Here is a 60,948-nt window from a genome sequence, read left to right on the forward strand (position 1 = left end):
CTCCTTCTTGATCCATCCATTGAGGAATGTTGTTTTCACATCCATTTGAAATAGAGTGAATCCTAAAGAGCATGCAACAGACACCAACAATCTTACAGCCTCTATACAAGCAACTAGGGCGAATGTCTCATCGTAGTCAACACCTTCTATTTGTGTGTATCCCTGTGCTACCAACCTCGCCTTATTTATGATGATATTTCCCTTTATATCTGACTTGTTCTTGGTTCCAATCATGTTCGTATCTGCAGGTCTCTTCACCATATACCAAACCTGGTTTCTTTCGAATTGGTTTAATTCATCATGCATGGCATTGATCCAATATTCATCCGAAAGGGCTTCATCAACTATTTTTGGATCCACTGTAGAAACAAAGTAGTTCAAACCAGATAAATCTTTGAAGATAATCGATTTACCTCTGGTGACACGTCCACCTTTTGGGTCACCGATGATAGTGTTTGCAGGATGGTTCTGTGGTATTTTGGAACCATATTTTCTCACTTCTGCATCAGATTCAATCTCTGCAGGTTGTCGGTTGGTTGTAGTAACATCCGTTGAACACTCTGGTTCTGACCAGTCGAATTTGACTGAACTTTCAGCAGCATCACTGTCACCAGTCTGATATGGTTCATTCTGAAACTGAGGAATATTCTGAACATTTGAAGAATTCTGAATCACTTTGGTAGGAATACCATCATCATCATCATCATCACTTGGATGTATAGATTTCTTTTATGAAATAGCATCATCGAATATCACATTCACGGATTCCATCACCTTCTTGGTTCGATTGTTGTAAACTCTGTAAGCTCTTGAGTTCAACGAGTATCCAAGAAAAATTCCATCGTCTGAACGAGTATCAAACTTATAAAGATGATCTCGATCCTTTATAATGTAGCACTTGAACCCAAAAGTATGAAAGTATGGAACATTTGGCTTTTTACTATTCCATATTTCATATGGTGTCTTCTCTGTGTGTGATCTGAGATACACTCGATTGACGACATAGCAAGCTTTATTCACAGCTTCTGCCCATAGAGACTTGGCAACCCATTTGGCATGCATGATCGACCTTGCCATCTCCTATAGAGTACGATTCTTTCTCTCAACTACTCCGTTCTGTTGAGGTGTCTTTGTAGAAGAATATTCATGTTTGATTCCAAGCCCATCATAGAAATAACAAATCTCTGATTTTCAAATTTCTTCCCATTATCAGTCCTTAGCCTATTGATCTTTGATTTCTTTTCATTCATGAGCCTTGTACTCAATTTCTCAAATGCATCGAAGGCTCCACTCTTTTCACGGAAGAAATCCACCCATGTATATCTGGAAAAATCATCAACACAGACAAGAATGTATTTCTTACCCCCAAGGCTACATATGTCGATTGGACCTATGAGATCCATGTGTAGTAACTCCAAATATTGGTTGCTTGAACGTTGTTCTAATGACGGATGAGCAACTCTCTTCTGCTTACCTCGAGCACAATCACCACAGGTGGTGCTGGGCATTTTCAAAAATTTGGGTAATCCTCTGATAGCTCCCAAGTTTACTGATCCTCAAAAAATTTTGTGGATTAACATGACCCAACCTGGTGTGCCATAACATAGTTTCATCATCCTTTAAGATCAGTGCTTCCATCTTTGGGTATTCCAACATATAGTAGTTATTCTTTGATCGTACACCAGTCATGACTCGTTTCTGCTCATCATTATACACTTCACAGGAGTCCTTTGAAAACTTTACATGCAAGTTATCATCACAGAGCTGGCTTATACTTATCAGATTCGTACTCAATCCTTCAACAAAGTATACTTTTGAAAGTCTTTGAATTCCTTCTTTCTCAAGAATGCCATATTCACTGATTTTCCCTCTTGCACCATCACCAAAGATAACATCACCGCTTCTGTCTTCAATAAAGTTTTTCAGAAACCCCTTTTGGTTCGTCTTGTGTCGAGAGCATTCACTATCAAAGTACCATCGATCAGCTCGTGTAGATTCCTGGCTCGACAGAATCACATTATATTCTATCATCTTTTGATCCTTCTTAGGAATCCATACCAGTCTGACTTTGATGTTCTGCTTCAATTCTTCTGTGGGCCATCGAATGTTCCTCCCACTCATTACATACTTGATTAACTTGTAACATCTCTCAACAACATGTCCAGGAAGTCTGCTGTAGTTGCAATCAGTAAGTCGAGATGACCGCTTTCCAGTAACCTGATTTCTTATGAACTTTCCAGTCCCATTCTTTTTCTTGTTCCTTTCTTGTTTCTGAGTCTGAGCTGGTGCTGGTTTTTTCCCTGGAAGTGGAAGTTTGACATTTGTTAACAAACCACCCCGCACAAATGCAGTGGGTTTGCTGTGTGAAGATTCACAAAATCCAACTCCTTTGTGATCACCAAAAGGTTTCCCAATTGAAAGTATTTCATCCAACTTTTATTTTCCTTTTCGAAGACGATCATTCTCATCTTTTAGCCTCAAATTTTCATTCCTCAAAGCATCTGATTCAATTGATTTAGCAGTAGCATCCTTCTTCAGAACTTCGATATCATCTTCTAATTTATCATTCTGAGCTTCCAATCGATAGATGGACAGATTTCTTTTGCTCTAACACCATCTCCTCATAGGCTTCAATCAACTCATCTGCATCCAATTCTCTTGACTCTTCAGTAGTTTCTCAACAGAGACATCTTTATCTTTACTGTTTTCTTCAATACCAGCCATGAAAGCTACAACTTCATCGTCTTCATCTTGTTCCTCGACACAGACAGTTTCCTCTTCATCATTGTCACTTTATGTTGCTTGATATGCTATTTTCTCCCTTTTCTTCATTGTCGGACATTTAGACTTGATGTGACCGATTCCTTCACATCCATAGCATGTTGGCTCTTTGACAGATTCAGCTCTAGGGGACACAGTGAACTTCTTCTTGAATCCATCATCAAACTTCTCTTTAGGCTTGCTGTAATTTGGTGCTTTCTGTTCAGAGTATTTTCGTTGTGAGCTGGAAGTACTCACACCCTGATAACTACCTCTGTTCTGGAACTTCCCATACTTCAGTTTGGCTGCTTGTTTCTCACTTATCATTCTTGAAAATTTTCGACTCAATATAGCCATTTCCTCATCAGGTTCGATCAGCTCCATGTCTTCCATAGTTGAGGCCATACTTTTTGGAGTTTCATCTTCAAGATAATTCATTTCATAGCTCACAAATATACCATATAATTCATCAAACGTCATATTTTTCAGCTTTGGTGGTTCATCGAGCATAATCACCTTTGGCCTGAAATTTTTTGTGAGACTTTTAAGCAACTTCCTCACCAGCCTCTTTTCTTCAAAGTGCATTTAAAGAGCTTCTGCTTGATTGACAACATCCATAAAACGATTATAGTAAACAACGATTGTTTCGTCTTCATTCATTTTTATTCCTTCGAACAATGTCTCCACATGATCTTGTTTAAATTCTCGGACTTGCGTTGAACCTTCGAATGCATTTTCCAGAATGTCCCAAGCTTCCTTGGAAATTTTATAGTTTGATATAAGCTTCGCATGAATTTCATCCACAACATTAAAAAATCAAAAATAGGGCCTTCGAGTTTGCTATTCCAGTAGCTTTTTCATTCAACATCTATTCTCTCTTCGGTTTCTTCACAAGAGTAGTAACATCATCTTCATCTTGGATGGTTTTCATAGGATTAGACCATGCACACTCAAAGCATCAGAAACGTCTTCACCTTGAAGCATCAGAAAGACTTCTATTTTGTTCTTCCAACTTTGGTAATTTGTCCCATCGAACAATGGAGGTCTTGATGTTGAACGTCCTTCCTTACTCATGTCTGCAACTGTGACCAAATCCACTCAACGAATTAGAGAACACTGCTCTGATACCAGATGTTAGGGAAGTGATTTATTGAATAAAACACATTCGAACACTTTAAAGGGCCAACTCCCGAAATGTGGGCGGTTCACAGTTATAGCTACGTTTCAACAACGAAAAACAATGCAGAACATAAAACAACAATAAGACAAGGTGTTTGTTGACCCGGTTCGATTATCAACCAATCTACATCCGGGGGATTCCAATCCAGGAGACATTCTAGTAATAAGTGTTTATTACAGAGTATAAACAATCACAACTCCTTCAACTCAAACTCCTATCATGGTCTACATAGGAAAAACCTCCACAGGTTCACGTTGTCACAAACGCGTACTGACAACGACCATATAGCAGAGCCGCTCAGAGTTTGATCATCCTCTCCGGTTGGAACCTCCTTTAACTCTGATCACGTCGACCTCTCCGGCAAATTTTTCTATCAAAAACTCATTCAAACTAAGGGGAATCGATATGGATAAAGCGTTAGAACTTCACTCCATATTCTTCTTTCTAAAGTATGATCTCCAAATCACTCACATTCCTAGAATAAAAGATTCCACATTAATTTCCCTTTGCACCGAAATGGAAGGAGTGAGTTTCCATGTTTGATCTTTCCTCAAATATGTCTTTTGTCTTTTGGAAAGTCTTTACTGCATAAATTAAGACACCATTAGTTCATATGCCAAAATAACTTAGGGAAATTTCCATTCACATAGGCGATCGTTGCAGTGGGGCTGATAAGTGGCTTTCTGGCGGTGCTGAAGGTGGTGGTGGAAGTATTGGCAATGGTTCTTCTTCTACATTTGAAGGATATTATAGTGCCACTGTTGGTGACAGCTCTTCTTCTAGTTTTCTAAGATTTTCTGGTAATGTTGCTACTAGAGGGGACTTCTCCAATGACACTGCCGACATCTATTATTCTGGATATGAAGAGTCTTTTGGTGGCACCACTGCTGTAGTACTGTTGGTGGTTTTTCTACTAGTTTGGAGGGACGATTTTCTAGTGCTAGTGATGATGCTGTTGGCAGTTCCTCCAATGGCTCTAGAGGAATGTTTGGTGGGGGTAACTAATGGCTGTAAGCTACAAGTAATTGATGGTTGTTATTTTACTATATGTTTTTCTTCATTAGTGTTGGTGATAAGTTGTTTTTGTTTTATGAAATAATAATACTTAATAATTAGTACAGTTGCAAAATTGGTTTTCTAGATAATTTTTAGCCTATGTTTTAAGTTAATTTTTTGTTACTATTTATTATATATTTAGTTTGTTCTTTTGTGTTCTCAAACTTATAGTCTATTATGCAAATTTTTATTTGATCCTGAGGCAAGGAATAACCGCTTCGTCGGAACCCATATTGGAACTAGCATTTGTTGTTGACCTGTACCCGAAACCGGCACAGGTAGGTAGGTAGAGAATACCTAAGGGCGCGCAAGGAATAACCAGTTACGCCAAAAGATGCGCTCAATACTGCCAGAACCAATTCAAAAAATATTGTTTTCAATACGGGTGATTTCTATAAAATTTCATATTAAATTATTATTTTTAATCCAAAAATAACAAAATAAAAATATAAAATAGCATACTTAATCTATATATATTTTTTAAAATAACACCATTTTTTTCTTTTTGTATTCAAAATATAAATTATGGTGCATTTACCCTACGATATATTGGTGCATAATTTCAACAAAGTTTACGCTTCTGTCCTTTCTCACACACGCACCTGAGAGACCTCCCGGGGGGTCACCAATGTTTAAATTACTCTAGAACTAGCATGTTTAACTTTACAGTTCTTTAAGTAGGCCTTCCGAAAAAGAATGTGCATATTGTTGACATAAGTAGTCTATTCATTCCATTTAGTCTATATTTAACCTCAGATAGCCTGACAATTGCTCATCCATGGGAGTTGGGCTAGCACCGGCCCAACTCCGAGGGTATTACAAAGATTCTCTCCGAAAATTAGATATGGTCCAGTAGTGCCTCCAGTGACCAGCGTTCTAATTCAAAAACAGTTTCCGTCTCCGATAAGAGTAGCACTTCAAGTTGTCAGAGCTTCGATAAACAAAAGTGAGGGTGAAACTGAATTGAAGAGGTCGTTGGAAAGCTAGACGAGAGGAAAAGAGGAGGAAAGGATGTTGGTGGTGTGGTGGAATGAATGAAAGGGGTTCTTTTATAGGCACACCACCCGGGGGAAAATAAAGAAATTCACTGTCATGAAAGGCAATGATATTCTTTCTGTAATTGCACCGCCATAAAAGGCAACAATATTCTTTCGGTAGTTAGAATCGCAATTTTTGTGAATGCAATCAGATACAGCCAAATTTTCAAATTGGGCATTATCCGAATCTTGGGCCGTCTTCACTCAAGCTTAGGTTTTGGGCTCATCTTGGACTCCAAAACCTGGGCTTGTCTCGTGAATTCTGAGTTCGATCATTGGGCTACGGTGAAAATTTTGGCCTCGCCAAATATTTACCAAGACTCAAGACCCGCTACCCTAGCCCGAGCTCGTGCACATGTCGTGTTGTGTCGTGTCCGGGTGGACAGGTGGTGCGCGCACGTTTGTCTCACCAGCACTGTCATGGCTTGACCTTTCTTCTTGCCATCTTCATTACATAACTCAATATTTATGTACATCATTAGAGATGTAAATTAAGCAATGTTGGAAAACCTCCCACTAATTAGTTAATTATTTAACTATGTTATCCAATGCCCGTAATTAGTTTAGCATAGGACTTTAATTATATTTCAGTCTGTACAAAGGAGAAATTCTCAATTAATTCATATTTTTGGCCCAATGCATTTCTACTCATTGAAAAATCAGTTTTGACATTAAATTTCTGTAGATCAAAAACAATAATGACTCTAAAGAAGAAGAGAAATGAAGTGTTCATAGAAGGATCAACCACAGATCAACAACTGTTTCCGTTCTGTTGTTACTATACAACTAATGAAAATTCAAGATTCATTTACAAAAATCAAGAAACAAGAAGTGTTCACAAGATAGATGCAGACTTACCACATCCACGCATCCACGCCTGATAGTCATTTAGTCCAAAAAGCCGATCTAGATATGTATCAACATCCATAGAACTCTCTTGCGAAGGATCAGCAAAGCTGGATGAATCCGAAGCATCTTTCTTCATGACTGTCCAGAATACATTCTCTTTGTAATCTCTTGTGACACAGTTTTTGTACTTGTCATCAAGGCTATATTCTCTTAACATATATGTCTTTCGAACATCACTTTCAGCATTCTCCATTTTCGGCTCGGAGTAGATGAAATCGTTTCTTGTCCCTATTGGTTTTCCACTGTTGTCATGGACATAAAGAAATCTCTGGTGAATCCACCCCCCTTTGCCGCATTTGCGAGAAGAAGAATTACAATTGTGTACCTTGAGCGTTGTCAGAAAATAATTTTCTTGGTGATCCTCATAATCTTTGAACAACTCTTGGGGCCCTTGGTCCCCATCGATGTCCAACTTTGGAAGCTTACGGTAGAAGTTGGTAGGCAGTGGGACTTTCAATTCACATAGCTCAAAAAGAAGACGGACAATGATTTCTTTATCAGATAGCCGAGAATCTCCCATTGCAGAAATGAATTATGTTCTGCGTTGCCGAAAATTGATCGAGGAAGAATGAAGAGGATTTGTTCTAGCTGTTGATCGAAGAGAAAAGTAGAATGGTATATTCTGAAGTTTCTGTATCTGTTGCTTCTATATATGTATATATATATGCGTATTTTTGTATATGAAAATGAGAGACGAGGGAAGAAGGAAGAAGTGGACTATCTAGTTAAACCAAACGTCTCCTATGACTTCCATTTCTAAAGGGAAAATTGCAACAAATATCCCACAGGTATACTCATTATTACTTTTATACTATATTTATCTAGCTAATAAAATATTTCCCATAGGTATGTCGAGCTTGGCCATGCGTGATCGCGCGTAACGGCGCGTGGTGTGAATGTCACGCTAAATAACGACTTTTGTAAACATGCGGAATATATTTAGCGAGCGAGCTAAATACTGGACAAAAGTGATAATAAGGTATAAGTGTGAGATATTTTTTTTGCAATTTTCTCCATTTCTAACTGTGTTGTAATCCTTCTTCATCATGATTTGTTTAGTTCTGTCGGAGGAAGGGGTGGAAGAATAGACAAGAACAAACTAAGAACAAAATCCTTGGTGGAGAGAAAATAACAAAAACCTTTCCTGTCGCAAATTCCATCCTATAATGCGACGAAATTATAATCCTTCGTCAATTATGCCATGTAAAGTCATGGTCAATCCGTAATTCGTTGCAGTATTCCATAGTAATTTACGACGGAATTCCATTGCACATTTCTATTACAGAGTTCGATATCACAACCCGTCTTTTTAGTCCATCACAATTAGGTACAAACTTTAAATTTGTCGCAAATTTCTGTGACTAAATCGACATTTTTTTGTAGTACACGTTACTTATATATATATTGTTTGCTTGTACATATATTTTAGTATATCACCTCACATAGCCATCACTTATTTTCATATGCTCCATTTAACACATTGGCTTAGCCATGCATATATTTTGTTCATAAAGATATATCACCCCATCTTGCTATCATTTCACTCATTGTGCCATTTAACTACATTTTCTCTTAGACATATATTTTAATGTTTGATATAAACAATGTTTTAGTACAGATAAATTCCTGTTATCTTTAGTCCTTCGATTACATTGACTAATAGCACATTTTGTACTTGAAATATAGCATATTCATGTTGTTCATAGCTTCATTTAGACAGCCACCACTAGAAAATTGAGCCAAAGTTGTTGTAAAAAAAAATTAAATCAGAATTTTCTCATAGGTTAGTGAGTTTACTTAAAAATCATGAAAAAATATATGGACTTACCTCCTTAGAATTTTGTTCATCTATTTTTTTCTAAATTTGTGACATTTCCGTAACAATAGATTACAAAATAATAATATGACACTTTGGTAAATTTATATAGCAATAGAAGTTGTAATAAAATTCCATTACTTTTATAAATGGTGATATTTGGTAACAATTAGTTACAAAATTATATTATTGCATTTCCATGACTTTATATCAACTGAAGTTGCAACAATTTCGTAACTCTATATTTATAAAGATATATATGATTATATTATAATTATTGTTTAGTTTAAACACAAACCATTATATTTTAATTTGACAAGGTGTTAAAGATACTACAGGCACACTTAAAATGCTTATTTTTATTTTATGCATATATCATATTTTATATATTTTATTTTAAATATATTTTTTAAATCTTTGAAACAGTTATGTCATTATTATAAGAAAAAATATATTCTCTCTCTCAGCTAATTTTTTCATCTTAGTTGGGTACAAATTTTAGGTATTGTATAACTAGTAAGTAATTAAGAAGTGTATTAAAAAAAATAATTACGATTTAATAAAAATAATTATAGATTAAGATTAAAATGACTAAATTATTTAATTAAAATTAGAAAATTACAAATTATGAATTTTAAAATTTGATTAAAGTGTATAATTATATTTAAAAAGAAAATAAAATGACAAATTAGGTGGGATAAATAAAAATAAAAAAGTGGACAAATTATATGAGATAAAGTATAATTTTTCTATATAAAATATTATATGAAATTACTATATTTAAGGTGTTAAACATTTTTAGACAACTGCTAATATTTTTAAATTTTAATTTTTGTATTTGAATTTTTTAACATGAGTAATATACATATATTCAATTAGTAGTATTTTAACAATATATTATATATTTTGTCCATCCACAAAAAAGTATGATCACTTCCTTAGTAATGACAAAGAATGTAAGCACACTTTTGGTGGACAAAAAAAAAATACTAATTAAATTCGGACAATGAGCTCGAACTTAATTGATAAATTTATTTTCGATGTAGAACGTTACTTTAACGTTGTAGGAGTCGTGGGAGATACGGCCAAGGTACATATGCAGCGGTCGTTATTTTTGAAAGACTTGGCACTCATTTGGTGGAGACGTAGGAATGAAAACTCGCGCAAGATGGCGAGGCCATCACGACATGGCCCATATTTTCCAACACCTCTATGATTTTGATCAAGAAATTTAGAGTTTATTTCTCAAGTTTGAAACAATGAATCAGTCCTAAAGTGTTCCACAAATTCTTTTTTTCTGCAAGATTTGTCAGGTGGTGATGGATGATATGTAGTGTAGTGTTTAAGTTAGAATTGCTATATATTATTGCACCTGTAACTTAATGTTCACAAAGATATTTTATTGACATTCTTTTGTGATATCTTGTCTTAAAGATGACAATATTATGTTTTTTTATTTTTAATTTTTTTATTGACTCCGGAATCGTTGACAATGAATTCTATACCTCAAGAACAAGTATGACTCTGAAGAAGATAGAGAAAAGAATATATCATACAATGATCAACAACTGATCGTATCTGTTGCTATACAAAAAAGAAAAGTCTAAGATCATTTACAGAAAATCAAGAAACAAGAAGTTTTCAATATAGATGCAGAGATTCCAAATTCATGCATCATCTCAACTAGATATCGTTTATCACGATTAACAGAAGAACTTTGTTGCTGCCTAAGATTTTTTTGAACTAGCTGACCCAAAAGTCCTTCAACATGTACATCGATCAAACTCACATCCGGACGAGGATAATTTCTTTTATCCGAGAGATGTTTTTTCATGACTACACAGTGCATTCAGTTTGTGATTTCCGGCGACACAATTTCTGTACTTGTCGGAGAGTGTATATTCTCTTAACATATATTTCCTTCGACCATCACGGTCACCAATCTTCCGATTCACATTGTGGTAAGAGAAAGTCCTCCTTGTTCCTATTAGTTCTTGGTTGTTGTCATAGATTTCGAAATGGCTGCCGGCCTTCTTCCACTTCCCTCCGCCGCAACTGCGGTTATAACTATCACCACCAGGAAGTTCCTTAAGCGTTGTCATGAAATAAATTTCTTTGTAATCATCGTAGTCGTTGAACAACTCTCGGGGTTCTTGGTTGATCCCGTAAATGTCGTGATTTGGAAGGACACGGCCGATTTGGGGAGGCAATTGGATTTTGTCTTCACATAGCTCATTAAGAAGAATGAGAATGACTTCTTCATCAGATAATGGAGTGTCTGCCATTGCAGAAAAACGAAAAACCTTCGGTTGATTGCGGAAAATGATCTGAAAAACTAAATAATTGAAGAAGGAAGAGATGTGTTCTATTGAGCGCAGGAAAAGGGGAATATGAAATAATAATCTCTCTCTTATATATACGCATTACGCATCTATATTATATATATATATATATATATCATGTTTGAATTAAATCTTTTGTACCAAATACCGTATAATGTTCTTTCGGACAATTGGCACAAAATTTTATTATAAATGCATAATGTGTATTATGTACTTATAAGAGATAGAGAATTCATTCCATCATATTCCTTTATTCTCTGGGCTCAACAAAACACATCCTCTTGGTTCTTCAATCATTCAGTTTTTCAGATCATTCTCCGCAAACAACCGAAGGTCGTCGTTTGCTATTCTGCAATGACACACACTCTATTATCTGATAAAGAAGTCATTCTCCTTCTTCTTAATGAGCTATGTGAAGCCAAAATCCAATTGCCTCCTCAAATCCGCTGTGTCCTTCCAAATCACGACATTTACAGCATCAACGAAGAACCCCAGGAGGAGTTGTTCAACGACTACCAAGATACCAAAGAAATTTCCTTTATGACAGCGGTTAAGGAACTTCCTGGTGGTGCAGTGATCGTTCCATGCATGTCGAAATCTATGACAGGAACCAAGAACTAATAGGAAAAAGGAAGAGTTTCTTTTACTACAAGGTGAATGAGGAGAATGGTGATCGTGGTCGTCAAAGGAAATATATGTTAAGAGAATATACACTGGCCGACAAGTACAAAAGTGTGTCTCGGATAGAACCCATTGTACTCCTGCGGATGCGAGTTCCATCGATGTTGAAAGATTATTGGATCTTCTAGTTTCAAAAAATCTTAGGCACAAAGAAAGAAAGATCTTCTGTTAATCGTGATAATTGATATCTAGTTGAAATGATGCATGAATTTGGAATGTCTGCATCTATATTGAACACTTCTTGTTTCTTGATTTTCTGTAAATGACTATCTTTAGTTTTCCTTTTTGTATAGCAACAGATACAGCTGTTGATCAGTAGTTGACCATTGTATGATAGTGTTGTTACTTAAAATATTTTTCGCCAGCTTTTCGGATCCAAGCTGTAAAAAATGGGGTAAGTTTTCCAACTTCCTTAAAACAGGATTTGGAACCTTGTTCCCAAATAATAAATGAAAAAAGAGAACAAAGATAAATAAATAGAAAGTAAAAAATTAAAAAAAAAAAAAATTGGTAAAAGATAAAAGGAATCAATGGGATAAGTTTTCCAACTTCCTTAAAACAGGATTTGGAAATTTGTTCTCAATAATAAATGAAAAAAAAGAACAAAAATAAATCAGTAGAAAGTAATAAAATTAAAAAAAAAATGGATAGAAGATGAAAGGAATCAATGTGATAAGTTTTCCAACTTCCTTAAAACGGGATTCGGAACCTTGTTCCCAAATAATAAATGAAAAAAAAGAGAACAAAGATAAATGAATAGAAAATAAGAAAAAATAAAAAAATAAAAAAATAAAAAAAAAGGTATGCGATGAAAGGAATCAATCGGGTAAGTTTTCCAACTTCCTTAAAAGAGGATTTTGAACTTTGTTCCCAAATAATAAATAGAAAAAGAGAACAAAGATAAATGAGTAGAAAGTAAAAAAATAAAAAGATAATGGATAAAAAATTAAAAGAATCAAAAAAGAAAATACAGAGAAACAGGAAGCAGAGCAAGAAGATTAGAATACGAAAGAAAGTAAATTTAAGGAAATGAAAGAAAAATCAATTGCATGAAATTTAGAAGCCAAAAATTATATTGTCGGATGTTCCTCTAATGTAAACTATTAAGCATATATAATATCACTAATCAAATCTAATCCAATTAAGATTTCACCCTATCATCCAATTATTTTTATACAAAATTAGAATAATTTCAATCGGATATTGCTTCGTGTGGCCTTGTGAACTCGGGCCTGGGCCTCCAACCGGGCTGCTCTATTATGGTCCTTTATTTATTTATAAATTTGGACCAAATAATTAGGTTGTTTCTTCTTCTTTTATCGAGCCCAAATAACTCTTTCAGAAATATATATTTTTTGGTATAACAGATAGTCTCTTTTCTCGTCTTCTTCTGAGTCATTCTTATTACTAATGTATAGCAATTCAGTGTCATCATTCAGGACTCAATAAAAAATAAAAATAATATCATGTTATATTTAAGACAAGATATCACAAGAAATGTCAAGAAAATATATTTGTCAATATTAAGTTAAAGGTGCAAAAATACAAAGTAATTCCACACTTGATCACTTCACTACGTATCATCCATCACTATCCGGTAAGTCTTGCTGAAAAAAAAAAAATTTGTGCAACACTTTCGGACCGATTTATTGTTTCAAACTTTTCAAATAAACTCTAAATTTCTTGATCACAACCATAGAGGTGTTGGAAAATATAAGGCCCTAATGAGAAATTAGGAAGGAAAGCAAGTTGAGAAAGATCTGTTCCTGCAGAACGAAATATCCGTCAGTAGTGTTTCAGTATATTTGTATAATTCACAAAAGTAAAACGACTTATATTCTTTCGAAGTAGAGTAGAATAATCGGCAAAGGGAGGAGAGTGTCTCGTGATAAAGGTCATGCCTATTCATAAACTATTTTAAAGCATGGATTATATAATCAAGGGATTAAGTAATATGACGTTTACTTTGCCTAATTAAATATTATATAAAATTATATTTTGTTTGATTATATGGTATGATTATTTTTTTTTACCCAAAGTACCCTTAATAATGTTATTATAAATTATTGTAATATAATTTATTTTATATTTTTTTTTCTTTCTAATTATAACAATATACTAATATATAACAATATTAAAATTTAATTGAGTTATTGTCATGACATAATATGTATATATATAATTTGATATATTTTTATTATTTATTAAATATATTTAATTTTGTCCTCAAAATTATAAATTAAGTTTTAGTAACATATTTTCTAGCATTCTTATAACTTAATATTATTTATTAAAAGTTTAAAAAATATATATAACTTGCATTTAAACAAAAAGATTAATTGTTATTATATTTATATAAAATGTTTGTAAGTATTTAAAGAGATGAGTAATTTAGATAATTTAGTAATATAATTAATAATATTAGTGGCTTAGATTGTATTAACAATCCTATAAATTATAATAATTGTAAGAGATCTTTAATTATATATGGCTCTGTAGATATGAAATTAGGTCGGATAAAATAGTATTATCCACCATAATCTCATATAGTAAACGCACCCATAAAATATGACCTCAAATTTTTTTCGTATGGAAATCAATTTTAAGATATGACTTGTCCATTTGGCATGAATAAAATTTTTTCGGATTTCTCTATCCGATTGAGCTCACCGACTCGATCCGACACCCGATCCGAGTTCATTACTCGGTTCGGCATATAGTTATGTGATATGGATAATCATATTATTTCATCTATTCTTACCATAGTTCAATTTTCAGAATAGGTTTAATATTTAATAATTATTTGATTTTCTAAATTCTCAAAACGAGAATTCCTACATCGTCGAGGGTTGTTAGTTGGCGTGTGTGTATATATATATATAGAGAGAGAGATATGTATATATAGAGAGAGAGTAGGAACCTTACTTTTATCTCACCATGAAATGAACTCTCTTCTAATATATCATTAACAAGATACATTGTAATTTCTTGAATATATTTAAATAAAATGTAAATTATAAATTCTATTTGACAAGTGCTGTCATTTTTTAACATCAATTTTCAATTTTTTATTTTAGGACAGTATCTACAAAAATTTCATTTGTAGCATCCGGTGGAAAAATAACACGTGGCTCGCATGTGAGTTGAGGTTAACATGCCCGTTTGATGCGTCACCTGCCGGAGATATGTCGCCATATCAGATATTTTCAGCAGGGACTTGGGACTGAATATGTAAGAATTCTTGTTTTCAGAATTTCAGATATCAAGTACAAAAAATATTTAATATATTCTCATAACCGAATTCCTCGGATAAAATGATTGGTAAATATTATTATCCTTATCAAATTCTTTAATTGTACCAAATCGAGTTGCGAATTTTGGATCGGGTGGTGGACCTAGTCGGTTAGCTCATGGGTCTGATAGAAAAATTCCGAAAAATTCTATTCATATTGAAAGGATAAAATTTGCCATACGAGGGACTTTAATATCTAAAGATGTTACTATAATCTCGAATATCCTTATCCCGATTATTAATTATGTTATAATTTTTGTTACGATTATCTCCTAATTTGTTGAGATAGTATCAAGAAAGAATCTCCAATCTTGTTCCGTAGAAACACCTTTAAATAGGCCTAACCATTTAGACCTCAAGAATAAGTTTTCTTTCAATAGTTTATAACTCTCTTTATGAACGGGGAGTCTGCTTTAAAATGATCTGCCGTACAATCACCCTAAAGTATATGTTTCAATAGAAATTGCAGAAGAGTATTAAAAACCTCTAGTAAAAGAGTATTAGAAACCTCTAGTAAAATGCACATTTGTCACCCAAGGGGTAAAGGACATTACGTAGTCCATGGATCGACGATTTACCCATTCAGTGACTTTGGCTCTGACACTTAACGTTCCCAAAATATGTATTATCAAGTCGGGTCAATTCAATAATAAACTTCTATTGACATTCCATCATTCTTTCTCCTTTTAGAGCCTATCCGAAAGAGACTCTGATACTTCTTAGTCGTAAATATCCAAACTACAATCCTACTCTTACTCTATTTGTTAGGCCTCTCGATGGTCTTACTTTGAGAGGATAGGGAATTTGGTAAAATTAATTTAGAAGAAATATTTTTGGAAGGAATTTTTGAGGAAATCGTATTTAACGTGTGAATTGACAAAATAAATTGAAGTTGTTGGGGTTTGTCAAGGAATTTTATTCACATAGTTATTTTAATAGAGTAAGTATTAATAAATAAATAAATATTCCAATTTTTTTTACTTTTTATCTAAGGATGTCAACGGGGCGGGTTTGGGACGAGTTCTGCAGGCCCGAGACCCGCCCGCTAGAAAATATTAGGCTCCGAGACCCGTCCCGCCCTACTTCCACTCGGCCCCAGGACCCGCCCCGCCCCGAACTCGGAAGGTTCGGGGCCAACCCAGCAAACCGTTTTTTTTTAAAAAATATATAATAATAAATATTTTTTTTAACAATCGAATACTAAAACAAATAGCATTAAAAACACAAAAAAAAATCTAAAAATAATCAAATATTAATCCATAAAAATAAGATAAATAAATAAATAATATATTTTTATTATATAAATATACATATATTAGGTATAATAATTTTAAAAAATTATTCGGAGGAGGCGACTAATTGAATTTTATATTTAAAATTATTTAAGTAAATAAATAATATATTTTTATTATATAAATGTACATATATATTAGTTATAACAATTTTAAAAAATATCCGGGTTCGGGTCCGGGTCCGGATTGGGACGGGTTTTTAGTAAAACCCTAACCCGCCCCGAACCCGGCCGGGTTTAAAATTTTAAATTTACAACCCGCCCCGAAACATATTATTTAAACCCGAACCCGTCCCAATAAGAGCGGGTCCAGAGCTAACCCGCCCTATTTGACATACCTATTTTTATCCAATAAAAAAAGATAATCAAAATAATATTTTTTTACACATTATATCAACTAATTCAAATCAATTAACTATTTAATTCAATATTTTTTAGTATATGCATGCAAAAAAAAAACGGCACTAACCCCACAAGGCGAAGATAATATTATATTATACTCTCTTCCTTTCTTGTGTTTGTCTGTTTTTACATCATTTTAGGAATATTAATATTATATTGAAATATGATATAAATAAAGTAAAAATTACTAAAATAATCTTATTAATAAAAAAATAAATAAATATTTTGTTTTTGTTACGAGACAGATCAAAATAGAAAAATTGATAGATTGTTAAAGGATGAAAGGAGTATATTGGATTGATTAGCCTCGGAAACAGTCTCGGAAACGGTCCCAACAGATTCTTCGTGACTGTTTGTGTAGCCTCGAAATTTCAGAATCTAATTGGAATAGTTTCGGAATTTTCGAGACTAAATGCTTTGGAAATTCTGACACTAATGAAAATAGTTTCGGAAATTCCGAAGCAAATTTAAAAATTTTCTATTTAAAAAAATATATATTTTATATCAATAACCTAGGAAATTTTGAGACAAATTAAAAAAAAAATTTTTAAAAATATATTATATTCCAATGCCCCCACCGGAGTGCCACCGCCGCCTGCCACCGGACCACCGCCGCCTTCCACCAGACTGCCGCCGCCTGCCGCCAGAGAAGATTCCAAAACAGTGCCATTCGCTGCAGCTTCCGCCGCCGCCACCATCACCGGAGAAGATTCCAAAACCGCCCCGCCACAGCAGCTTCTGCCGCCGGCCGCCGCCGCTGCCACTGCGCCGGAGAAGAAAGGAAAATAAGAGAAAAGGCCACCGCTGCTGCCGCGTGCTGGAGAAGAAGCCGCCGGTGCTGCCCCAGCCTCCACTGCAGCCGCCTGCCGGAGAAGAAGTAGAAGAAAGAGGAGGGCTTCGCTGCTGCCGCCGTCGCCGGAGCGGAAGCAGTCTGCGCCGCCACCAGCCCCCCGTCGCCGCCGCCTGACGGAGAAGAAGGAAAAAGAAAGAGTAGTCCGCCTCAGCGCTGCTGCCGCCGTCGCCGGAGTGGAAGCTGCCTGCGCCGTCACCAGCCCCGTCGCCGCCACCTGCCAGAGAAGAAGAAGAAAGAGGAGTCTGCCTCCGCCACTGCTGCCACTACACAATCTATGTTATTATCTTTTATATATATATATATATATTTAATATTTTTCTAACTTGAAATAATTAACTAATACGATATTTTGTAAAAAAAATTAAAATTTGAATAAGCTTTTTCTAAAATAATTAATTAAACAATAAAGAATAACCTAAAAACATGAGAAAGTATCACTCCATTAATTTGTAACTATACTATGATGTTCATTTAACTTTTTTCAATAATAGATCAATTTTGAATAGAAATAAATTTGGCATATAATATTTTAAATTGAAACGATATTTGGTATTATATTCTGAATAGAAATATAAAAAAATTATGTAAATGTTTTTTTGTTTCGTTTTAAATAAATAAATTATGTGTGTTCTTTTTTTTTTTTTTTTAATGATGTTATTTTTGGGTTAAATAACATTATTTAATAGTCTCTTCATTCCACATTGCATATTCGGGTTAGCGTAGATACGGTAATTTATAATAAGTATAATGAATAAATAATTAGGTAATTTAGAATAAGTATAATGAGTAGATAATTAAAAATATATTAGTAAAAATAATTATCCTATAATATAAATATCTAATTAATGTAATTAAAATAAAAAAATAAATTAAAAAATTTTAAATAAAATTAAAATGTGTAATAATTTTCTAAAAAATAAAAATCATCTTAAATGTAGGACGGTAAGTGGAATGGGGGACCCAAGTCCTCTCTTCTCAAATATCTCTATTCCTCGTATTCCAGCATATAAAGTTATGACGTATGAAAAAAAAAAAAAAAAAAAAGATATGAGTATTATTTAAAATTATATCTTTATTATTTATTAATTTTGTTTATTTAAAAATATTAAAATAAATTATATCTCAAATTAATTTTTATTTTTACTATTATATCAATTTATCATATTTGTTTTCTTTTTTTTTAAGAAAAAAAATCATCTCAAGTATTGTTTAGATATAATTTTATATTATTAAAAAATTTATTCTTTTATTCATATATATATATATTATATTATTCTTTACACAATAACATATTATGTATATATATATTATTTTTAAAATTTAAATGTTCCATAAAAAAATCATTTAAATAGTAATTTGTGTAATATTTTATTCATAAAATTATATTTAAATGGTATTTTACGGTAATATTTAAAAAAATAAAGAAATTATATATTTACAATTAAATAATACTATTTTCGTCTCATAACAAAGTCTCTATTTTTCTATTTTGGTCAGTCTCATAACAAAATATCTATTTCCTTTTTTAGTAAATGTACTATCTACCTAATATTACAAATACCCTTACAACTTCCAATAAATTATATAAATACCATTACCTTTATATCACACAATACTAATAAAGTCATTTCAGTCGTTTGTACTTTATTTCTACTATATCCCAATATAATACTAATATTTTTAAAACTCCGTGCAAAAAGCAAATTGATATATAGTTATGGGACGGAGGGAGGATAATAATAAAAATAATAATTAATTTGAATATAATTAATTTTAAGAAAAGAAAATTAATAAGTAATAAAAATATAATTTTTAAAAATATATAAATTTTAAATCATATTCATAATTACTCTTTGTTAATTTTTTCTCTCTTCTAAACCTGTGTCATAATTTTTTTTGTTGGAATAGAGAGAATAGGAGAATTTGATAATAGAAGATTTGGTGCCGTGGAATGGAGGGAGTATTAAATTCTATATAAATAACAGGCATTGAAAATAATATTTTGAAATAAAAATGAAAATTTGTGTAATAGACAATAAGTTTGATAATTCAAAAGAACAAACTAAATATATTATAAATAGTAACAAAGAATTAACTAAAAACATATACTAAATTTTTTTTGAAAGGCTAATTTTGCAACTCTAGTAATTATTGGGTATTATTATTTCATAAGAAAAAACGTCTATTACCAATACCTATGAAGAAAAATACATAATAAAATAACAACCATCAATTACGGGAGGAGATCCTCGGCATCATCCCCTCCCTGCCCCACACATACCCATGTATAGATACATGGGTGTGTGATGATGCTTAGAGTGGGACAGGAGCGGTGAAGGTGAGGATCCCCTCCCATCAATTACTTGTAGCTCACAGCCACTAATTACCCCCGCCAAACATTCCTCTAGAGTCATTAGAGGAACCGCCAACAGCATCATCACTAGCACTGGAAAATCGTCCCTCCAAACTAGTAGAAGAACCACCAACAGCAGTGCTGCCACCAAAAGACCCTTCATATCCAGAATAATAGATGCCGGCAGTGTCATTGGAGAAGTCCCCTCCAGTAGCAACACTACCCGAAAACCCTAGAAAACTAGAAGAAGAACTGCCACCAACAGTGGGACTAGAATACCCTTCAAATGTAGAAGAAGAACCACCGCCAATGCTTCCGCCACTGCCTCCGGCGCCGCCAGAAAACCACTTATCAGTCCCCACTGAAACCATCGCCTGCATATGGCTCTGATCTTCATCGGATGTAGCTGTCGCTGCTCCAAAAGGAGGTGCCCCAATGTTCGAAAAAGTCATGGTCCTGAAAAAGGTCTCCTCCACCCTCCACTGATCCAGCCCCAATGTTGGCCTTCGGTGCCGTCACCAGGTCGAGTTCTTCAGCTCTTTTCTTCAGTTTCTTAATCATCTCAGCTACCATGACCTTCAAATTTTTCAGCTCAGTCACGTCCATGTCTTCCACCTCCTTTTTGGCTAGAAGCTGATGGCCCTCCTTCACCGCCATAGCCCTCATCAACTTATCAATGTTCTCCTTTTCACTCTTTATAATTTGCTCTATATAACTCTCGTGAGTCACCATTCTCTTAGTTTTTTCGTCTATCGGTAACTCCATAAATTTGTTCACCTGCTCCGCCACCCCTTCCGGTGATGGCCAAAGAATGGTATTGCTTTCGCCACCTTCCTCATGACCGATGATGGCAATGTCAACACCATAAAGAATCTTCAATTGCTCGACCTCCTTCAAGAGACCTTCAGTTTCTTCGAGGAGGATAGAGTTTCGCTTATTTTCATTAGTGAGTTGCTCATGTTTTATCCTCTCCATAGTCATTTATCATTTATGTGATATTTTTTTCCTTTGAAAAGATGATTCAATTTATATAAGTTGATTGGTAGTTTATGAATATTTATAGCAAGTGCAATCAATGTAAATTAATGTATATTTATTATGTTTTAATGTAGCGTAGATTTCGATATCATTATTGTTTTGGGTAGGTGGATTGGCGATTAAAATTCAATTTGTGTGCGTAATTTTGGCAAAGTTCTGGTGTATCTTTTAAATATGTTCTGAGGATGCATTTACAAATATAAGAAAGCATCAGACTTGTTTGTAAATTGGTATGGGTCTAATATGAATAGTTTTTAGATAATTATATGAACAATTTGAAATACATAGACATTTTTTGTTAAAATATACTTAGAAAATTATATATTATATTTATGATAGTTATTTTATTTAAGAGATTTGTAGGATTCTTACCTTATTTAGATGATTCATATATTATTATACATATATATGAATTCTTATTGTTGAAATATAGAATTTCAATTTCACATTATAATATGGTATTATGATCAAATTCTCTCTGGATACATCAAATATGGTGTCTAATGACTCCAAATATGAGCATATTTCTAGCTTGACAAAACTGTGTATTACTTGAATTTTTGTATAAAAACTATACAATAACTGATATATGGCATACTTTATTCATCTATCTCACTTGGCATGATCCAGAGTTGGTTTATTGAGATTATTAACAATTTTTGCTCTTTTAAGCAGTGTTTTGGATCCGGAAAAGCTAAGGCAGATGAAATAAGCAATAGTCATCTTCGCTCACAAACGATGACTCAATCGTCCGGAAAAGCTAAGGCAGATGAAATAAGCAATAGTCATCTTCGCTCACAAACGATGACTCAATCGTCCGGAAAAGCTAAGGCAAGAGAGGCAAGCGGTAGCCTCCACCGCTCGAAAGCGACACTCCAGCGCTTAGGCCAGCGACCAGACACCCACTGCAGCGAAGCGACGACAACTCAACTCAAATATTACCTAAATGTCCAACCTGCAACAGTACAACGATTCCATTACCAGCCAGCACAAAGCAAACCCGCTTAACTATGCTGATGCCCTCCAGTCATCCGGCAAGTGAGGAAAATCTGCGCCCTTACAATCCAAAGCAAGCGAAGCGAGCACCCTGGGAGATATAGCCAGCAACTGTTTCAACAGAATAACCGCCACAAACTGCCTAACAACCTAGCGGTTGAAACCACTTTGTAACTGCTTGCAACCATTACTTCCACCTGCTATAAATAAGGACAAATATCTGTATATAAAATATACTTCGAGAGGAGTATACCAGCACTTATTTTTTGCGAACTCTAGTTGTCTTCCTGTTTTCCGAGAGCTCCAACCCTGTAAAGGAGTTCTCCACAGGAATGGCCAAGGGAGTTGAGATTTTTCTTCTCCCTTGGCCACCACTTTACTACTTACTTAGTTTAGTTTATTGCTTTAATTACAGTATTTGTAGAATTAGAAATTCAAGCTTTGGTAGTAAGTAATGAAATATCATTTGTTCTTCATTATCACTCCCTCAATACTTTTCACATGTATATAAAACCTATTTGTAAAGAATTTCATTTCGCTGGTAAAGAGCACAAAAAGATTGATTATCTAAGCTGTGTCTTTTGTCACAAACTGATTCAAGGTACTTCAATGTAGTTGAGTACGTAGGAGCCTTGTCGACCTGCTTAACTACTGGTTTGAATTCAATTTTTTTATAAAAAGAGGTAATAAAAGGGTAAAGCCACTAATGAGACAGAATTCGGGATAATTAATAGGGCATAAACGGTGTCTATTGGGTCACAGAAACTCCTAGTGATAGTAGGGAATCTTTTTTATAATGTTATGATTCTGGACGTAATTGAAGTCTTGTTGTAAATTCCTTAAGGTCAAGTACCAGCGATAAAAATTCCTCATAATATGGTTTATATATTTACATTACCTCCTTCTCCCGTTTCCGTATTATATATATGCTCACTTAAACACCAGCACTGCTCGCTCACTTCCTCCAGGAAAACCTAGTCATTGAGTAACGCATAGTTCAGATACAACACCTCTCCATCAATCTCTACCGCTCAATCTATATACATATATGTTGTATCATCCACTCATATCCCTCTCACTCATCCATCGCTGGCACCTTGCTCGCTCACCACCACTCGCTTTCTACCACTTTCCTTTCCAGCTCTTTGTAGATTAAGATTTAGACCCGCTTCAAAGCGGGTCCTTTTACTGCATTTCTGCCGCTTTCATGAGATCAATACTTGACTTAAAATCCCTGTGTTCGACCTGAAAACTCACCAGTCAAAGAGTATAAATAATTATGATAACAATTCAGGGTCTACAACCACAACTTTTTACTATATCTGATCGCTCTCAATAATTCATTACATCTCAATCTTCGAATAAAAATTCCCTGTAATTGACTATACAAAAGAACATTATCAATGTCATTATAAATATGTATGAATTCTTATTATTGATGTATCTGCTTCTATCCACAGTCATATTGTCATTTTAATGCCGTCTCCGTCTCTGCTACTTTGATTTTCACTGACAGAGTTCTAATTTTGACTCTAATACCGTTGAGAGTTTTGTTTTTTTACTCTAACTCTATTGAGAGTGGACAAGTCTTGTTTCTGACTCTAGCTCTGTTGTGAGCAAGTGAGTCATGTTTTCGACTCTACCTCTATTAAGAGTGAGCGAGTCCTATTTTCGACTATAGTTCCATTCTGAGCGACCAGTCTTATTTCCAACTCTAACGGTGTTGAGATTCTACTTTTGACTTTGATCAAGTGGATGACTATGCCACTTTCGGTCAATCTTAGCATATTCAAATTCGTTCGTGGAAGATCTCGGCTACATCACTTTTAGTCACTTCTGGAAAACTCAAATTTGTTCCATCATACATTGAGTTTAAAGAGGGGTGTTAAAATATATTTAGAAAATATATATTATATTTATAGTAGTTATATTAGTTAACAGTTATTTTAGGATTCTTACTGATTACTCCAAATAACAGCATATTTTTTGCTTGACAAAACTGGGTATTACTTGAATTTTTATGTGAAAACCACCAAATTATTTGATTTATGGCATACTTTATTGATTTGTTTTGTTTGGCATGATCCGGAGTCTGTCTGTTGAGATTATTTACGTTTTTGCCCTTTTTAAGTGATGTTTCTAGCCCAGAAAAACTAAGTGTTGAAAGTCAAGCGGTGACGCTCTTACTGCTTACCGTCAGCGCCAGCGACCAGACATTTGCTACTGTAGAAGCAAGATTGGACCACTCCAAAAATTGAATAAGTGTACTTTTCTCAGCGGTCAAGCTATTCCATTACCAGACTGCGACGACAGCACCGCTTGAGCTGCGTTGATGCCCTCCAGTCACCGAGGCAAGCGAGGAAGATCTACGACCTTAAATTATGAAGTGAGCGAAACGACAACCAAGGAGTTATGGCTGGTGCAACTGCTTCAACAGATTAACTTCCGAAAACCGCCTAACTGTCCAGCGGTTTCAACCTCCGCTCAATTGCTCCACAACTGCCGATTCCACGTATCTATAAATAGGGACATATTCCATTTGTAAAACACACTGAATACACTACATTCAATACTTACTTTCTACAAATTTTAATGCTTTTCGAGAGCTCTAACCCTGTAAGGGAGTTCACTAGATACAAATTGCCAGAGGAGTTTGGATATTCTTCTCCTCTGGCCGCTCACCTTACTGCTTTATAGATTATCTTACTACTTTATTTTACAGCTTTGTTATTGGTTTTGTAATGTAGATCTTTACTATTTTATTAGTATTTAATGAAATATCATGATTTTTTCACACTCACCTTCATCCCCAATTCATATTTGTGTCAGAATATTAAGATTAGAATTACATTTTGCTGAGAAAGAACATAGAAGAATCGACTAACCAACCTAGATTCATGTTGTATTCATTGAAAGAATTTAGGAAGTTCAATGTAGTTAAGTACGTAGGAGCCTTATCTACCTGCTTAGCTGCTGTTCCAAATTCGATTCTGATTAAAGAGAGATAACAGAAGGATAAAGCCACTAATGAGACAAAGATTGGGATAATTAAAGGGGCATAGGTGTTTGTCTATTAGGTCACATAAATATCTAGTGACAATATCATTTCTTGCTTATAATGTTTTGATTTTGGGCGTCATTGAAGTTTTGTTGCAAATCCCTTAAGGTCAAGTACCGGCTATCTCAGTTTCTATTTTATTCATTATGCGCAATTACATTCATTTTCTCTATCGATTACGTGTTATACATATATGTTTCACTTACTCACTAGCATCACTCCCTCACTTGATCCATGAAATTTTAGGAATTAAGGAACATGCAAGTCACACACAACATCATCTGATCCCCTTTTACCACTCACTTAGTATCACTCATATATCTATGTTCCGCTTTCACTGCACCCACTCGCACTCGTACAACACCAATCTCACTGCATCCATCGCTCGTGTACCATCTTCACTTAATCTTCCATCAATCGCTTACCTTAATCACTTTATTTTAATTATGTCCTAGTTTAACTTTCTGGCTTGCTCACGAGCGAGTCAGCCTTACCGCTTTTTGTTGCGCTTAACTTGCACTTTAATTTCGCGACTTAAAATCTCTGTGTTCGACCTGGAAACCCACTAGTAAAATAAGTAAAAATAATTGTGATAGTGCGATTAAGGGTCTACAATTTCATTTTTTTTATCTATAGCTGAGCGTACGAAATAATGCACATTTCACCCAATAAACTCATAATAAATTTCCTATTTTAAAACAAATTTCCGCATATCACTTACCTTATTCTGATGATTCATATATCATTATAAATATGTACGAATTATTATTATTGAAATAGAGAATTTCAATTTCAAATTCCATCATTTTTTATGTAATACAATATATTTTTTACTTTCATAGTTGATAAACTATTTTAATGTGTGTACAGTTTTACAATTTTTACTTAGAAGAAATAAGTGTGTGCTTTTGATAAGAATATTGAAATTCCACCCATGTCAATTGGACCAATTACCTGAAGTTGAGCTCGTAAACTTTAATATAAATTTTCTAGATTAATCCAATAGCTTGATATGATGAATATACAAGGATGAAGAATTGTGACCCCTCGGCCTGACTCTAACATTTAAACAAGCTAAAATTTTTGAAGCCACACGATGTACTTGCTTACATCATATGCTTATGTCATTGTTTATATCATGAATCCTCTCATTACTGGTTACTTTACCTACTTTTTGAAATGTGTTGTCATTATTGTGATTTTGGTAACATATTTTTATGGGGACATATAGCCATCAATTGTGTTCTTGGAAATATGTTATCTATGAAAATGTGTTGCCAATTTTTATGGGACATAATTTTCTTGCTTGTATCCACTATAGTTTTAATTTATTGTCAATATCTAGAGACATTCAACTGATATAATTTGTGCTTTGTGCAAGATGAAAAGGTACAGTACGTGATGAGTAAAATACGAGAGTTGTGAGAAACAAATTTTTAAGTAACTGGTAATGTGAGTAAGGTAGTGTGGATTGATAGTTCAAATCCATGTGTTTTGTTATTGGTTGTGAGATATTGGCAAATAAAGTCAAATTTGCAGTTTACCTTTTCAGATATCAAATAATATATTTTATCTTCTTTACTCGAAGATTTTAGATTGAACTTAGGAATTTTAAGTTTCTAAATAATTCAAATAATTATTTGTTAAAGTTTACAAAATTTGTAAGTAGGATTGAAGTTTCAACTAGTGCAAAAATTTAATTCTATACTATTGTTGTCTAAGAAATTGAGATAAAAGCAATATCTAATGAGGTGAATGTTGCATGTAATTAATGTAACGATGTAGTGAAGAATGAAATGGAGGTGATATAAGTTGTATGAGTCAATGTGTGTAGTGATTGTGTTTATGCCAGTTATGTTGTATACTTATAATATGCAGAAACTATACAACTCAGTGGATATAAATGTTTGCAATTACGAATAAATATATTTTCAGATATAATGGATGTTATGCCAAACGAGTGTAGGAAATTCTTATGACTAAGGATAGAAAAGGTGTGATGTGAGTGGTATGGTGATAGGTGATAGAAAAATGTATACTAATAACTTTTTTATGGTTGAAAGAGCAAGAGTCATCACAATTGCTTATTTAAGCAAAATTCTCGGTTTCATTGATACTTGACCTTAAGGATAAAAAATGGATCCTCTGATTAACATCTAAGAATATTGTAAAAAGGAAAAGCTGCTATCCTCATACATCACTGCAACATCATAGAAAAATTTCTATGTCTAATTAATTATTACTTAGGTGTTTGACTCGTTGTCAATCCCTAGTTACCTATTTTTAGTTTCGGTTAAATTATGAGTAAAACGTTGATGTGGCTGCCACTCCTGCCATTTTTCTTTGCTATGGACCATCTAAACAATGCTTTTAATGTGTGACAAGAGATAGTCAATTTATATTTGCTCTTCTACAATTTTACAAACAACTGAACATAAACATATAAAAGGTGAACATGAAGTAGTGAGTGGATTAAATGAGCAGCGAGATCAATGATCTTGTATAAGTAATAAAATTTAATTTATACATGTTTTACATGCAATAAATCTTCGTTAGAAAGGGATGCCATTGGCGGACTTGGGAGCTTAAAGGAAGAGATCCTCCGTGAGAGTCCCCTGACCGGCACTCTAATCTACTAGATATAGCTCTTTGTAGTTTAACCTCTTAAAAATTACAGCAAAAGTATTGTAGGAATGATATATCAAAACCAAGAATAATTCTCCAGAAAATGTGTCCTTCATTGAACAAAATGGTCCTAAATATATATGATAGGTACATTAAAGAATATTTTATATTTTTACAACATATCAATCCTATTTATCTAATTATATCCTAAAATTTAGTCTAAATCAATGTACCATTATAGTCTTTGTGTAAAAAGAACTCATGACGAGCACAAAATAGAGACTTTGTGAAAATTTTTGCAATTTTTTTATTAGAAAAAACATGATGAAGCATAATAGTCTTATTTTCAGCCGATTTCCGAATATAATGGCAATTAATCTCAATGTTCCTGGTAAGTTCATGGAAGATCAGATTCACTGTGATCTGAATAGCACTAGTATTATCCACATAGAGAGGAGTTTCGCCAATTTTTGGGAACCTCAAGTTAGAGAGCATGCCATGTAACCAAGTAATTTTTTAGCAAGTGATTAACATAGCACAATATTTTGATTCAGCTAAGGATTTGGAGACTCGGTCCTATTTCTTGCACTTCCAAGAAATTAAAGCATCACCTAAGTATATACACCATCCAACAGTAAAACCGGCATGTATCAAGACACTGTGCCTAATTAGCATCACTATAAACCAAAAGATCAAGAGAAAAGTGTGCTGGAAAACAAAGCACTCGGTGAGGAGTGCCATACAAATATCAAACAATTCGTTTAACAACAGGAAAATGGAGATGTAAGGGTGAACTCATAAATTGACTTATCCAATTCGCTGCATAGGATATATCGAGCCTAGTAGTTGTTAAATAACCTAGACTTCCAAAAAGACGCCTATACAAATTCGAATCTTAAAAGAGTTTCCCTAATCTTTTCGATATTTGTAATTTACATCAATGGATTTATGAACATAAGTAGTATTTTCTAATCTAGTTAATTGAATGATATCCCAAAGATATGATATCTTGGAAAATCACTAATTGATCACATCCATAACTCTGCAAATTTGATGTCAAGTCAACCTTGTCATCTTGGTCATGCTCATGATTAATGCCTCTAGAATCTTTTGATTTGACAAGATATTTAAAATCAATTTCAGAACAAGAAGATCCGCTTAGTCACGCCCATCACTAAAGCCACCGGAAACTTCTGAAAATTTTTGTCTCGAAAAGAATTTGAGGAACAATTCCAACAAACTCCACATTGCCATAAATTTGATTCAAAATGATATCCTCGTCGCCAAGACATAAAATAAAATGTAATCTCTCATTATCTAGAAAACAAGTATCATGTTATGCCTAAAGCATCTGCAATAAAGATGTAAAGTATCTCCGTTACTTTTTATCTTTCAGATCATTTTCTCTCTTCAGTCACATCAGTAGAAATATTCATCTTAATTTTATATCCACAATAAAGTATCTCAATCTCATTTTTTTCATATTTATACATATGTATTATTTTTAAAAAAAATATAGTAATATTTTATCAATTTTATAATTAATAAAGAATAAGTTAATATTAATATTTAATTTATTTCTAGTTTTTTAAATAACAACAATATATTCTATATTGGTATTGTAGAATACAAAATTTTATAAATTATAAAATTAGCATATAATAACATATTTAAAATAACTTACAAAAAATAATATATACACATTTATAATATATATATCTCATATACATATGCTATGTGTCCCAATTAAAATGGCACAAATAACAACAAGTACTTATCTGCACCGATGTTTGAGAGATGAGATCTTCTAATTTTTCGTTTTTCTTTGTTTTCTTTTTCAAACGCTGACGCGGTTGCGGATGGCCTAAGTGAAACAATGCAAACATGGTTGTCAAACTCGACTAACAATTCATATAATTATAAATGGGTAAATTACTTTTTTAGTCCCATAACCGACTCCCTTTATCATTTTAGTCTCGTAATCGATGTCTGTCCAAAAATAGTCCTGTATGGAGAAATTTTCGTACATTAGGTTTTCCGACACCGAAGATGCCTACGTTGCACCTGCGAGACACGCTGAATGACACGTGGAAATTTAGATTTTTTATAAAAATAAAAATATTTTTATAAAGTTATAAAAAAAAATTAGATTTTTTTTAATTTCTATTTTTTTTTAAAATTGATGTATTTTTAAAAAATAAAAAATAACAAATTTTTCACGTCTCAACGTGACGCTTATCTAGCAGACATGTGTTCTCCGACCTGTCATGCTAGTGCTAAAGAGGCTTCTCCAACGTGTGAGGACCAAATATTGTTGGAAAATAGTTTTGGGCGAAATCTGAGATATGGTAAATTCTGAAAACACAAAACATATAGAATGTGAAATCAAATTCGAGTCTCGTATAGCACGCGATTTTCTTGAAGCGAATTCGGCCCTCTATCGATCGCCTCCCAAGATAGAACAAATTATCAAAGGAATATCAGATTTCGCAAACCGAATTAGAATTGAAGAGAAATTTCAGAATGAATTTTTGGAATTGATATTACGTCTTCCAACGAGAGGAGAGGAAAATATAATATATATATATATATATTAGATATGTGTATAATATTTGTGTATGGATAGTAGAGTATAGAAAGTATATATATATATGTATAGATAGTAGAGTATTTGTACATATGTGTATTTTTAATAGTACGGATATATATATATGATATTTGTGTATATAGATATATATATATATATATTTTCTAATCGTAGGGATATAAATTATTCATCATTATTTTTTTAAGTCTTTTTTCCCTAGTATGTCAAAATTTTGTCACAATTGGTCTTCGGATGGTTTCTTTCATATGACGTGGAATGTCGTCAGCATCATTTTTTTTTTTTTTTACATTCCACTATTGCCGAACTATGTGTCGTTGGACTAGCTTGTTGAATCGTCTGAGCCTAGCTGCTCTTGTATAATTCGAATGGCTTCCTCCAGTGTTTTTGTGGCTGTGATGAAAGAAGCAATATGGAATCGCTGTTCTTGGAATTTTATTTTTGGATTAGTTGGTTTTGCTGCAATCTGCTTTGCGCTTGTATCTTGGGCGATCCAATACTCGATTTGGTCTGGTTGTATGCTTTTGACAATCGAACATTTTCCCCACCATTTTACGTTAAACCTTCGTCGCAACACTTTGTGTGTATCATTATGAATCTCAAGGGTCCAGGAAAAAGATCCAAGGGGCATAAAATTTTGTACAGAAGTTTGCTAAGGGAGTGAAATAATTTTTTTCATGCTCGGTTGGACACTATTTGTTGGAGAATATATCAAAAAACTGGTTGATGATAGGTGGAAGAATTTCAGGGATAGATCCACGGTATTCCCACCAAGTGGACCGGCAGGGAAGGAATTTATGTTAACTGTTCGATGAAAGTAAATGAGCCATGTGTGGGTTTTTGATTTGTTGGTGAGCCAGAAGGAGTTAAACCAGGCTTGTTGGTATTCAAAGTAGTTGTAGTGTTTGGGCGCAAAAGGTAGGTTACAGAATCTTTCTGAGAATAGAATAGGCTCAGTAAGTGGTAGACCATACCAGTCAGATGGAGAGATTACTCGAAAAATTTTACACTGGGAGTATAGAATTTCGGAGGGGTTTGTCTTTGAAGTTTCATGTTTAATAACTACAGAGGCCGTGTCTTCGAGGATTGATTGGTAGTAGAGAATAGTTTTCCCATGGTCGAAAAGTTTGTAGAAGTTATTTTCTCCAAAAAGTTCTTCGGCTGTCTCAAAAGGGTCAAGGGAATCAAACCCCTTTTCGATGGTAATAGTATTTTGGTAGGTAGGTTTAAGTGACCATTCAGTTCGAAGGGATTTGGTGAGCTGGATTGTGGAAGTAGATGAAAAGGATTTTGTAACAGAGGTGTTTTATGGGGGTTTTGTTAAAATGGCAGCAACCGTAGGTTTTCTGAGAAGATGAGGTTTTTTCGGGTATCTACAGGCTGAGGATTCAGGAACTTGTTGTAGAGGTTCTGGCTGAGGAATTTTTTGTAAAATTTTTAGCTCGGATAAGAGAGGGTTTTTGTCCGAGTCAGAAGTGTCATCACTGAGAGTAACAAAGTATTGAAAGTTACCGTTATAGGAATTGATTGCTCCTACTGTTGGGTCGCCATCTTCAAATCTTTGTTTTAGGGATTTTTGCGTTGATTTTACTGATGATGGCTTGGAAGTTGTTGTATCTTCAAGATCGTCTTTTGGGTGGTATTTGGTGATCATCGTCAGTCTTGTCGATGTGGAGCTTGACTAGTTTCGGCGGCATCTGATCTTGGAGTTCCTCTTTCAATTTCAGAGACCTTGTTGACATAGAAGACGGCATAGCTCCATGGTGATCTGGATTTTGATATTAGTTTTTTATTCTCTAAATCTTGTATTTCTTTTCTACAAAACTCTTCTAATTCTCGGTTCATTTGGATAGATCGAGCTTTAGTTGGAATATTATCTTCACTAAAGCTGGGTTCATAAGAAAGTGTGATAACATGTTTCTTTCGTTCCCAGAAAGCATTAGGAAGATTAGAGCATGTTTGTTATTTTATTAATTCAAGCAGATGAGAAATTCTTTGTTTGGTTTCTGGATTTTGTAGTTGAGCTTCAATTCTTTTATAATGAATATCATTTTTTTAACTCGTTTAGGGTAAATATTTTTTATTATACAATATTATATATTGAAGTTGAATAGATTGAGCTGGCTTCTAGTAAGTTTATTTCAGTTGTTTGTGGTTTTCCTATAAAAGTAAAATATAATTTTTTATTATTTATTGTAAATGAGATCGATTTTGGACCAACTGTATAAGGTGTAATCAAATTTAAAAAGGGGTTCCTAAGATAACTATATGACGTATATCTTTTACTACTACAAATGAGGTTCTTAAATGAATTCCTTCATTTACTACAGAAGCTTTGATTCGAGATGAGACTTTTAATATTGAATTATTTGCTACTTTTTATCTTTGCCTGGGTATTTTGAAGGAATTTGGTAGGGGCAAATCCATCTTTTATACAATTTAGGTCGGCTCCAATATCAAAAAGTGCTATAGTATCTAGAAAAAATCCTTTAGAGAACTCAATCTGTATTTTTATGATATATTTTCTGGAGGTGATTTCTTTCAGAACAAAAAGGAAATCTTGTGGTATGTTTTGAATAGATTGGATTTGGTCTTGTATTGATTCATTAGATGTTTCAGCGGCATCAATATTGTTTATAATTTCGATTATTTTTTGTATTGTTTGTGAGTCCTGGGCTTGTTGTTCTTTTATTTTTTTGATTTCATATTTTAACTCTTTTATTTCTTTTCGAAGGGTATGGACTGTGGGATTCTTTAATATATGTTTGGTATTATTACCTAATATTTTGGTTAGGTCATACGTTTGTGGGTTAGAGTTATGTTAGTGTGTTGTTTTTTTCTAGATGTTGAAGTAATTTTTCGAAACATGTCTTTTGGACATCTGGATTTTCTATTTGTTTAATAATATCAATTAAGTTTTGTTGTTCTTGTGTTATCTTATTGATAGATAGATCTGTACTAGAAGAATCTATTGAAGTTTCATCATTTTTTATGTTAAATATATTATCTTTTTTATCTTCATTAGATGAGTCAGAAGATCTTTTTTCCGTTTCGGATTCATCTTCTTCAAAAGATGTTAAGAAAAGATTATAAAGTTTATCAGTTATTTCATCTTTAAGTTGTAATTCTTGAATCCTTCTTCTAATTTTACAATATTTAGCTATATGTCATGTTTTGTTGCATTTATAGCATTTGATTTGATCTTTGCTTTTTCTTTTGTAGTTATTATTAAGAGATTTTTTATATTTTTTGGCATTATTGTAATATGTAGGTGTTTTAAAGGGTTTGTAATCTCGTTTGTGATAATCTTTTTTATGATATTTTCTATTGGACTTAGACGTTTCTTTACCGTTGCAATTTTCATTAGGGGGTTTAGAACTACAAGCTTCAAATTTCTTACAAAATGTTCCTAATTTTGTTTTTGTTTGTCTAAGTTCCCATTTTAGGTGTTTTTGTATTTTTATATCTTGACATATACAATGTGCTTCTTCTGTTATTATACTAATTAATTGCCCATAAGTGTAATTATCATAATCTATAATTTGTGATCCGGATGAGGTTTTTATTTTATTTCGGACCTTTTCTCCAAATAATGTTAGTAATCCTGCAAGAAATTTTTCTTTCAAGAATGGTTGGTTTGAGTCATCACGAGTTAGTAAACTATCAAGAAAATCTCCTTTGTAATCAGGAAAATCGCTAAGTTTTTTACATCTGAGGTTGGATAAAAGTTCAGTATTTATATTTTTAATATGGGTGGGATCTCCTAAGAAATATATTGATACAGTTTGGATTAAAGAGGATACGACATCTTGTATAGTTTCACCTGATTCATTTAAGATAGGAGTTTCGTATTTATCTATTTTAATAGCATCTAATATGTCTTGTTGTTGATTATAAGTGAGGTATGACTTCCACCATCCTTTTAACTGACCTGAAAATCCAACTATTAGAACTTCAGCAATAGCCCTATCTTGTATATGCCCTTGTGTTCTATAGGCATTGGCGATCATAGTCATTTGTTGTAATAGAAGTATGATTTGATGTTCTCTTAAACCATCAAGATTCCAATTGTATAAGGAGGAAGAATTAAAACGAGTTTGAGGGACAGGCTGAAATACAGAGGTAAGAGAGAGTGGTTGTGCATCCCAATTTATCACATTTTGATGTGAGGAAATGACATTTAAGCGAGAAGATGATGGTGCATCAGGAGCATATTCGGCACTGTTGGTGCCTATGCATGAAAGTTGGGATTGAAGTTCTTTAATAAAATTGGATTTTCCTTGTATAAGAGTTTGTGTACTTTCTTTGGAGATTTGGAAAGTCTTAAAGAGAGGTTTTTTGGCAGAGAAAATGTGTAGATTTGGTTTATACAGTGTTGTGAATTGTGTATCTAAAATATGAGATTCAATTCTTTCCAGTTTTTTTCCGATTGTATTTAGATAAATGTTGGTGTAGTTGGTTTGACCAATTAAATTTTCAATATTGATTTTTTCATCCTCATTAACTTGCTTCAAAGGGGCAGTGTTTATTTGTTGATCTTTGATAGAAAACTTAAAAGCTTGTAGAGGTGGATGATTAGTATTAAAGGTTTTTTCGCCATTAATTATTTCCCAAGTAGGTTTTCTTTGTGTAATAGGATGAAGAGTTTTTTGAACTGGATAAGTGGTTTGATAGAATTCAAACAGGTAAAAAAGGGAATTATTGTTTTAGTTTGTGAGATAAAATTATAAAATGATGTTTGTATTTGATTTTTATCATCAAGAAAGTTTTTAAAAAACCAGTTTCCTTTTTCATAATTTTTTGGAGAATAGAATTCATTATGAAAAATTGTTTTATCTATTGAAAATTATTTTTCTATAGTGTTCAATTCGTTAACATTTTCAGTTGTTGAAGAAAATGTAGGACTAGTTGGTTCGTGTAAAAGTTCATTGTCTCTACAAGTGTAAATAGATTTAGATATTGATGAAGAGAAATTTACTTATTTTAAGGATGAAGTTGGGATATCAGAAGTGGAAAATATGGATGGTTTAGTTGGACTATTTAGTTGGGAAACTCTTCCTAAATCAATGGTACTTGTATCAAAATATGTAGAGTTACTCTCATAATTATAGGATGATTTTGGGTTTCTGTGAAAAGAGAGCCGAACTTCTCCACTGCTACTTTGGGATATAGTTTTAAGATGAGGGTTTGGAGTAAGAAATAATGGTTTTTCAGGTTCAACAGCGTCTTCTAAAACCCATTCATCTGGAAGAGAGACATCCTTCCACTGAATAGATTTTGAGACTACAGCGTTAGATTTGCTTAAGTCTGTTTGAAGAAGAAATGTTTCTCCTCTCTTACTATAAAATTTAACTTTTGTAGCAAAAGCTGATAAAATGGCTTTGTAGTAAATTCTGTATACTATAGCTACAAGGATGGATCCTTCTAACATTTTATAGTTATGAGTTTTAATTTGTAGTACTAAGGATTTTAGTACATTTTTATCACACAGAGAGATTGTCAGATTAGGATAATAATCGAAGGATATGGGTCTTGTGCATAGGCTAGATTCAACTGAACTAAGAAGAGATTCATCAAAGTTAGTAAAACGAGCATCTCTAAGTACTGCAAGGATTGAAGCATCAAGACTTTCTTTTGTCAGTGGTTTTATACCAACTTGGACTAACCCAATATGTATGTATTTATAACCCTTAGAAGAGTGTTTATCTAAAGAATTTTGTGAAAGTAAGGTGATTGTCTCAAAGGGTTTTGATAATTGGATATCACTTTCTTCAGTTTTAATAGCTAAGTCAGTGGACCAAGAGAGGAATCTAGAGGTTTCATATATTTCATTTTTTGAAACCCTTGGTATGGTCCAATCATCAATAGATTTGTTAAAGTTTTCAATAATAGTTTCTTCAGAACGGACTAATTTTTTATAACTAACTGAGCTATTTGTGGACATGGTAGAGAAAGATCGTTGAGAAAAGGAATCCATAAGAGTTTAAATGTATATTTCAAGAAAAAACTTACAATTCTAAGGGTGTAAAGGACATAAGGCGTACCTGGCTGGTCCGGTTACCCGTCGGCAAATATCTCGGAGTTTTCCTATTAAACACAAATGAACACTAATGAACATCTTTTACATCCCCCTTGGCTCTGATACCAAGAGTCCACAGAATCAAAGGATGTAAAAGGATACAAAGTACGTAAGATTAGATTAAAGAAGAAAAAATTAGTGTTAGTGGTCTGGCCTTGCCAGTCCACAGGGGAAGGGATGTTAGGTTGTTAAAATTTAGTTAGTGGTCTGGCCTTGCCAGTCCACAGGGGAAGGGATGTTAGGTTGTTAAAATTTAGTTAGTGGTCTGGCCTTGCCAGTTGCAGGGGAAGGGATGTTAGATTATTAAAATTAAGGTGTTAATATGTAAGCATTACAGTCTTGAATCAATGTTTTTGTGGAGAACATTACGGTCTTGACTTAAGCTTTCCAATCGTATCGGGTTGACATCTTTTGAATAAACTGATGATTTATCATAATGACTTTCTTAAAAGAACAGACTTAGACTTGATACAACTTGGACAGACATATGGTTTATACACATAGACTAAATTGATTAAGACATATAGACTCACAAAGATTAACAAGTAAGAACTTTGGAACACTCAAAAGATTACTTGCCAACTCGTAGCTAGTTACGCAGGCTTCACTAGAACGTTGCTGAATCTAGTTACTCAGACTTCACTAGAATGTTGTTGAATCTAGTTACTCATACTTAACTAGAATGTTGCTAAATCTAGTTACTCAGACTTCACTAGCATGTAGAACACTCTTAGCCCTTCAATACTTCTGGAATTCAGAAAGGAAATAAGGACTCTCTTCCTCGCTCCCCCTTTTTCTTGATGAAATGAAGGCCCTTATATAGGAGGAGGCAGGGGTCTTTCGGCAAATGAGGAGGGACTGAAGTGAAAATGTCAGGAGGTTTTTGTCCTTACGCGGAAAGTGGTGGTAGTCTGGGTCGCCATCATTCCTTATTTGGTAAGTTGGACCTGTGATCTTTGTCGGCCACACTTCATTTTCTGCCCGGTGGAACCTGTCACAGTATATTATATATATATAATATATATATTAGTGTATATATTATATTTTTCAACTTATTTTGTATTTAATCACGTGTATAGAAAAAAAACTGCCCACGTTCTACTGCACGTTGCATTCAGTTGCAACAAACTATTTATTTGATTATTTATTTATTTATTTTTCAAATAAAATAAATTAATCAAATAAAATGTGGACATAAATTATATTGCATTGTTGGGTTATTTATGTCGCACATTTTAATTTTTTCTAAATGTGGAATATTGGCCTTGCTTGGTTCGGCCTGGGTGGTCCTGCGAATGGCTTAAGGATTCCCTATAGCGGTGTCTGCCAGTATGCATTAATGACTAAGTAGCTGTGGGAGATGTTGAAGAAGAGGCGAAATAGATTCGTCACTCAATTGAGAACATTCGAGAATGAGACAAACTTGTCTTTGCCATAACCCTTTACTACGATAGTAAATCTGTTATCGGTATAGCATAAAGTACAATGTACAATGGAAAGAGTCGACACATTCGCCGTCGATACAATTCTATAAGATAACTTAACACAATTAAGGTTATTACGATAGACCATGTTGTGTCAAAAGATAACCTAGCGGATCCGCCAACCAAATGGTTAAACCGTGATGCAGTTTACAAATTGACTAGAGGAATGGGGCTCAAGCCTGCTGAGAAAAAAGTTTTATAAAGGAAAACCCAACCTAGAAAGATTGGAGATCCCAAAAACTAGGTTCAATGGGACAACCTACCTGTAAGACCTATGTGCGTCATTGTGGGGGATAAAAGCCTCAACCCATTCATGTTAACGACTTGTGACAATGTAGTGAGGATAACAAATAACTGCTTTAATGATTACTAAGTGAGTATTGTATTACTCGGAAACTTAGAAAGATCACCTATGTGATAGAGAAGTGATGCCGCTTCAAAGGAGAATTGTCCAGGCTCATTTTTTTTAGAAACTCTCGCAGAACCGGGACGGGTTCCATGAACAAAATGGTCCAAACAATGAGAACCGAACTAGACACATGAATTCTATGTCGGTATGTAGCCCACTTACTAGAAAATTGAATAGTTCAAGGACAACGAGTCCACTGGACAATTGGTAAAGACAAGTTCAAAGGAAATCATAGTTATCCTATGCAAAATTCATCTTTCTTTCTTTCATAGAATCATCGTTTTCCTCTTTCATGTGAGGGATTGTTGGGTATTTAATTAAATAGGTGAAAGATAAATAAATTATATGTCCCACATTTTATTTGATTGATTTATTATATTTGAAAAATAAATAAATAAATAACAAAATAAATAGTTTGTTGCAACTGAATGCAACGCGCAGTGGAACGTGGGCAGTTTTTTTTTTCTCTACACATGATTAAATACAAAATAAGTTGAAAAATATAATATATATATATATTATATTTTCCTCCCCTTTCCGATGGAAGACGTAATATCAATTCCAATAATTCATTCTGAAATTTCTCTTCCATTCTAATTCGGTTTGCGGAATATGATATTCCGTTGATAATTCGTTCTATCCTGGGAGGCGATCGGTGGAGGGCCGAATTCGCTTCAAGGAAATTGCGTGCTACGCGATGCTCGAATTTGGTTTCACATTCTATATGTCTTGTGCTTTCGGAATTTAGCCATATCTCATATTTCGCCCAAAACTATTTTCTAACAAATATATGAAAATTTTTACTTAGGGAACTATTTGAAAACAAACTTCAATTACGATACTAAAATGTAAAGGGACTAGTTACCGGACTAAAAAATGGTTTACTCTTTATAAATATAATATATATATATCCATCTAAGTAGCCGGGATAACCTAGCCCTAGTGGACTCACTAGACTATCATCAACAAATAGTTAGTAAATTCTTAGCTAAAAAACGAAAGATATGATAAACCCGTAGAAATATAATGATCACCCGGTCACTTCAATCTATGAACGAGGTTGTGAAGAAAGAAGTGCTGAAACTTTTGGAAGCAAGCATTCAGGTGTGCCCTATAAACAACAACAAGTGGTCAGTCCCTTTCAATGTGTAGCATGAAAGGTGGCTTTGTCGAACAGAAGAATAAGAAGCAAAATAACACATGCTGATAGTGAATAGAGAGTTTGCATTGCTTACAAAAACTTCAAATCAACAACTCACAAAAATCACTTCTCACTCTCATTTCTGGACCAGCTTCCACTGTAAAATTGGTGCTTATTGACCAGTTTGACAATTCTTGCAATCTCTTAAATTGCAGCATTTCCTGTTTATTCATAAAGGAGACTTTAACCTGAAGGCCTTCAATCCCATAATTCTCTCTATCCACCAACATTTTTGCTGCTGAAATGGCTGTCACTGCTCCGATGTTACGGATTTCAAACACTCTTAGACCTGGAATGTCTCCAATTTCCAAAGGAATGGTCAACAGATGAGAAACTCCACCAACTTCATCACCAGACACAATTTTCAGAGATTTCAGACAGCAAAATCCCATTCGAAAACGTCCCCACCAGCTTCCTGAAGTGATTCCCTTAAGTTTGAGATCTTCAAGATTAGGCAAAGAGGCCACTATGTTCATATCAGCTCGACGAAGCTTAAGGTTGTCTAGACTCAACTGCCTAAGAGAGATTGGAAAAGAAAGACGCCGCAGCAACCTTAAGTTCTTACTTGTGTCCAGACAGAAGCAGATTTTCAATGATTCGAGCATCGAGAAATGATGGAGATTTGCAATACAATAATCTCCCTCTGTCCCGTCATATTTGATTTTTAGTTTCTTGACGCGTTGCATCCTCCACAGGACTTCAGCCGAGCAACTGAAATTTACGATTCTCATAAAAGTATGTAGGCATGGCAAGATCTGCTCGTCTGGTTTGGCTGTGGATGAAGGTGGATCGGGAAGAGAAATTTCACTAAATTCTACATGTCTGAGATGTTTCATATTCCATATTTCCATAGGGGCTGAAACCATACTACTGTTGCAGCAAATTATAGTCTGCAAACTCAAAAGGTTGGATATGGTTGAAGGAACTCTGCACACAGAGGTGGTGTGACATCCAATGTAACGGAGGTCAGCATGTTGAAAGATATCTTCAAAAGAATTTATATGAACGGCGTCCAATACATGCAATGATTTATCCTCTAGCTGCGGCAAATTACCACCGCTGCATATTAGAGTGCGGCACCTTAGTGGATATAAGATATCAAATTCTTGAGAGAGATGGTTCCCAAGAAGAATAACGCGATGCTCATTAAGGATGTCTTGTGGAATGTAATGATTTCTTGAGGCATACACGAACTTCTCTTCACGAGCAATCCTTAAGCATAAGTCACGTATACAATCATGAAGATAGCACGTTTTAAAGTTTCCTATTGCTCCTGATTTCTGTACTAAAACCAAATTCCAGTCAATGAGATCCTTTAAATAATCCTGACCAATCTCTTCCAAACTCTTGCTATTACGATCGGGTTCAACAAGACCCTCGGCAATCCAAAGTTTGATAAGTTGAAGAACACGAATTTCCTGATTTTCTAGAAAAATTCCCATATAAAGAAAGCATGGTTTCAAATGTTCAGGCAAGTATTTGTAGCTCAGAGATAATATGTTGAGGCAGCATTCGTAATCTTCCAAATTCAAAATGGAGTTCATGTCTCTCGCTACATCCTTCCAATACTTTTGAATCAAACCCAATTTTTTTAGAAGACTCCCAATGACAACAATCAAGAGGGGAAGCCCTTACATTTTCGAGTGATCTCTTTTCCTATATGCTCAAATTCATAAGGACAATTCATTCTTCCAAATGTTGTTTGACAAAGCAATTGCCAACTTGTAGATTCGTCAAGAAACCGCATCTTAAGGCCTAGAAAGCCATAATAAGTTGCAACACTTGATAGCCTACTTGTTACAAGAATTCGACTGCCTATGTGGTCATTTGGGAAAAAACTACTTATGTCATCCCAAATTTTCAAACTCGTCATGCCATCTAATATAATTAGATATCTGCGACCATGTAAATTTGCCTGCAGCAGTTCCCCCAATTCGTTCTCACTAACTAAACCCTCACTCTTAGTTTGCAATTCCTTACAAATAGGTATTTGCAAAAGAACATCTCGGACCGTGCATTCGTGGAACATTGTGATCCAAATTCGGACATCAAAGTGATGCAATACAAGATTGTTTTCGTAAATAGATCGAGCCAATGAAGTCTTACCGATACCGCCCACTCCAGTTATTGGAATAACCAGACATGAAGAATCCCCTTGAATGAGGCTTTCCAAGACATGATCTTGTTCAGTCTCAAGTCCTACTAAATCTCTCTTCCAGGATATCATTTCTTGATCTTCAAAGTTTCTCAACTCGGGAATCTCCATGACTTTCCTCAATAATGAGTTCAGATATTGTTTGACTCTTTCCAGCAACTGAATGTGTGAGGATGACACACTCCTTGATCCATAAACATGTTTCTGAATCACATAATCTTCAATCGCATCTTCTGCCTCATGAGCAAGAACCACAATTTGTCTCTCAATATTACTTGTTCCTTCTTCTTCTTCTTCTTCGATGTCTTCAAGAGAGTACAATTTCAGAAAATCGTGCAGAAGGCAGCCCATCTCCCCTATTTGATCGACGTGTTGCCTGTAAGAGAGTCCGTGCCTCTGGACGCGCCTGACGGCATGAATGAGAGAAAGAACAGCTGCATACGCAACAGCCATCCCTAATCCCTAATCTCTTACAACAATTCTATTCCTAAAACGGCGTTGACTCTTCGTTCGGAGAATAAATCTGAACATCTAAAAACAAAAGCAGTGTAACAGGCCGCAGACTGTTATGCTTACAATAATCAATTCGGTTGTCTTTGCTCTGGGATCAATTGAATTAAGTAAAGCTTCTGCAGGCTATTTAGAATTGACTGTACAGATCTCCCTGGGATGGAAGGTTACGTTATTCTCTGTCTCGACAATTTCAACTAGCTAGCACAAGAAGCTTGGTCGTTGTTGGGTACAAGGTCAACTTGACCCTGATACGATATCGCCTGTTTTAGCTTAAGCTGTACGGATTTATTTTTGGTCTTTTTTGAAAAGTCTCGTATTAGTAGAATTTATGTGACACTTACAAGGTGTAGATTTTTTTTTTGATTTTTCTCAAAAAAATCTCATACTAGTAGAATTTATGTAGTACATATAAGGTATAAATGTTTTTCAATTTTCAACATATGGGTTTGTACCCCAACAATCTTCCCCTCGAACCAAAAACCAACAAAATAGGCCTCCCCTCCAATGATATTTCATTGATTTACACACCTACCTTGGGCCGCCTTATTCACACCATAGGCTCCAATCACAAGGTCAATGAGGGCGAGGGCTTCCAACTACCACAACCAATGTCCTATATCATCCTGTTCACTTCACCAACAAACTGGACTCTGATACCACTGTTGGGATTGTGTCAACTCCATTCTACTTTACCAACAAACCGGGCTCTAATACAACTGTAGGGACTGTGTCAACTCAACACTAATATGATATTGTCCATGTTAGGCTGAATCCGCACAGATTTATTGTTGAACTTCCTCTAAAAGACTTCATACTAGTGAAGTTCATATGAAACATATAAGATGTTAAGATTTTCTTCAAATATTCGAATGTGGGACTTCGGTTCGCACCTCAATAATTTTTCCCTCAAACCAAGGATTTTTGCCCACAACCTACAGAGGGCTTCCTTCCAAAAACTCTTTGAAAGATCCGAAGAGTTTAACATGCTGCTCACCCTTTTGATAAAAGTTCGACTCATTCGTTCTCCCACCTCATTCTGTTGGGGTATATAAGGAACTGTTTTATATTTAATTATACCCGATTTAGCACATAATGAATCAAGCAACTTATTGTAAAACTCAAGACCATTATTTGTTCTCAAAAAATTTAATGCGCTTACCTGTTTGGTTTTATATTTACTTTTTTTATGCTTAAAATTTTCAAAAAAATCTTATTATTGTTCTAATAGAAAAATCCAAACTTTTCGTGAAAATTCAACAATTACCGACAGAAAGCAACAACTCCCTCCTTAAGTAGGAACATAAGTTGGACCCACACATCAGTATACAAATATTCAAGCACATCTTTACATTTAGGCACTTTGGGGATATGAAACAAATCAAATTTTACCCTACGCCGCTTACCATAAACACACGAGTCAGAAAAAATGTACTGTAGTAATCTTATTATTTCTAAGAAAACTATTTTTCTTTAAGATTTCAAGACATCACTAAGGTGACCTAATCGTCTATGCTACAATTCAGTTTTATCATTAACAACAAAGTTTACATTTGACATGCAATTTGGTTCATCATAAGCAACATACAAATTACTTTGTCTAATAGCCCTAAATGCAACAAATAAACCTTTTTAAGACTTTCATAACACAATTTTCTCTATTTTCCTATTAATCAACTTTCATCTAATGCAGCACATGAAATCAAATTATTGCACAAATCAGGAATATGCCTAACATTGCTTAAGGTTAACACATAGCCAAAGTCGAACTTTAGACAAATATCACCTATACCAATAACTTTACAAAGTTTTTTATTTGCCATTGTAACACTGGCATGCGAAATAGACCTATATTTTGTAAACATATTTTTCAAATGAGACATATGGAAAGTATACGCAGAGTCAAGTAACCACTCGTTAGCACATATAGCATTGACAACAGCACAATTTCGCTTAACCATGAAAATATCTCCAATACATCTATTGCTTATAGTTATATTAGCATGCTCATAATGTTGGTTTCTAAAGTTTTTAGAATGTAGACATTACTTAGCATAACGATTAAAGTCCCCACAATTGTAATATTTTCTGTTCTTAGGAATAGACTTAGACCTAGGTCTCGCATTAACCTTACCATGATTCTTTTGATTTTATGTTTATTTCTTAACCTATGACCTACTCCTAGCAAACATTACTCCATCAGTAACAAGTTTATCACTTTTATTTGCAAACAAATCAAGTTCTTTGTTTTTTAATGACAATTTCAAGATTTGTACTATATGTAGCAGACTTGATGACAGACTTAATATCTGAAAAAGATTCGAGAATTGCATCTAAAAAATACTCTCGTCCACTAATAAACTTTTCATTTTTTATTTTAGTTTGTCCAAATTAAAGCATCTCATTTTTTTTAAGAAAAAAGTAACTCTTTAACTAAATATCAAAATACTCTTAGGGTGTGTTTGTTTGGGGATTTGAATAGTAAAAATTTTAAATTTGAATAGTTGTATGATGTGATATAAATAGGTGATGATGTGATGTTTTGAATGTAAAACTGATTTTTAGTATAATATAAAAAATAAAAAATTAGGTATTTGATTTGATGTTTTTTGGAGGAAAATTTTGAATGAATAGTGGGATTTTGTCCAAATCTATCAAACGAACACACCCTTAGTGTTTATTTTTCACATTATTTTTCAAGGATAAAATGGATATTACATTACTTTATTACATTATATATCGATAAAATGCTAATTTACCTTAATCTGCGTACATAAGTCACTTGAAAATTTACCACCGAAGCAATATATAGGATAACGTTTTCTCTAGTTGTTGGTCTGAACTTATTAGACAGATCTATTTTCAACCATTGGCCTTGTCGGGCATTATTCTGGTTACGGCTTTCCCGCCCACTTGTGGGAATAAAATCCAATTCCAATCTTTGGCATACAGTTCAACTCGTGAAATAAATTCAGCTTTCCTCTTAATAAACAGAAGTTGCAGAGGGTTGTCTAATAACCTGTCTCCTCTGAAACAAATTGCGATCACTGTGAACCGTTTTCGTCTGTCCTAAATTATACACTTTAATCACATTTTAAATTTTAAATTTTATAAAGTTTTTAATTTTAATTAAACTATATAGTCAATTTAATCTTAATCTATAATTATTTTTATTATACATTAATTATTTTTACTAATACACTTCTTAATTATTTTATACAATATCTAATACACCTAAATTATGTGGGACAGATAGAATAATAAATAATAATAATAATAAGAATAATAATAATAATAATAATAATAATAATGTTGGTAATTAATTCTATTAATTATTATTTTCTATTTACGTATAAATTAAAATATATTTCTATCTTATCAATAGTAAAATATTATATCCATCAAACCATACAATCATTGTAACAATTATTACTTTCAAAATTCTAAAATTCTTATCAATAAACACTTTTCTAACTTCAAAAATTACTTTTTTCAACTTAAAAAAATTTAAATCCAAATTCTTCCAAACTCCAAAATTGCATACTCTTTCTTGAGAGAATGTATTCAGAGCAGACCATGTGCAGTGGTAATCAATGAAAAAATCTGAATATAGTACGTGGAGGGTGAAAGTACTTAGGCCATCCGCATCAATGAAACCCAACATGGGTTTCTTCAGCCTCTCTCTTCTCTTTCACGTCATATTCTTTCTCTGCCACAGGAGAAATTCATTTCATTTTATACCTTCAGCAAAGAAACTCATTTACACAAATTTTAATTTCTTTTTCTTCCATATTATTAAATTATATATTTTTAAAATAATTTAAATAATAATAATTTTTATCTAATATACATATTTAGTAGTATTTATTTATTTAATAATTTAATTTATAAACAATAACAAATATTTATTATTAATGTGACGTGAAAATTTAATTTTATAGTACAATTTTTTGTATTTATGTGTTTTTAGAAAATAAAATAAATTATACTCCCTCCGTCCAAGCTAAAAGTATAAAATTACTTTTGACGCGGAGATTAAAAAATAATAGTATTTTAATTATAGTGGGTAGGTAGAAGTAGTAAAATGATATTTTTGCCTTTACTTTTTTGGTATAAAAGTAATGATGTGATGTAAAGTAGGGGTATTTAATGAAATAGTTACTTTGTAATTGGACGTCCCAAAATAGAAATATGTATACTTTCTGACTGGACGGAGGGAGTATTGAATAAATTATAAGATAATTAAAAAATTAAATTTTTATTATTATTAATTGATTATATTTAATTAAAATTTTATTTAAAAAAATATATCAATATTGGTATCATTTTGTAAAGAATAAAATTTTATAAAATATAAAAATATAAAAATTATTAATAAATATTTATATAATAAAAATACAATATATAAAAGATAATTAAAATTGAATTTTTTATTTTTATTTTTTGCTATGTGTTCAATTAAATTAAAACACATGGCAAGAATACATTTATGTCAGAATTTTATGGAGTTGCTGCAGAAGCAGTCAGCTCTCCAAGCTGGCACTAAAGAAAAATAATTTTTAATTTTTTTTTTTTTTTTTTAATCCGACGTGGTGTGTGGATGGTCTTATGAGTTTAGCAATCCAACCACAACAATCAAAATATGTTTTCCTTTATTTCTTATTTCCAAATCTCTGTATTTGCCTTTGTAGAGCTTCCTTCAAGCTTTATGCATTTAAATGATATGGATAAGTAATCTATTGCGTGTCGATTATTTAACTATAAGAAAATAAAAATAAAAATATGAAAGAAGAAACTTTCATATCCAATGAGATGGACACGAGAAACATTCTATTACATATGCTCATAGAATGTATTTAGTAGACGAAGAGAACAATCAAATAATTCTTCATTATGTTATTTTTTATTTTTGTCCCCCAAGAGATGACCTGGTAGTATAAGGGTTGAATTTATGTTATTTTCAGATAGCGGGCAGCTGCTGCCTTAAAAAATTTCTATAAAAGAATTTATTTTAATTCATAAAGTATGCACTTAAATACTATTTAAATAAAAAAATCAAAATTGTTATATAAATAATAATATAATATGGGTATATAAATATATGTAAGTTGGTAAGTATATTATATATATATATATGTATGTATGTATAAGTGGATGTGGTATGTATATGAATATTATATATATAGATATATAATGAAGATATATATGTATAGTAATAAATGAATGTGGATAGAGAGACGAAGGAGCACGCACAGGGAGAGAATGAGGGAATTGGGTGTTTTAATTCATTCCAAATAGCACTACATATTTATAGGAGGACTTGACCAATAAAAAACATCCACACCTTAACTACACATGCATACACACACTAACTATACAATATATACGGCTGCGTGTCTTAACAAAAATAAACAAAAACAAAATTGACTAACTAAATATACCAATATTTATTTGCTGAGATATCTCATACCATTTTGATTTACTATCTTCTTTCTGTCAATTATTTGGCCGCAAAACGCACCCTAGGTCTTTTAATATATTACTTCCTCTGTGCACGGAGTGTTAGACAGTGTGTAATTAGTAAATAATTAAAAATATATTAATCAAAATTATTATGATATAATAAAAATAATTATATATTAAAATTAAGATGATTAAATAGTTTAATAAAAAATAAAAAATTATTACTTTTAAAATAGAAAAAAATAAATTACCGGAGACTGATCAAAATAATAATAATAAAAGCACTTCACATTTCTTGGAGCTAATGTTTTATTATCACTGTAGATGTACGCGGAACATAAAAAAATTCAACAAAAAGAACAGTCGACAGACCACTAAACAGACAAACAAATAGACATCAGATTACTGATTGCTCCATTTATATAAAAAATTTTGGAGTTTTGATATTCTAAAGTTAATTACAAAAATTAAATATTTTGTCAAAAATACAAACATTTAATTTAACATATATTTTAAAAAAATTATTATTAATAAATAATGCTGAAACATTAAAAAAAAAAAAAAAAAAAAAAAAAAAAAAAACATATGTATATATACATGTAAAGAAAATCATAAATGACCTCTGAGAAACAACCACAGCACACCACAATGAGTCTCGTTATTCTCATTCTCAACCCCAAATAAATTAAACAACAAAGAAGTTAATATTGAACTCAAATGAGTGAGTGAGAGTACACACAGTAATAATAAATAAAACAACAAAAGTTGAAAAAATTGAGGTTACAAGGCAGGCAGGCAGGCAACAAACTCCTCATCCATCTCTATAAATTACAATTTCACAGCACAGCATCACCAAAATTGTATACTACTAGTTAGTACTCTCTCTCTCTCTCTCTCAATGTGAGAAGAAAATGAATAAATATGTAAAATATGATGTGATTATACTCAATTTCTTTGATAAAACAAAATATAGGCTTCGCAGCGAAGAACCTCTTCCAAGGAGGCCTCCCGCACATACGCATCACTTGCATGATACCAAACACAATCTCCCAGCTTCTTGGTGCCTCTTACGTATGCTATGTAGTGCCCGCCCCTCATTGTTCCCAAATGCTCTACCACTCCAACTAGACGGTATTTGAACTTATTATTGTTCTCGCTGCACCTGCCCATAAAAGTGGAAAGACATTTCAAAACTCAAAATTGTATTGAATTATTTTGCAGATGTTGAATAACCAGCCATTGGATCTTTACCAAAGGTGTTCGAATAATAAAACAAGTATACATGCACCACAGCTTCATATACTTGGCACTTTAACCAAATTTAAAACAGAATTACATACATATATTTATATAATAAAGCAAAAACAAATCGATGTCACATAAAAACATGAAATTTCCATCTAAATTATCATCTCCAGCTTAGTATTCACTATGAACAAAATTTGAAACAGTGGAAATATACTAAAAGAATAGAAAGATAAACTCAGTTTTATAAGGTAGTAGGAGGTGCAGTTTCTTGCCAGCATAAACTATTGTTATGATAATCGAAGAAAATGTAAGATAAATGGAAACCTATGATTACTAACTAGCACAGTATAAACACACATGTATAGGAAACCATCAGTCACAGCTTATACCGCACCTTGCTCCTGCATGCTCACCACACCTGAGGCAATCTGGAACATCTACCCCACTCACTAATTAGTTGCCTATGGAGCTTACGACCATAATGGAAATAGATAGGCAATGACATGACACATAGGGCTATAAGATGTTTAATCTTGGACTGTAGAGGACCGGCCCAAAACCTTTCTTATGAAGACACTTGCTATACTTAGACACACTTGAGGCGCGTACACTTTAAGTGCAATTTAGCTTGAGGCATTTCAGAAAAAATAACATATTATATACATATATATATATATATGATAGTTATTGTGCTAATTCATAGGCTAGTGATATCGTAGATCCAGGGAACTCTTGGCATCAGGACATGCTAGATGCCATTAATGAATAGTACTGACAACTTCACTACCATTCACACCCTTTTCCAAAACCCACCACCAAGGATGATGGAAGGACATGATGAAGAGAAATATAAAAGAGAAAGAAGATAGGGCAAAGAAAAGAAATGGGGGAGTTTTGAATGTAAAAATATAACTATCAATAAGGAGAAAACTAAGAGATGAAAGGGTACAAAATGAGGTAAGATGCATGTCATTGTATAACATCTTGAGCAAGCAAAGAAAATAGAGTTAATAATTGACATTGATGACATTCAGAAACCACGGAGACAAGCTGGGTATGACTAACATGGCTTATATAGTGGAGAGAACATGAGTTAGTCCTTGGCCTTTATACCAATAGCTAAAACATGTTCTACATGGACTTGTAACAAGCGTCATATATGAGTTACTCAAAAAAAAATAAAAATAAAAATAAAAATAAAAACAAAACAAAATAAAATAAAAAATGGAAGAAAGAAAGTAAGAAAAAATGAAAGGTATCCCCTCATGTGAATTATTGACAGTATGATAATAACCACCAACACATAAACTGGGTCTCAGCATTGATGAATTTAAAGCAAATAAGAGAACTTAAAAGGCAAATTGCAGGCCCCAAGAAACTAAACAGGCAAACTGGTTCCTCAACAGCTACTCAAAAACAAGAGTACAATACTTCAAAAACTTAGTACCAACTCTCATGGCTATAAATAACTATACAGTATATTTATCAATATGTTGGCAAGGGGGTTCCAACAGCAAATTAGGGGTGAAAACCTTCACAACAAAAAAAATGAATTCCCTGAAACCCCCTCCCCTCAACCAAATAAATAAATAAACAACCAAAAAGAGGAAAAGATTCCAACCAAGAACAGTAGAAAAGTATGGATCATCAAGAAATTAATAGAAAAGAATGGGGTTATCAAAGCGAACCTGGAATCCATGTATGGTTTCAGATCAAGTGTCTCTCTAAAATTCACATGGCCATTCAATTTACTCAAGCGTCCCCGAGCATCTTGGCTGAACCTCTTGAGATGGACCGTCAAGATAGGAGGAGACTTATTGATAAGTATACTCTTAGTTGCATCCCTCTTCACCTTAAAAAATTCTGAGCTGGCTTCATTTGGTCCGTTTCCTTCTGATTCGTACTTTCTAGAGTCAAGATTGCGATTGGAAACTCCATGCTTATCAGAGTCACGATCTCCATGACATGGATTAAGTTTTGCATTACCGAATGGTGGTGAACATTCTACAGTGCCAGGACATTCATTTTTCATCTGAGGTTCTGCACCTTCTGAATGAAACTCAGCCATATTTATTCCATCTTCTGAATGGTTTCCAACTATGCATTTCCCATTCTCATATTTCCTTTCATTTTTTTCCAGCAACATACCATCTGAAAAATCAGCCTCTGTTTTAAGGTTTTCATTCATAGTTCTCGGTTTGTTGCTAGCATCCACCAAACCATGTAAATTTCTATCCTGACAACCATTTGACACAGTATCAGACATTGACATTTGAGTTTTCCCTCTCAGTCTATTTCTTTTTTCTTGCAAAATTTTTGAGCAATTATCACATTGCCAAGCATGCTCATCCTTAGAAAGAAGTTCTGGTTTCGTAAAAAGCGCCAAACAACTCTCAATAGAGACAGGAGCATCAGCATTATCAACCTCATCAGGATCAGAGTCACTACAATTTCCAATTACTTTAGGTTTACCATCATTGCCATCAGAATGGTCCAAGGGCTTATGGTCTAAAGAAATATCAGGTTCATTGAATAAATCTCCAAATCCATCAAAGCCCAAGTAATCTTGCTCATCGCCAAGTGCTAGAGATGATACATCAAGTTCAGTTCCCAGTTGCTCACCTGTAGAAGCATCCCCTTTACTTGGAAGCAACCTAATTTCAGAATCCTGAATCTGTGAAGGATGCTCACCATCCCTCCCGTCATTCTTGGCAAGTACAGGAGATACCTCATATTTTGATTGCAATACATTACCACTAGATGAAACACCTTTCTCATTTGGAAGCCCACCATCTTTATTATCTTTAGAATGCTGAACATTTAATGTCAATTCATTATTCCTCCCTGATGCATTTGAATCTCCAGTACAAGCTTGTTTGCATGATTCCGCGATTGGTTTTATCTCAGCACCGCAGTGGAAAAGTTCCTCATGGGTTGAATTTTTTGAGGGGGTTTCACTCAACTGCAGCTTTACATCCTGAATCTGGGATGGAAGTTCATTGTTCCTAAATGAAGCATTTGAATCTTTGGAGCAAACTTGTTGGCATGATTCATAACTGTAACTTAAATCGGCATCATAAAGAACTTCCTCAGAAGTACATTCAGCAGTGGTCATCTGATCGCATTGTGGTTTTGCATTTTGCTTATCCTCAAGTTGGCACATAACTTGCATTGGTACACCTGGTTCAAGGGAATTAAACTTTTCAGCATCATTAAAGGATGATGCTGAAACAGCATTTCCCAGATCGTCATCTGTACTATTCAGTGTTATAGACAAAGGTGTGTCAGCTGGAAGAGAATCTTGATTTGTAAATCCCTGGTTTGCTGAAACTGCATCAATTTCAGAGGCTACATCATCATCTTGTGAGACTGGATCTGAGTCAAGGAAATCCAACCATGCAAATGCAAAGTTATCGGAAGAGTGTGACTGCTCCCCAGCATTCTGAGCCGTTTGTTGATCTTCGGGATTTTGGATAGATGAAAGATCCTCAGCTGCGAAACCCATATCAAGAGCTATAGTATTTGGATCAATAGAATCTGAAAATGTAGAATCGCTCAGAGATAGCGTCAATAGATTACCTGGTGTTGCAGTAGGTAGTTCCCCTGAAGAATTTTCACTGGTTGATCGAACAGAAGCGCCATCTCCTCGTACAGCACTGACTTCTTTGTTGATTTTAGAGGTATTCTTTCCACTTCTCTTTGGAGGCAACTTAGGTTTCTTTCCTCGAGTAGCAGGTTGAATCCTTCTTGCTGGAGGCTTCTTTGTAGGTACTGGGAGTGAGAGATCCAGAAATGGTTCATAAATAGTAGATGAATGCCCGCATTCCAAACAACTAACAGTACTAGACAGTTTTCCACCAAATACAGCATCAACAAATGTGGGATCTGTGTTTGAAACATCATTAGATTTGGTGTGCTTTCTTGCACTCAATTCTTCAGAGGACAAACCATCGAGCAAGCATCTAAGCAACTCATGACTATCATGCTGCTGATATCCCCGGAATTGCGGTGCTTTAACACACAGGCTACCAAACAATGATCTAGGGTTTATTGCACTTCTGGAGTTTGTTTCGGAACTGGTTTCATGGAAAAACTTTTTTATAGCAGCACTTAGCGGACCAAAAGACTCATCTAAGTTGAAATAGTAGTCCCTGAAGCTATCTATAGCTAGTAGATTCTGCATGATAGAATTAAAAAAGCATGTATTTCCCAAATTAACTAACCCCCTTACAGAAAAACCAGCTCTCTCATTTGTATCAACTCCTAGAGAGTAATCTAATTTAACCGAACTAGTCACACTACCACTTCCAAACCAAACACCTTCAACATCTACAGTTGATCCCCCACTGGTCCGACGTTTCAGTATTTTATGAACCTCATTCAAGACATCTTTATGTTTACAATCATCAGAAATTTCAGCAGAAATCAGTTTACTGCAGGAAAAACACCAGAGTAGTTGATGATTTTCATGATGGATCACCAGAGGATGATGGTTCTGTTTTGCATGTCGAACAGCATGGCTATTCAGTGTAGTTGGTAATCCAACACCTCCACATGAGAAATGTCCACACTCCAAACAAATCCAAATTGCTTTCGACTCAGATTTTGATTTACCTTGTTTACCTTTTCCTTTCTTTATTCTTCCATCAACACTTCCCCGACAATCTTCACAAGTAACAGAATCTGAAGATCCTAATTTGGTAGAAAGTTTGTCCAAATTGATTCCTTTATCAATATGAGAACATGACCCTCTATCTTTAACATCTGAAACTCCATTACCAGGGGTTTCAGCAGCTCTTGTGTCTTTTTGGACAGCTATTTTTGGAGATGCAGAGGGACCCCTTTTCCCTTTCTGGCCACTTCTTGCTGCTTTCCTCACCTTTTTGCCCATTTTATCTACAGAGTATCCAGGAATATAGAAAACATAGGACTAGATTACATTTGTACAGATCTTTGTCCAAAATAAAACATATATTAATGTCTCCCAAAGGGCAAAGATGATAAATCAACCAAACAAATAGAGACCAACAATAATCAACAGCAGAGAGCATACTACATAGATATAAAAGAATTAAAAGAGAAACCATGTAGATAAAATATTTAGAGATATATCAGAATGAGAGGTACTACACCCAGCATTAATCTGATGAGAAACGTGCCAGATCAAGTCAACCATTGGCATTGAACACACAAAAATGCCAGATAGTAAACAGTTCACTATCTTGATATTAAAACAACAAAGTAACTGAGGGAAATATCTAAGTCGTAATGTTTCTGAGGAATTTTTCAAAACATTGAAAGAGATCAAACAGGGATCAACGTGTCGGCATTGATCAGGAGGGCGAAAAAAACTTCCTAGTCACTGGGAATAGCCATGTCTTCATTTTAAGATATTAAAATTTTGCAATTGGATTAGTTTAACACAGGAAGAATTTTGTAACAAGGCATTGATAAATTAAGTAATGGGTGGCTAGCTTTGGAGTATAGGATCATAATCCATGTGATTATTCTAATTGATTGGAGTTAGGGGAATAAATAAAAATACTATGTTTACGATTATAGATCAAATATAATGATAGAGGGCAGGAGCAAGGAGAGGACAAGGTTAAGATGGAAGTGGTACAGGAGCCTCGGCTGTGACGAGGATAAGGATTAAGGACGACAAAGACAGGCTATTTTACATTATTGGATTATTTGCTATGACTATTGCTTTTATTCCCAAAATACTCATCCTAGCAGCAATTGCATTGCTTTAACTAACTACCTCAACATAATTTTCTTATTTTCCCCAGAGAGTGCTCAAATTTGTGAAATATGAATCTACATTATTTTGATTACTTGTTTTAATATCATCAGACTGTTAAAACCTTTGAGCTACAATCACCCACGTCTGAAATGCTTCTTCGTGTAGGATATAATGGAAACAATTCAAGGTGAAATAGAATGAAGTAACCAAGCAATAGGCGAGAACACCAAAAACGGCCAACACCGGATTCTAATAATAAAGATATCGATCTACTTTAAGCTCTGGGCTTTCTCTAGTTTCTTGATAAAATCCATCAAGAAAACCGTTCTTATTCCAGATCAAAAGAGCTACTAAAAATACCCTCTCGTTCAATTAAGACATAACTAATTTGAGCAAAGACAGAGTTTATTAGCTGTTCTCAAAGATCACTTTTTTACAACATGATAATAACTAAGGTTGAGCTTATGAATCAATCCTGTGTGTAAATTTACCTATTTCTTGTTGTGACTGTGTTATCTGTGATGTTCATTTTTCAAAGCAATATGAGTTGGATTTCAGAGGAAGAGGGAGGGCTGCTGCAGGGCTTCAGATCTAGAGCTCAATCAAAAACTTCCAATTAACTTTAGACGGAGTAAAAGTTGTCTAAGTACTGATGGTCGAACAGACGAATAGAAAGCAAATAATTCTTCAACTGGGAATATTTAGGGAAGTGTAAAGGTGCTGGAAAATTTTTCATCAAACGAATTTCTAATATTGGGGCCAAGCTTATGCCCAACACAAACTAAATATCCAATGGACCCATACGGAAACAACTACACAAATCAAATTCAGAACAAAGAACTGTGGCAAAATGCAACCATCACACACAGTGACATATAAACACATCTAGCTGCAAATCAATTGAAAGAAGCATTCCAACGAAAACAATCAAGCAGAAGTAGGGTTATGTATGTATATAATAGGATGCCTTCAATTCGACAGCACATCTTCAGAATCCAAATCAAAAGTAAATATTTAGAATTAAAAATCACTAATAACATCGCAAAAGGCCAAAGTTTTTCACAAATGTTACACAAGTAATAACAATAACTATAATATACTGCAAAGATAAACCCTAGATTATACAACAGAGAAGGTGATTACCGTTCAATTGCAAGAGCTGCAACAGGAGTGGCAGAAGAGCAAGAGGAGTTTGAGGGATGAATGAACGAGCGCCCAAAAGTAGTACTATCAGGTTGAAGAATTCGCAACGACTGGTAAAGGATGCATTCAGCGAATTGAAGTTCGGATTTGGCTCTGTTAATTCATCTACCTGCGGTTCTTAGCAGGAGCAATAATCCCGTCCCACTCCATACCCAATAGCACCAACATGAATTTAATTTGATTTTATTTGAATTGCAGAACCGGCTCCCTCAGATAAGCTAAAACTCCACTCCAGAAATTGCTTCGAAAGAAGTAAGATCCTGCAACCTACCTACCTCTGTCTAGCGTTGTACAAACCCTTGAACCGCCAATCCGCACCGACAGAAATTATAATTACACCAAGTGAAAGTGAAGTGAATCCAATCCAATCCAACCCACGAAGAAGAAGAAGAAGCAGCAGCAGCAGCAGACAGCTCTGCCAACTCCGTCGCTAAGCAGAAGTAGAGAGTAGGCGAAGAGGCAGGCGATTTCACCGATTGTAAACGGAGCCCTTCCCTCCCTCGTCTCTGTCTCAACTCCAATTTGGGCCTCATTCATATTCACTTATTATCCAAGACCCAAAATATTATGGTCGGTTTTAACTTTTAACATTATTTAATTTTTCAAAAGTATTGTATCAACTAATTTTTATTTATTTATTTATTTATTTTTTATTTTATATTTTTTTTTTTTATAGAGGAGATATATCTCATTTGTAATGACCTTCAATATATTATCTTTATTATTATATACTTAGATTGCATAATAACGATGATAAGAAATGTGACTTTACTTTTAAATAGAAGTTTTGAGAAAAAATTTAATTTAACAAATTAAGATTAATTTTATATGATTGATGATTCAGAAATAAAACACTACAAATATATCCCTCCCTTCTATTTAATTTGTTTACTATTTTTATATTTTTCACATAAATTATCCATTTTATTTTTTAGAAATATAATTATATACTTTAATTATATTTTAAAATTTATAAATTATATATATTTTTTATTTGAATTAAACTATTTAATTATCTTAATTTTAATATATAATTATTTTTATTATATCATAATTATTTATACTAATAAACTTATTACTTACTAATAATATAATACCTAAAACTCTGTGTCCCAACTAAAATGGATAAATTAGCTGAGACCGGAGCGAGTATTTAATAATAATAATTTAATTTTATGAATATATTAATATAAATATAATTAATATATATAATTTTAAAAAAATAAAATTTTATATATTAAAAAAATAGAAAATATTAATTTATTATTAATACCAATCATTTAAAACAACATGAGTTATATATAATATATTATTATATAATTATGTTATATAATATTTCTTTTGAAATGATTCATTTCATTAGTAATATGATATTAAAGATAATATAATTTAATAAGTTAATAGTATTGAATTAAGATATTATTTGATATTATTTTTTTTTATGTGAGTAGTATTATTTTAGTTTTAAAATAAGAATTAATATATAATTAAAATAAATTTAGAATGTGCGTTTAAATATGTTAATTCTAAGGATTATGTTTACATTTTGTGTCATTGTACTTAACATTAAAAATATCCTTATATTTTATTATTTTTACAATTGTTTCTTAATTTGTATTATGTTTTGATATAATAATACAAAAAATAAATGGGAGCCTTAGAGCCGGATAAAGATAGTATCATATTTTAATAAAATATATACAATATATATTATTTTATAAAGAATAAAATTTTAAATAATAAAATAAATAAAGTATATTTTTTTGTTTATAATTAAAATAAACAAATTTCATAAAAAAGTTTTAAATATATATATATATAAATATTTGTTTATTAAAGAGGTGATGCATGATGTTATATATTATCAAATTAATTAAATTGATTTTTTACTAAGTATATTTCAATTTAGTCAATTAAATTGGAAAAAAAAAAGTCAGTTGAAACGGGTTAAAGAAAATATTATAATAGTCCATCTCTCTCTCATAGAAGAAATGTCTTGTTGGGAGTTGGCATTAGAATTAAAGAATATAGTATTTAATAGAAAGTTTGCTTTTTAAAAGATTTTAAAAAGTAGATTAGAGTAATAATTAGGTATAGTTTAAAAAAGTAGAAATAATTCTATTACGAAATGGGGACCACAGTTACTAAATAAAAAAAATAAAATATTTGTTTTGAAACAAATGAAAATAGAATAATAAGATAACTCTTTTAAGACGGATATAGTATTTAATAATTGGCCCATTCAAAATGACTATAGATCATTTTGGCCAGATAGATATAATTTGCTCCGGATGTTAAAAATGCATAATGCCGAAGTTGGCCAAAATACTATCCAAACACATGACTATACAGACTTATGGTCTTTTTTAGAAATTTTACAGAATTTATCAAAAGTTTGTGAGTTTTATTTATTTATTGCAATAGATTTTTATATGTTTAGAAAATTTAGTAAGTTTATGTAGAGTTTGTGAGTTTTTTTTTATCAATTTTAATAGATTTTTAATAAATTTGATTGCATTATTAATTGATTTATATGAATTTCGTAAGATTCTAAAATAATTTATTTTATTGTTTTATATAATTTGTATAAATTTACAACAACACATTTGTAGATAATAAAAAAAATATTCAAATTACTAAATAAAATATCAAAAATATAATAGTTGAAAAAGTCATTGTATTATTCATTATTCTTATTATTTTAATCTTTATTCCTGTATCTTTATTTCCATCACTATTACACATCAGACTCATTTCCCAAATAGTATTAGCAATATTCATTTTTTCATACATTAGCTTTCGTTCTTTGTTGCAGTTTAATTTGAGAAAAAAATTCTAAATTTTCATCTTTCATGTCGAGATATGAGAAATCTTGATCTTCATATTCGACTGAAAATTCATCAAAACGGCATTCTTTTCGAAGAAAATTATGTAATCCAGCACAAGCTAACACTAACTTTGCTTGTGTTTGAAATGAGAATGAATGTTTGGTTTTAAAAATTGTGAATCATAATTTAAAAATACCAAACATTCTCTCAATCACATTTCTTAATAATGTGTAACGAAGATTGAATAGCTCACTTACATTTCTGGGATGACGACTTTCACCATCAAAATATTTTAAATGATATTGAGCATCACATAATGGAGCTAAAAATTGACACTAGTAAGCAAATCCACAAGAAAATATTTATTTAAAAAATATTATAAAAAAATATATAGCTTGTCACTATGTAAAAAATATATATATAAAACTAATAAAAAATATGCTACCTTGAAGCATTTGAAGTCCATTTGTTCTTGATAGTGCATCACTTACAACTTTTGAGTGATGTGTCTATATTTTGCACCCACTAAGCGCATATATAAACTGCAAATCAAAGTTGCAAACAACCAAAATATTTTGTAATTGAACACCATGAAGGTTACATTGACGGCTTACTTCACAGTCTGTTACCTTTGTCGGAATATGAGTACCATCTATAGCTCCGATGCAATTTTAAAATAAGTGAACAGTTAATAAAAAATAAATTAAAATATTTCATTTAGGTATATAATATTGTTTAAAGGATTCATACCTTAAAAAAAGAGAGGTTAAACCTTGTGTTTTCTTGAATTTTAGCGGACATCCTTGTAGACAACTTAACCATCATTTCTGGTGGTATAATGTTCAATGTCTTTAAGATTTTTTTGAAGTTTCGACTAGTAGCAAAATGCGAACGACCAAATCTTTGGCGAAGATTACCATATCGATCGTTGTGTCCTACAATGATTAAGAATGTTGCCACCATTCCGTTTACACATATGTATCTTGTATCTTCCATATGAGTTTTCACACCAATGATATTGCATAACTTTAGAAATGCATATGGATACAACCTATATAACTGTCAAAAACTTTTTGAATCTCCTTCAATCATATCACATAAAAAATAATATCCATTTTTTTGTAATTGGTCATTGCTTCAAAGAAGCTCCAATGAGGTGAGGTATCATAGTAATAATTTCTAATAAAACTATCACCACCTTAATTGCCAACATTATGGCCTTATATTTTTGTAAAGTTCTATCTCCAAATTTGCATCTATTTCTTCTTCCAATATGTCACAAATTGTCATGCTTCATATAAAAATAGAAACATAGTAAATAAACTAATTAAACCACATTATAGATTATACAAATTTAAAAACTCGCACATTCAAATGTATACAATCTAAAGAAATATATAATTTTAAATAAAAATAAAAATACAAATTATTAATTTCAAATATGTATACAAAAGAAAGTCTTAAAAATAATCCTAACATAATAGTAAAAAAAAAAAAATCTTAATAGAATCCAAACAGAATACAACATATTATCTAGTATATTATTCAAATAATTATTACTCTCTAAATTTGTAAATTATCCAATTAGCTATTTCCGCAATAATCATCTTTGAAAATCCATCATTTATTGACTTGTTGTCAAGCAAGTCAAATGCCTTTAGTTTAATGTCTTCGTTTAGATGTAGGATCTCTTTGATAGTGTCTTAAGTTACATATATTTTTTCTCTTTTCTCTATTATAATATCTTTTTTCTCTAAGAGATAATGAACTTTTTCAAAAGTGCTTAATTGTTTTTTAATCTCTTCCATGAGTTATTTTTTAAGAATATTTTTAGTAGAACTACAATTTGCTTCATATTGATTTCTACTTCTTTTGGGTTGACTTCTTTTTTGAGCTGAGACTTCAGACACTTCAGGAAACTCTGAATATCGTGCAAAACTATATGATGGATCATTTTCAAATAATTTTACAAACATATCATTTTCTGCATCATAATTCAAAACTTCTATGCGTGCATCTCTATTTTCATTATCTTTCATTGTCCTTGCATCAGTAGCACTACCCAATCCAATGGAGTTTTTTTTTCTACAACAACACCATTTTTTACGGCAGTTGCCAAGTTCTCATAATCAGGACAATCCCCATAGCGCAAGTACACATCGTTTGAGTGAGCCTAGCATAAACAAAAACTAAAAATAAAAATATTTATTCACTATATTGTCAAAATAATATAGTGAATAAGGGATGGTCTAGTGGTGTAGGGGTGAACTTGTGACTGTGAGTAGAGGTTGCTTAATGCGACTTGCCTTGCCAGGGGTTTACCAAAAA

At 33.1% G+C, this 60,948-nt stretch overlaps 5 protein-coding genes across 6 annotated transcripts; all 5 read right to left on the reverse strand.

The window, feature by feature from the left end:
- Window positions 1-13,502: 13,502 nt before the first annotated feature.
- Window positions 13,503-20,343, reverse strand: LOC127252928 (uncharacterized). Its single transcript, XM_051277317.1, has 3 exons — window positions 20,050-20,343; window positions 17,345-17,833; window positions 13,503-13,547 (listed from the first exon to the last, which is right to left on the reverse strand). The coding sequence occupies exons 1-3, from the start codon at window positions 20,341-20,343 to the stop codon at window positions 13,503-13,505; spliced, it is 828 nt and encodes a 275-aa protein (XP_051133274.1).
- A 22-nt stretch (window positions 20,344-20,365) lies between these two features.
- Window positions 20,366-20,947, reverse strand: LOC127252929 (MADS-box transcription factor PHERES 2-like). The gene has a single exon (XM_051277318.1). It carries the CDS (start codon window positions 20,945-20,947, stop codon window positions 20,366-20,368), a length of 582 nt encoding a protein of 193 aa, XP_051133275.1.
- Window positions 20,948-39,124: 18,177 nt separating this feature from the next.
- LOC127253121 (toMV resistant protein Tm-2 netted virescent-like) lies at window positions 39,125-41,011 on the reverse strand. The gene is made up of 2 exons (XM_051277558.1): window positions 39,526-41,011; window positions 39,125-39,377 (listed from the first exon to the last, which is right to left on the reverse strand). Exons 1-2 carry the CDS (start codon window positions 41,009-41,011, stop codon window positions 39,367-39,369), a joined length of 1,497 nt encoding a protein of 498 aa, XP_051133515.1. The 3' UTR covers window positions 39,125-39,366.
- Window positions 41,012-41,082: 71 nt separating this feature from the next.
- LOC127252930 (disease resistance protein RPP13-like) lies at window positions 41,083-42,075 on the reverse strand. Its single transcript, XM_051277319.1, has one exon. It carries the CDS (start codon window positions 42,073-42,075, stop codon window positions 41,083-41,085), a length of 993 nt encoding a protein of 330 aa, XP_051133276.1.
- A 6,205-nt stretch (window positions 42,076-48,280) lies between these two features.
- Window positions 48,281-56,319, reverse strand: LOC127252879 (ubiquitin carboxyl-terminal hydrolase 2). 2 transcript variants are annotated; one of them, XM_051277242.1, is made up of 4 exons: window positions 55,733-56,319; window positions 52,423-53,739; window positions 50,532-52,335; window positions 48,281-48,757 (listed from the first exon to the last, which is right to left on the reverse strand). In XM_051277242.1, the coding sequence occupies exons 2-4, from the start codon at window positions 53,732-53,734 to the stop codon at window positions 48,541-48,543; spliced, it is 3,333 nt and encodes a 1,110-aa protein (XP_051133199.1). In that variant the 5' UTR covers window positions 53,735-53,739; window positions 55,733-56,319; the 3' UTR covers window positions 48,281-48,540. The 2 variants fall into 2 exon arrangements, with proteins under 2 accessions (XP_051133199.1, XP_051133200.1); XM_051277243.1 differs by having other exon boundaries at window positions 52,423-53,773.
- Between the last annotated feature and the right edge of the window lie 4,629 nt (window positions 56,320-60,948).

This window comes from Andrographis paniculata, unplaced genomic scaffold (genome assembly GCF_009805555.1).
Source record: "Andrographis paniculata isolate CXL003 unplaced genomic scaffold, ASM980555v1 Contig49END, whole genome shotgun sequence".
Lineage (NCBI taxonomy): Eukaryota > Viridiplantae > Streptophyta > Magnoliopsida > Lamiales > Acanthaceae > Andrographis > Andrographis paniculata.

What these genes read in the sequence shown, in the direction of transcription:
- LOC127252928 (XM_051277317.1), bottom strand. Translation starts at nt 20,343, where the DNA reads ATGGTTTCAGTGGGGACTGATAAGTGGTTTTCTGGCGGCGCCGGAGGC. An exon ending in CCAGTGCTAGTGATGATGCT is followed by an intron (nt 17,834 to 20,049) that starts GTTGGCGGTTCC and finishes CTTCTCTGGCAG; the next exon opens with GTGGCGGCGACGGGGCTGGT. An exon ending in CAGGCGGCGGTGGCACTCCG is followed by an intron (nt 13,548 to 17,344) that starts GTGGGGGCATTG and finishes TTCGTTCTGCAG; the next exon opens with GAACAGATCTTTCTCAACTT.
- LOC127252929 (XM_051277318.1), bottom strand. Translation starts at nt 20,947, where the DNA reads ATGGAGAGGATAAAACATGAGCAACTCACTAATGAAAATAAGCGAAAC.
- LOC127253121 (XM_051277558.1), bottom strand. Translation starts at nt 41,011, where the DNA reads ATGAACTCCATTTTGAATTTGGAAGATTACGAATGCTGCCTCAACATA.
- LOC127252930 (XM_051277319.1), bottom strand. Translation starts at nt 42,075, where the DNA reads ATGGCTGTTGCGTATGCAGCTGTTCTTTCTCTCATTCATGCCGTCAGG.
- LOC127252879 (XM_051277242.1), bottom strand. Translation starts at nt 53,734, where the DNA reads ATGGGCAAAAAGGTGAGGAAAGCAGCAAGAAGTGGCCAGAAAGGGAAA. An exon ending in ACTACCTACTGCAACACCAG is followed by an intron (nt 52,336 to 52,422) that starts GTAATCTATTGA and finishes TGGGTTTCGCAG; the next exon opens with CTGAGGATCTTTCATCTATC. An exon ending in AAACCATACATGGATTCCAG is followed by an intron (nt 48,758 to 50,531) that starts GTTCGCTTTGAT and finishes TTTTATGGGCAG; the next exon opens with GTGCAGCGAGAACAATAATA.